Source organism: Podarcis erhardii (assembly GCF_964252035.2).
Source record: "Podarcis erhardii genome assembly, chromosome: 8".
NCBI lineage: Eukaryota > Metazoa > Chordata > Lepidosauria > Squamata > Lacertidae > Podarcis > Podarcis erhardii.
This window is the reverse complement of record NC_138499.1, coordinates 25,742,526-25,813,694: the sequence shown is the minus strand read 5'-3', so window position 1 is coordinate 25,813,694 and position 71,169 is coordinate 25,742,526. Positions and strand designations below refer to the sequence as shown.

Sequence of the window (71,169 nt, the reverse complement as noted above, 5' to 3'; positions counted from 1 at the left end):
CCCAAGTCCTTCTTTGAAATTTAGAACTCCTGTTTCTTAGATGCACATAGGAAATTGATGTGTTCTGCAGTGCTGCTTCTGATAGCGTCATTCTCTCCATAGCCAGTGTTTGGGCTGTGGGTGCTGTTGGTTTTGTAACAAGAATGGCACCACTTTTGCACAAGAGGGAGGAAACCACAAGCTTTGAGTATCCCAGGGTTTGCAAAAGTACAAAATCTCTTGGGGGTGTGGGGAAGCTAAAGAGGGTGGAACGGAGACAAAAAAATCCCAATGAAGACTGAGCATACTCAGTGGATGCCCAGCACAACATGGGGGGGGGGGTAGGACAGAAAACCAAGAGGGGTAGTGGTGGAAGAAAAGTATTGAATATCTTGATCAGGTACACTCTACACTGCCAACATTTTGTTGCAGGCTTGGCTTTTGACATCTTAATTTTCATCAGTGTGGTATTTTTATTTGGTACTGATCACTATAAATGGATGTTTCATCTGTTGCTGCTGTTAATCTCTTGTCCTTTCACTTTAGTAATAATAATAATAATATCCCTTTCTTTTCCAGGCTGCTCTTGAGGATTATTTGAATAAAATACAGAAAGTTGACTTTGATATATTTCATCCAAGTTTGCACAGGAAGAGCACTTTACTACCTTTGCATTTGTATATTAGATCCTGGAAAAAAACATATTAAAGTGTATTCGACATGAGATCCGAGTCTTTCTGGTTATTGTTGGCTGAGTTTTAGCCTCACTCACCTTGCAGGTTGCTCTAACTGACATACATAATGGTTTTTCACTCTCTTCTCCTTCCCTGCCCACTGTAAACGCTCACAACAACCATGTTAGGAGAATTAGACTGATCTAGTATCACAGAGTAAACTTATTGGCTAAACCAGAATTTGAACCCAGGTCTCCCCGTTGATGTCCACCACTCGTCACTACACCACATTGGCTGGGCTTCTAGGTTAGACTGATCTCTGGCAGGGGAGCCAATTCCTAGGGGCCCACAGGCACCCGCAAACTTTTTCCTGGCATATGTGCTGCTTATGTTGAACACCCTGGATAGCTATTTGTTTATTTAAATTGTCTCTTTCCTTTCCTTTTGTTGCTTGCAACAGATAAAAACAAAATCTCAAAAACGACTAAAAACAAGATTTTAAAAAAGAGACAACTTCTGGAGAAGCTGCCAAAACATTGGGATGTACCACTTATGTGCCTTGGACCTCTCCTGAGGTAGCTGCTTTCACAGACAGGGCATTTGGAAGTAATGCAAAACGTTCCAATCAGACAGTGGATAAAAGTCCCCCAAATGGGATTGCTAAATTTATTTAACAGTGAAAACAAATATCTTAAAAGTAAACCCTTAATTGAGCATTTGCTGATGGCTGTGCAACCATCTGTCAGAAGGTTGTTAAAGAGGAGGACAAGAGGGGAGCCTTCTCAAACATTTAACTTGAACAATATGTCGGTCACATTCTTCAATTGACTCTTAACAGCCACATTATGCCTTTTAACTGTTTCCTCAGTGCAAACAATGCAGGAGTTCATGAGCACTGACAGTCACATGACTCCTCTTTAAAGACGTTACTCTTGACATCTACGGGGTTTGTTCTTCTGAATTTTACGGCAATATATAATCTCTTATTTTTCTCTTCCCAGGGTGTGTCTGCTGAGTATGGCTTACATGTCTGTAGAAACCAGAGCTAAATGAGTGCTTGGATATTCATATATGACTAACCTAATGTGATCTTCCTAATGGGGAAACAATGTTTTGCATCATTCTTTACAATGTAACGGTATAGAAGTAAGGAAAGTACTTTTGGATGTAAATGCCTAGGTATTTGTTGGTGTAATTGTGGAAGAATGAAGCACTGCATCATCAATTTGATTCACTAGTCTTAATTAGAAGTTGGGGTGATATTTTTTAGAAACCAAAATAATCTCAATAAAACACCATTGGCAGCCACTGGTCAGGATAATTGTGTCAGAGTAACCTGGTTTGCTCGGCAAAGTAAGCCAAACAAATGAAAAGAAACATTTATTTTTTTTGAAAGCCCTCTGGCTTATTGGGACTGCATGAATGTGTGGGCTCCTGGAGAGAGGGGCTCACAGATGCAGGTCTCTTTTATTCTAATGCCGTGCTGAGCTAAGCCAGGGTTTGACTTACCGTAGCTTGCTGTCCAAACCCAAGCTTGTGGTTAAGCTCTGTCCTCACTAACCATGAGCTGAAGCCAAGGGGAGGGGGAAAACTTGCTCTCCTGGTTCAGGAGTAAAAAAAGACTGGGAAAAGGAGCAAAGCAGCTGTGAGCTCCTCTCCAGCAGCCTGCATGTGGCCTACTATGTTGAGCGAACCAAGCCAATGTGCCTCTAACCTGTATTGCGGTATTTGGGAATCTCCACTGCCTTGTGCATCACCTTGAACATTTCCATTCATTCAAAAAAGTTATCCTGCTGTTTGCAATTCCCAGGTGGTCTTAACGTAGGAAGCTGCCTGATACTGAATCAAACCATTGGTCCTTCTAGCTAAAAGCTTGAGACAGGACTCTCTCCCGAGTCTACCCGGAGATGCCCAGGGACCTTTTGCATGCCTAGCATGTGTTCTGCCAATGAAGCACATCCACCTCCTATCCAGGCATTCACCAGAGCCAGGCCTGCAGAGCTTTGCCACCTGTTCCATCATGTGTGTTTAGGCCAAACTTCTTCAGAAGTTGTGGGATTCCAAGTCCCACCAGCTCTGGCCAGAATAGCAAATGGTTCAAGCAAGGTATTGGGAATTGTAGTTCAACAACTTCTGGCACCCCACAGGCTCCCCAGCACTTGACTACACCATAACCTGGCCATGGTCCATATCTTATTTACAAAAATATATATGGAGAGTAATTTCTTTCTTTCTCCTAAATGGACTGGGCTGGAAGCTTCTTGGGACCAAGCGGACTTGCCCCTGCAGCAAGGCTGCCCCTTCTTCAAATGTAAGCTACCCATAGTGAGTTGAAGGTAGTGTCACAATAGGAGGGGTGGAGGGAAGAATTGGTGCCCTTGCATCTTGCAAATGAGCAGTAGTACACTGTTGGTAGCAAAGCCCCAGATGCACAACATATATCAGTTCTGTATAACACAATTCACCCAGTCATCTATCTGTTTCTCCACGTTATGTCTTTGTAGCTATCGTTGAGTTGTTGAATGAAATTCTGCATGTAATCCCCCTCTCGCCTCCCCCCCCCACTTTAATCAGGATTAATCCCCACAGCTGCTTTGTTGTGTAACAGCATCCAGTGCTTTTAGTGAACAACGTGCCACATAATGAATTTGTCTAAGCGGAAGATCCTACTGCAGTTTCAATCAGAGGGCCTATTGCACCGAAGGAAACTTGGAAAATCCCAAAATAATAACTTAATGTGAAGGCCATTACAAGCTGCGCTTTGGGGACCAGTGCTTTAATGCATTGTTGCATAATTATTTGTATCTCATTGAAATGGCTAATTACAGGAGTTATTTGACTACTTATTCTACGTTGTTTGGAATGTGCTAATCCTGGTTGATTTGTGAGGAAGAGCTTTCCTGACATTCTGGAATAGCGAGGGCCCCAGCTGGATTGGTTTCCCACTCTTCAAGTGTCTATGGTGAAAAGAAAAAAATGTAAATTTGCAGTGCGATCCTATGCATATTCACTATACTCATTTATTTGGGAGCAACTTTCTTTGAACTCAGTGGGATGTATAGCAGTATCCCTTGTGCATCCACTAGGCATGTCTCACTGGGGCTCATAGGTGCATAGGAATGTGCTGCTTTCATGTGGCACACCGCTAGTTTGAAAGAGGATTTATTCTGAAGGATGCCATTGGCACCCTGCCATCAAGCCACGTGTGCATTTGGTCTCTCTAAAGGACTGTTTTTTAATGTTGTTAGAATCATAGAATCATAGAGTTGGAAGAGACCACAAGGGCCATCGAGTCCAACCCCCTGCCAAGCAGGAAACGCCATCAGAGCACTCCTGACATATGGTTGTCAAGCCTCTGCTTAAAGACCTCCAAAGAAGGAGACTCCACCACACTCCTTGGCAGCAAATTCCACTGTTGAACAGCTCTCACTGTCAGGAAGTTCTTCCTAATGTTTAGGTGGAATCTTCTTTCTTGTAGTTTGGAACCATTGCTCCATGTCCGCTTCTCTGGAGCAGCAGAAAACAACCTTTCTCCCTCCTCTATGTGACATCCTTTTATGTATTTGAACATGGCTATCATATCACCCCTTAACCTCCTCTTCTCCAGGCTAAACATGCCCAGCTCCCTTAGCCGTTCCTCATAAGGCATCGTTTCCAGGCCTTTGACCATTTTGGTTGCCCTCCTCTGGACACGTTCCAGTTTGTCAGTGTCCTTCTTGAACTGTGGTGCCCAGAACTGGACACAGTACTCCAGGTGAGGTCTGACCAGAGCAGAATACAGTGGCACTATTACTTCCCTTGATCTAGATGCTATACTCCTATTGATGCAGCCCATTGTTGATCTCTTCAATATCATTAACAATATTGCCAGCAGAAGCAAGTACTTCCTTAGCTGTTATTTTAACTTCAGAACAGTTTAAAACTTTTTTGGCTGGTCCACGTTGTTGAACTTTTTATTATTATTTAAGTATAGTTGTTGTTTTTGTCCAAAATCACTTTCAAAATGATTTTAGATGAGAAAACGCATTGGGCTAGAAATTAACCCTGTATCATTTTCTTTCCCCCCAATGCAGGCTCACAAATAGGTGGGTCATATTATAATCCTTGCAGATTGGTTGGGTAAAGGTAAAGGACCCCTGACAGTTAAGTCCAGTTGCGAACGACTCTAGGGTTGCGGCGCTCATCTTGCTTTACTGGCCGAGGGAGCCGGCGTACAGCTTCCAGGTCATGTGGCCAGCATGACTAAGCCGCTTCTGGCGAAACCAGAGCAGCGCACGGAAACACCCTTTACCTTCCCGCCGGAGTGGTACCTATTTATCTACTTGCACTTTGACGTGCTTTCAAACTGCTAGGTTGGCAGGAGCAATGGGACCGAGCAATGGGAGCTCACCCCATCGCGGGGATTTGAACCACCAACCTTCCAATTGGCAAGTCCTAGGCTCAGTGGTTTAGACCACAGCGCCACCTGTGTCCCTTAGATTGGTTGGGATTGTAGTGTAAATATTAAAATTTATTTAATAGATGACATCAGTGCATGTTACAGGTCTAGTGGTAGCTAAATCTGGAAAGGTGTTCCATAGAGGTTTGTAAAAAATCCTCCAAACATGAAACTACAGGTGTCCCAATGCTTTGACTGCACCAGGTATGATTTAGGCCCCTTCACTTTGCTTTCAGTATACTCCTCCTGCTGGCTTGGGAAGCAGTGTACACATGACTGTTAGCCACAATCCACGCCTATCTTGTTTCTTATGAAATACTCTTTCCCTCAAAACCAACATTGTTCCAAATTGAGAAAAGGAATGACCTACCTGCATTCTAAACTTGTAATGTGTACACAGCTTGCAAAACACAAGCTGGCATGCATTTTATTGGTGAAGAGTGAGAATTTTACAGAACAGCAAATTAAGCATTTAGATTACACTCCTACTCCGTGTAACAATAATCTCCAACCTTTCTCTTACAATGTGGAGATCTAGCTTTTAACCCAGAAGTGGAACATGGACTCCATCTTATTCCACCCCTCCCCCCCAATATATGCTTACCCTTCCTTGTGGTTCGCTACCGCTGTTTTCATGGTAGAGGCTACAGTAGCAGTAGTAAAGCATGTTGTATGCATGCAGGAAAAGTTTGTTCACTGGCATCTCTAGTTAACAGAAAAATCTGAAAGACCTGTACCACAGTCTGTGGTATACTTAGTCAGACACTAAGTACATATTAGAGATGGCAAAGTGTCTGAGATGTATAAGGTAGCTTTTTAGGCTTTTGCTTGTCTTTCTGTTAAACTTTAACAACTTTTAACAAGGAAATGATGTGATGGGTGTGGTTCTGCTACTGGTGTAACACAGCTGAGATCAAGGTGAGACCCAGTGGCTGTTCAAAACCCACCAGTGACCAATGCTGGGAGAGATAAGTCTGATGAATTACTAGCATGCTGTGCTGGTCATCAGGGAGGCAGCTTTGACTGTCTTTGATAAAGCATGGGGTAGTTATTTTATTGGAGAGGCAAATGTCCAAGATGCCGGGTGCAAGTTTTTCAGTGATGCAGGCCTCTTCCTCTTCCACTTGTGCTCCAAGCAAAAATAAAAAGTATGATATGGCCAGCCTACTTTTTAAAATCACGGGGGTTAGGAAATTTAACCAGGGACAATGATAAGTGGATGCTGTCCTTCCAGTTACATGATCACTCATAAATGAAGCATAACAAATTGCAACAGGGCAAGGTGGTGAGAAAATTAAGCCAGGAAGTATACACTTACTTTTAAAAAAGGCTCAGCCTTACTGGGTTAGCATTGGGCTGTGCATGTACTGTAAAATCAAATACGTTGCTTTGACAGCTGATGCCTGACAGCTAATTTTGTATAAAGGTAAAGGGACCCCTGACCATTAGGTCCAGTCGTGACCGACTCTGGGGTTGCGGCGCTCATCTTGCTTTATTGGCCGAGGGAGCCGGCGTACAGCTTCTGGGTCATGTGGCCAGCATGACCAAGCCACTTCTGGCGAACCAGAGCAGCGCACGGAAACACCGTTTACCTTAACACAAAAGCCTACTTCCAACATTGTGAAAACACTAGCTGATGCAAGAGAATAATCATATCACTTGTTCTGTGAAACTACACACACCGATTACCTCGCTTGGGAACAATGTGAGCTGCAAACCAACAATACAGTGGCACCTCGGGTTAAGTACTTAATTCGTTCCGGAGGTCCGTTCTTAACCTGAAACTGTTCTTAACCTGAAGCACCACTTTAGCTAATGGGGCCTCCTGCTGCCGCCGCGCCGCCGGAGCACGATTTCTGTTCTCATCCTGAAGCAAAGTTCTTAACCCGAGGTACTATTTCTGGGTTAGCGGAGTCTGTAACCTGAAGCGTCTGTAACATGAAGCGTATGTAACCCGAGGTACCACTGTATCTGGAGGGCCAGAGGCTAGATGCTGCTGGTTTAGCCAATACTGAGCTGCAAGCACAAACAGTGTGACTCTGTAGAATTGCAGCTTTCTGTGTGCTCCTACCCTCCATAAAACTAGCTTGGCTTGAGAAATAAATGTTGGAAGTTATGTGGATCCTATATAATACTGAGGGAAAGCAGACAAAACACTCTAGTGCTAATGGAGAACATTTAGCAGGTGCATAAAATCCAACTATAGGAAGATATGTAGCTGCAAAAGACAAAAGGAGCGTCTCTGTTGTGATGTCAGGAAGCAAATGTGGTGTGGTAAGCAGAGGAGAGGGAGAGAATGCTGAGAAATAAGTACAGTAAACAGGATGTAAGCAGTTACAACAGCTTGCAATCACCATGTGCAATTATATGGTCATAGAGGTCATATGGTAAGATGCTAAAACCCAATAGTGTACTCAGGCATTGCCTCTCATTTTGCATACAGTATGCTTGGGGGGTGGGGGGGGGAGGAAATGCCACGACAATCTTATCATATTCAACAACAGAGCTGTGAGATTGGAAGGTGTGCTGCTCTACCCGCAAATAAAACATTCTTCTTTTCTGAGAGTGATGTATAGAACTCCCATTAGATTAGATTGCATTGTAGGCAGCATGTGACAGGTGAGGATGTACCTCCTTAGTTCATTCATTAACTCGTCAGCCCCTTCTGTTCGAGTGAGTCAGCCAGCCAGCCCACTCCACTTCCTCTGGCAACGCTGTCATCGCCCATCTCTTTCCCTCCCCTGGAGCCACATATGTAAAATCCTCTGTGCTTTCTCTATTAGCAGTATTTAATTAAAACATGCATTTGGAAAGTAAAAACATTTGATTATCTTCAGCACAATACTATCCATATATATATATATATATATATATATATATATATATATATAGAATGGTTTTGATCTTCATTACAGCACAGTCATACTGATGTTGGTAACCAGGAGACCCACTTTAAGTGAACTCAAGTTTTACATTACATTTCCGCCCTGCAGGAGGAAAAGAAGTACAATGGTACCTTGGTTGTCAAATTTAATCTGTTCTGGGAGTCCATTCAACTCCCGAAACAGTTTGAAAACCAAGGCGCGGCTTCCGATTGGCTGCAGGAGCTTCCTGTACTCAAGCAGAAGCTGCGTCAGACGTTTGGCTTCCAAAAAATGTTCGCAAACCGAAACACTTACTTCTGGGTTTGCAGCGTTCGGGAGCCAATTTGTTCGGGAGCCAAGCCATTCGAGAACCAAGGTACCACTATATGTCTTTTTAATTTTTGGTTCTCCCAGCCCTTCCGGCCACCACTGAAACTAGAGCGGCCCAATATGAATCCAACCTTTATTTATTTTGTATATTTATTAAATTTCTATACTGCCCTTCACCAAAGGATCACGGGTGGTTTACAACATAAAAGCACAAAAATACACAATGTAGCAGCAAACAAAAACAGAGCCCCCCCCCCAAGTTAAAAGGCCATAGTTTAATTAGCCAGAGGCCTGAGAGAAGAGGAATGTTTTTGCCTGGCACCTAAAGATGTGTAACAGAGGCTGCAGGTGAGCTTCCCTGGGGAGAGCAGAACTACTGCAGAAAAGGTCCGTTCTTGTGTTGACACCCTCTGGACCTCTCATGGAGGAGGAACACAAAAAAGGGCCTCAGATTATGATTGCAGAGTCTGGGTCAGTTCATATGGGGAAAGGCAATGCCTTAGGTATTGTGGTCCTGAGCCATTTAAGGCTTTATAGGTCAAAACCAGCACTTTGAACTGGGTCTGGAATCTAATTGGCAGCCAGTGCAGTTGGGCGACGATTGGCGTTATATGCTCAAAGTGACTTGCCTCATTGAACAACCTGCCTGCTGAATTTACAACACCCGAAGTTTCTGAACCGTCTTCAGAGGCAGTCCCACGTATGATGCGTTGCAGTAATCTAACCTAGAGGTTACCAGAGCATAGACAACAGATAGGGTTGGGGCTGGCTACTATATTAAGGAAGGTGAAGTATAAATTACAGGCCTTTTGGGAAAACCCATGTATATTCAAAAGATTTTGTATGTTCACAATGGGACACAATTTCGTCTTCTCCCAGTCAAGTACCTTCCATGAAATCCCTTAAGGTGGTTTGGATGGATTTATTTATTTATTTTTTGATGTAGGGACAGGGCAGGGCATGTGGCATTTGAACCCACAACCACTTGTACAAAATGTGAAGACCATGACCTTACAATTGATGAGGACATAAGGCACTGGAGTGTGCAAGGTAGGCCAAAATGGACAATTGTATCTGTACACTTAGCTATGAATTTGTTCAGGGGTACCATGCTAGCAAAATGTTTGGACATCACTTCTGTTTGTGGTATAGCTTTTGGAATTGAGTGTGCTGGCTATACCATGAAAGCGTGACATTAATTTTATAGAAGAGGGATGGAAGTGTCTGTATGTGTATGCATTTGAGGAGCTGTTGTTACATGTTGCAGAAAGGTGCACCTGAACAGTGTATTCTTAGCACATGTCATCATAGTATAATAATATGCCCAACCATCCATCTTCACTCAGCTGAGACTGTCACCCTTCAACAAGCATGCGAGCAATGCAAGAATACAGGGGTAGGGGAGTAATTAAGACATAACTGCTCATTTTCTAGTGACTAAAAGATGCCAATGCTACTTGGCATATTTGTTTACAGAACCAGTCAAGACGATTCATACTGTTAAAAGGGCTCCATTCTCAGATTTAAATGTCTGGATGCTTCCCTGGAAACATAATTCAAGATGTTTCCTCAACAGATGTTCTCTGTCCTAAAACTTAGGTAAATGTGCTTTCGTATATCTTATGTCCCACTGCACAATTTAACAAAAGCACAATTTGGGCTGCATGCATCTGAAGAAAAAGACAAATATGTTTCTGAACCAGCTAAATTGTTCAGTGTTGTGTGCCTTACACTAGGGATGGAAAACCTGTGGTCCTCCAGATGTTGTAGGTCTACTCTTATATTGGGGGAGTCCATGCCGTCAATGACATGGAAGATCTTTGGTTCGGAAATGTACAGTAGCTCACAAACTGTTGTCTTGTTGCCTGTTGCAGAAGAGAGGACAGGTACTGTGTTTTTCTCAGACTGGGCCTCTGGATTTTGAAATGAGAGGGAAGGATGGATAAATGGCTACTATTCAAACTATGCTAGAACGGCCTATAGTGTGAATAATATACAAAGTTAGATACATACAGTGGTAAGTTCTTTGGAGCTCATCAGTTGCAGCAACACAAAGCGAAGTTTATTTTTCAAATTCACGTTTCAAAGAAAGCTTTGCTTTTATATCTCATTCTTGCCGTTTGTAGTTGTTTTCCATTGGGTTAGGTGCATCTATACTGAGCTTTCCATAGTCCTTTGTACAGGTCGGATTAAGTTTTTTAATGCTTGGGAGGTTTTCCTTTTAACTTCTCTGAACTGCTTGTGTTGTTTTTTTTCCTGGGCTTTGGCCTACAGGCAGTTTTGAATAAGTTTAATTTTTATGTTGCTTTCCCCTTCTCCTTATTTAATTTATTCCCTGTAAAGATTTCACCCCTCTATTTTTAAATATTCTCATTTTCCACTGAATTATTTTTTCTTGGGTCTTATATTGGGCTGATTTATACAAAAATTCACATGGGGATCAACCCGTCTTCCTTAACCTTTATTTCTATCTGCCATGCAGCGTGCAGTGTATAAACCTTAACTAGAAGGTTGTTGGAGTTCAGGTGGGTTGGTGGCTGGAGTGCATTTAATTTTAATCATGCATGCTGCAATCTTACATAAAAGCTACTTTACCTAATTGCTTCACATTTTCTCCCGCAATCACTGTGTTCCAGTTTTTGCCTCTTGTATACACAGCTTCTTATATTTTCTCTTATCCCAAAATTAATTCATGTAAAATGTTATTTTGATTTTCCTTTGACGTTATTTGTGGACTATGCTTACATCTTTTACATACTAAATTGCATTCACTGTTCTTCTATTGCTAACTGAAATCCATTTACAGATAGGTAGCCGTGTTGGTCTGCCATAGTCAAAACAAAACAAATTCCTTCCAGTAGCACCTTAAAGACCAACTAAGTCAGTTCTTGGTATGAGCTTTCGTGTGCATGCACACTGCTTCAGATACACAGATATCTTCAGATATCTGAAGAAGTGTGCATGCACACGAAAGCTCATACCAAGAACTGACTTAGTTGGTCTTTAAGGTGCTACTGGAAGGAATTTGTTTTGTTTTGAAATCCATTTAGACTGTTTACCTCTGTACATAACTCCCTTGTTTACTGGGACAAATTATGAACCTCACATTCAAACTCCCAACTCCCATTGCCCCTGATTACTGACCATACTGGCTGAGGTTCATGGTAGCTGGAGTCCATAACATCTGACAGGGCACAGTTTCCCTTTTAATCTTAGTCTATCCTGTTTGGATCCAGATCTGAGGGAGGTGTATGGGAGTTATTGCTATGCCAACCCCAAGACATAAATTAGGCTAAAAGATTGGGATTGGCACAAGGCTATCTGGTGAGCTGTATGAACCAAGGAAACAGGATTTTCCCAATCTGTCTGTTTTTCATGAAGGAGGGAAATCATACAAGCAACGAGGCAGTGTGCATAGAATGTATAACCTACCATAAAGAGAATTTTAGCTACACTGCAATTGGAAAAACCAATTGCATAGGAAACAAGAGTGCATCCTGTGTACAGTGTCATACTACACACATATGTTTACATACATTTGTTTTTAGATTTACACTCACATGTGGCTTGCATCTTATTCATATCAAAGTACTTTCCTTGTAAGAATTTTTGTTTTTTTGTTTTTTTGGTGCACCTTTAGTCAAATGCCAGCAGTTGGAAGTGTGGACGTTTGAGCAGCTTATACTAATTGGATTGTTCTAAATTCAGACCCATTTGTCTTTTCTTCTTCTAACCAAACACCATATGTGTGCCTGCTGAACATATTCTTCCTGAGAGACTATGCTCATTTTTCTAGGATGTTATGAAAATATTTCTAAGGAAACAGAAGGCATACAGAACCAGTAACCCACCACACTCTTTTCGCCAATAATTTCCCCTTCTGTCCAAAGGCCCTTTATATCGTTATCAGTGGTGGGCGACCTGTGGCTTTGCAGATGTGGTTGGAATCCAAGTCCTATCAGCCTCAACCAGCATGGCCATTGGTCAGGGTTGAGGACCAGGGCAGGAGATACATTAGCTGAAGCCTTCTCACAGATTTAGAGCACTGAAATACATTAGGAGCAGTAACATGTATGGGCGAGGAAGTTCTACTGACAATGTTATTGATATAGGCTGAGTTTGGAAATGTGACATAAATTGTTGATTGGGATAATTCGTGTGACTTCTTGAGCTCATTTCTGAGATAGTTCCTTGTTCCAGCAAATGAGCAAGTCAGTTGTGCTTGCAAACACAATTTCTGGCACAAATAGTAGATGTAAGTACATTGGACCTTGGCCACAGTCCCAAGTCCCTTGCATACACAAGGGCTTGCTGTTCTCTCCCTTGAAGGGAAGCAGTCTGTATGAAATGCAGCAGCAGTTCTCTATGAACAGAAATGAGTGAGGAAGTCTCAATGTAGCTGTATATATGCTGATAAGACCTGCTGGATGATTGATCACAGCCTTACTTACTTTTTCAAATCCAACACAATCTGAGTTAAGCCAGTACTGGTCACACTCTGACCTATGATTTATAGTTCACCACACATATACAACCACCTTAGTTATTTGTTACAGGATGCAAATGATTAACTTTAGAAGAGCCCCGCTGAGATCTGACCAAAGATCTTGCTGCCAGTAAGTTGAAACTTTTAAGACTCCCTTAAAGCATCAGACATAGCTTCAGTTTCTGATGTAGGCCTTGAACCTAAAAAGGCTGCCCCAAATACAGGAGGTCAAAAGGAACTTGAGAATATGGCAGAAATTCCAAGCCAGATTCTAAGGCAATCAATGAGAGTGTGACAGTTGAAATGGTGATGTAGTTAATTTCTCTGGAAAAAAACAGCAAATGACTGTGCTCACTGAGAAAATGTGGGCAGGGGTAGTGGTACAGGAAAGTGGATTTTAAAAAATAATAATAATGAGTGTGTTCTTAAGAATAACATTAATAACTTGAGGAACTGCACCTGAGGGAATAATCTAAGATCATACAGGATGCTAGACTATGATCAGGTGCTGAACCAGCACCATTTTACAAGGGTGCTTGGTTGAACAACTCACAGGTATATCAGAAGATAAACTGCTTACCTAGCATGTTCTTTGTTTGTGGTGGCCTCCATTGATGAAAGCTACAAAACCAAAATACTTCATGTTACCTAGAACAAGAGCTCTCATACCTGGGTCTTGCTGTACTCTTGGAGGCATATTGAGAGGGCTTCCTCATGTGGTGGATGCTGAAGGACATGGTGGCTGTCCATGGCCATTTCTCTATGGGTTCCTCCTTACAGGTATTGCCATTTTCCTGAACTGGTATCTCAGTGGCAGTGATGCTTTCCTGTTACAGGCTGGGCTTTCTGTTTAGCTTGGTCACATTTCCCAAACCACCTCACAGTAAGGTGAGTTGAATTTTTCAACTTTCAAATTGCAAAAAATGAGGGGTGCTAAAAAGTTTGCAACATGACTTGGGCATTCAAAAGATATTTTGGTTACATTAATATAATGGTAGTTTTGCTTGGTAAATAATATGTATGTAAAATTGCATAGATATAATTAAAAATGATTGCCAAGTACAGTGGTACCTCGGGTTACAGACGCTTCAGGTTACAGACTCCACTAACCCAGAAATAGTACCTTGGGTTAAGAACAGAAATTGTGCGGTGGCGGCGGCGGCCTGGCGGCCCTATTAAGAATGGACCTCCAGAACGAATTGAGTTCTTAACCTGAGGTACCACTGTACTTGCAGTTGTATTATATATTAATATTATTTTTTCATTTATATATTATACATATTTTATATTGCCTGACACTTTCAAAAGGTAAAATTAAAATTCTTTGTTTCTCCAAGAATAGTTTATGTGCTTCTTCATCAAATGTTGACTTACCAAGCGAAATGTTGTCCATTCACAAAAAACAAAAGCAGATTTGAATTCCTTACCCCCAAAACATATTTTTAATACCCCTCACTAAAGAAATTTGCAAAAATTAAGACCCCTAAAATGACATGCTCTAACCTCACACTGTTAGGAAAGTTGCCTATGCAAGCAAGCAGGCAGGCAGGCAGGCAGAGGCAACCAGCCCAGGTCATGTGCTCCTCCATTCATGTGTTGCACAATGGTGCTGCATTGCAGCATTGGAGCAGGCAGTGAGCCGATAGCAGGAAGCAAAGAAGCCAATGAGTAAAGTTAGAAGGGAGATCTACATATACCACGTGGCCTGCCCTGCACCCTCTTAAGCTAGCCTGCTAGTCTCAAATCCTGTGGAGGACTCTCTCTTGTCAGCAGTGCTAAAATAAGACCAAATTGCCACGATGGCAGATGGGAGGTGGAACACCTTTGCTCCAAGCGGCAAAATATATTGGGCCAGCTCAGATCATATTCTGTTAAGTAACAGAAAGGATGGAGATGAAATTTGGGATTCAACCACCTTTTACTGTATGGCTTTATGCCAGTTTACTAATGACATTTGCATCTCACTGCCATTCACCTCCCACAGTACAATTTTCTCCTTTATGCACTTGCCAACTTAGATTTCACTTCACTCACCTGGCAAAGTGGGTTTGTCCATGAAAGCATAAGTAATTTGCTTTATTGTTTTTCTTTATTTCATAAAAATTATACACCGCTTGACTGTAAATAACCTCATTAGTCTTTATTTGCTTGTACAAATTGTTAAGTCTCCAAAGTGCCACAAAACTTTGGCTGCAAGATAGTAATACACTATTAAGCGCTTTAGAATTTGTTTTACCTAAGAAAGCTTAATGAAACTGGAGTGTTAGGGATATTTTACTTTACTTACGTGGTTTAAATGGGAGAAACAGATGGCTATTTATAAAATAGTGTTATTTTCTGAAATGTATTATGAAGAAATGATTCAAGGATTTTCAGCAAAATTACGCAAAATGTTACATCATCTTTCTGCTTTCAGTGCCATGGAGTTTGATAAGTTCAAACACTTGTCTCAAATAGTGAATCTTCCTCTTTATCAGTATCTTGAATTGAGGCACATTTTGTTCATTTCTACAGAAGTTTATTGTTCACTGGACTCTTCTGCAATATTGGTTAGAAGTGCAAAATGTTGCCACTAAATTAGTATTGTAATATAGTACATCAGTACTGATGGGGAAACTTCTATAAAATTACAATGAAACAATTGCTTTTAAATGAATGCAGCCACCGATTATGCAAAATGCAACCACCACCACCACCACCACATCAATGTGGGTGGTGACACATAAAACAATGAAATTGGAGTTTCTGCAGATATTTCATCCTGTGATAAATATCCAGGTTGAAGTTTGAAAAATACATTTTTTTGTGGGGGTGCACACAAACACAAAGTTTAAATAATAAAACAAATAACTGCTGAATATTTCTATTCTGATTTTATTTGATCCTCTTTTATATTGTTCTATTTTCTGGATCAGTGGAAATAATAATTTATAATAATTTATTATTTATACCCCGCCCATTCCCAGCCACTCTGGGCGGCTTCCAACAAAAGATTAAAAATACATTAAAACATCATCATTAAAAACTTCCTTAAACAGGGCTGCCTTCAGATGTCTTATAAACGTCGGATAGTTGTTTATTTGATGGGAGGGCGGGCGCCACTACTGTGAAGGCCCTCTGCCTGGTTCCCTGTGACTTCGCTTCTCGCAGTGAGGGAACCGCCAGAAGGCCCTTGGCGCTGCACCTCAGTGTCTGGGTTGAACGACGGGGGTGGAGACGCTCCTTCAGGTATACTGGGTTGAGTCCTTTTAGGGCTTTAAAAGTCAGCACCAACACTTTGAATTGTGCTTGGAAACATACTGGGAACCAATGTAGGTCTTTCAAGACAGGTGTTATGTGGTCTTGGCGGCCACTCCCAGTCACCAGTCTAGCTGCCGCAATCTGAATTAGTTGTAGTTTCTGGATCACCTTCAAAGGTAGCCCCACGTAGAGCGTGTTGCAGTAGTCCAAGCTGGAGATAACTAGAACATGCACCACTCTGGCGAGACAGTCTGCGGGCAGGTAGGGTCTCAGCCTATGTACCAGATGGAGCTGGTAGACAGCTGCCCTGGACACAGAATTGACCTGCATCTCTATGGACAGCTGTGAGTCCAAACTGACTCCCAGGCTGCGCACCTGCTCCTTCAGGGGAACAGTTGCCCCATTCAGGGCCAAGGAGTCCCCCAAACCCACCCACCCTCTGTCCCCCCAAAACAGTACTTCTGTCTTGTCAGGATTCAACCTCAATCTGTTAGCCGCCATCCATCCTTCAATCGCCTCCAGGCACTCACACAGGACCTTCACCATCTTCACTGGTTCTGATTTGAAAGAGAGGTAGAGCTGGGTATCATCTGCATACTGATGAACACCCAGCCCAAACCCCCTTATGATCTCTCCCAGCGGCTTCATATAGATGTTAAAAAGCATGGTAAAGAGTATGCTGTTGCCAAAAGCTGTGTAATTGATATGCTATGATGTAATTTTTTTGGCTTGACTTTTAAAACTGAATTTATGTGTCAGGGGTTCAGGAGCAGAGACACAGGAGATGGAGCAAATGGAGAGTGAGGAGGAGGAATCCGAGGGGGGTGTAGGCAGTGACAGTGTTCAGAGAGATTCCACGAGTCTCTCCAGCGAATCGGAAGATTCACAGAAAGGAGCGCCGATGGCCAGGGCAAGGGGGGTGCCAAGGGGGAAACCCCAGAAGGAAGGGGCCAGCGGGGACTCCCTGAGCAGCAGTTGGAAATCAGGACCAGCTTCCCCACCAGAGCGCAGTGGGGGGGGAGGAGTCCCAGGCATCGGGACCAGTGTTCTCACCACCAGAGAGAGGAGATGAGTCAGGATTGACCACGCCTCCATCGGAGAGCGGGGAAACGGTCAAGAGGAAAGTCACCGGCTGGGCGCGCGCGCCAAGTTCAAATGTACAGGCGAGCGGCACAGCAGGTAGCCCGGATAGGGAGCCAGGTCCTAAAGCCCGCCGGAAGGAAGGACAAGACTCAGGGGGGTCAGCGTCAGAAGAGTCCAGGAAGGAGGAAACCCCAGGGGGCAGAAGGACCCAGAGGAGGAAGGAACAGCGCAGGAGGTGGAGCCGGGCTAGGATCTTAAACTGGTGCGGAAGGGGTAGTGACTCAGAGGGGACTTCGCCGATCTAGAGCCAAGACGTAGGGCTGCACGCTCTGGGGTTTGAAATGGAAACTAAACTTCAGTAAAGACTTTTGTACATTACATCAACCGGGCGTTGGTCCTCTGTGAGCTGGGACCTAGAGGCAGCTCTGACATTATGTTTTGCATATCTTCTGTTGTATCCAATAAACTACTTTGATAAACATAGTTAAAAAGGTGTGGTGGTGGTGGTGGAAGGAACCATAATAGGAGATGAAGTGCGTGAAACAACTATATCACAGTCTCAAGAAGGCTGATCTCTAAATCACCGACATAAAAATAACCATATTCATGGCACCATGCTCTTATGAGCTTTGTAAAATTTAAGGCACAGTCAACTAAGTGGTGTGCTGGTGGAAGTGTTTATATAAGGTTGAAAGAGCGTTTTATCTTGCCGGTCGAGAGCTTTCAAAAGGAAACCATCAAAGGAAGTTGGAAGAGAAGTGAAACGGAAGAGAGCATAAGATCAGAAAAAAGCAAAACTGTGAGGCATCTAATATAAGGTTTTTGAATTTCTGGGCTTTATGAGGAAGAAGTTCTTATACAAACTGAAGTTATGTGAATATGTAATTACTGGTAATTGTAAACTGTTACAAGTGGGAACTGCAAACAGCTTGCAAAGTCATACATGACTTAGGACTCAAGGAGAACCCAGCCTAGAACTAGCCAGCCTGAGTTTTGTGATCTGCAGGGGATGCTTCGCTTGTGTTGTCCTCAGGCAATATGGCTCAGGGGGACATTGCAAGGCTATGGAACTCCTTCCCTGAAGAGATCAAATTGTCTTCCATACTACCGTATGTTCAGTAAGACTTAGCTGTTGCAGCAGGCCACTAGAACATAATAGAAGTGACATCATTTGTACAATGTAATGTTGATTATTTTTGTATGTTTTGTAGTTCTGCTCTTGCTTTTAATGCTTTTTAATAATGTTAACAATTATTAATAATAATTAATGTTGCTACGTGGACTGCTTCTGTTCAGAACTCTCCACTCCATTCCATTTTCCCCAAACAGGTTTCCATATTTCTCCCCAATGTACAGTGAGCATTCCATAACTACTGAGTATACATAGTTCTTTCTCATTGAACTGTTCTCTGGGTTCCTCTGAGTCTGCTGATACCCCACTTCTTGTATGTAGGTGGTGTCATTTTGGCTACATAAGAGTGATACTCACAGCCTGAAGCTTGAAAACAGAAGTAACTATGAGAACATCTGGTTTAGGCAGCCCAGCCACCACTTTCTGCTGGAGGATTAAGCAGAACAAAAATTGATCGCTCGTTAAATTTGTCTTGCATTTGATATGCAGTTTGGATTTGAAGTTCAAGCACTTAGTTTCCCAGAAATAAAAAGTGTAGCTGTATGAGCAGTGAAACAACCCAGTGGAAAGAGCAGTGTTAAATACCATAACAAGAATATATTACAGTCATAAAAACAAGGTAAACTTGAACCACCAACATCAAGATGCATATTCCCGCCCCCCCCCCCCGAAAAAAGAACGTTTAACTCATTCCTTTAGATCCTGCTTGAGGAAATGAAAATGAAAAGAAAATGAACAGGGAAAATGAAAATGAAATTACCAGAGTCACAACGAGCACAAGGGGATATAGTATAAAGCAAACTTTGATGTCTCATTTTAGGGAAAAGGTTGAAAGGCAGATTTTTTTGGGGGGTGGAGGCATGAAAACTCAACTGAGCAACATAAAGGCAATGAAAGGCCAGGACAAAATCAGTTAGTGGGAACAAGGGAATACAAGAAGCCCTGCTTAGGCTCAATAATATTAAGGCTAGGTAGATGAATTAGTAGAGAAAGGTAGGTTGCATTTTCCTAGAGTGTCAGAATCAAGTACTGATCACAATCATCAAAAAAATGTTTTATTTATTATAATTATTATTAATATTCTGTTAAGAATTTTGCTTTGAGAGCGGTGATAAACGGGTGTGTGTGTGTTGTGGATCTGGTGGTGTGAGGGTTGCCTGTGGTTTGAGACTGGAGGCACAGTGTGTGTGTGGCTTGTCACTGTGGTTGTAGACCACAGGGTCATGTGTCTGCGGTTGCCACAACATGCACTGAACTGAATAATTTGAATATTAAATGTTTATAAGTGGGACCTGCAACAAAATATTAAAGTATGGAGGGTTCCTGTTCAGTATTCCAGTAAGCCATGCTGTCCTCCACGATACTCTACTCCATTATCGCTCCATTTTCCATTCCTTCCCCAGATATTCAACATTTTGTGGCCATTGAGCATTTTCAATTCTTATTGGACTGGGGTGCCTTTTGGGGGGGGTCCCTGTAGGGTTTTGCCCCCTAAAGAATTTTTTGTATTTATATAAAGCCTTCTCTTGTACATAGATGTGACAGTGGCTCCTCCTTTATGTAAAATGCAAGAGGACCACCAAGACAAGTGACTTGGTAATCAAATTATTGTCATATACCCTGAACCAGGTTGAACTCAGACTTTTTTTGGGGTAAAGGGACTATCATTGTACCAATTCCACGACATGACGCCCTAAATATTAAGATCAATATATTCAAATTTATTAGAGTTCTTAAATTCAGAAAGGTCTGAATTAGGTCTGAATCCAGATATATCCCAACTATTAATAATCCCAGTATCACTACTTTTGAAAGGGTAGTATTATGGGATATAGCACAATCTATCCCTTCATGAAAAGGCTATAATTCAGATACCGTAAGTAAACCAGCAAATAAGTGTGGAACAGCAGTCATTTTGAATGGAATCCACTTCAGAAATAACAATATGTGGATATATGTATGTGAAATACTGTAGATGCTTGTCTTGGTTGCAAAGGGAGAGAGAGAATGAGGTCTTAACTCACACCAAATTCTGCACAGGTCTTAGAGAAGATTTCACACACACACAGTGAAAGTAGAGAGTAAGTTCTCTGTACACTCAACCTCTCCTACTTTACAGTACCTGGTAAGCTATTGTTATCTTTACTTTTAAGACAAAGTGTGGAAGCCCTTAGTGTCCAGCAGTCTGTTATTACTCAGGTCCACCAGTTGAGCCTGAGGAAAATAAACAAACAAATAAATGCTACAAACTGGGACGGCAATTCAAACCCTGGCCAGGTTTAATGGAGTGGATGAGTGGGTCACTGCCGCATCTGCAGCCCTGCGTCTTACACCATTCAGCGCAAGAGGACAGTCAAATTGTTTCGCCAGCTTGGAGTTAGTGTAGCAATGGACCCAATGTTGGGGATTCAGTGGACTGTGGATAGCTCAACCCCTCAGTGTTTCGGGGCTTTCTGTGGCCTACCTACCAGTGCAGATTCTCCCGGCTGCACTTCCCAGGCGGATGGAGTGAAATATTTTGCAGTATTAGTGCCAGGGGCTTAGCCAAGAGGGGGGCAGGGAGGGGCCCCTAAAAAACAAAAATCCTGGCTATGCCCATGGCTAGTGCAGTAATGCTGGTGTGAAGGAAATTTTACTTGCAGCCTAAAACCCAAGTGTTAAAAAACACTTCCAAACACATTCTAAGCGAGACCTACCCAAAGACATCTAGGTGCTACAGCAGTCAAGCCTTTGTGGAGGCGAATTCCCATCAGGAAAAGTATTGCACTGAAGACTTAATAGGCAAGGTGTTTCATGTTCATCCCCATCCTCAGTGCTAATAATAGATGTGTGGGCACAAGCGGCTCCAACAAGCACAGAAACAGCCTTATTATATATCTTCTTCCTCATCAAAATGTTGATTGCACTCATCAAAGGCCATAACAACATTCGTAACATCAACAGACACAGCAATCACAACCCAATCTGGTGAAAACATTTTTGTTACACAAGGCGAATTAAAATAGAGGGGAGTCACATATGGTTTGTGCGTGTTAGATCCTCCGAATCTTATTCCCCTTATACTACTCTAGGGCAAAGTGAAGTGGCAAGTGCTGGGGAGCAGCAGACAGGTGATGCAGGACCTTGCTGCCTACGTATGCCAGGTAACCAAAGACAATCCTGCCGCTGCCTCAGGAGAAGTTGAAGCGAAGCCCACTCGGTGTCAGTGCACGGAAATGCGAGGTGTGCTGCATCCACATTGCCCTTCACCTCAAGCAGCAGAAATGTTTTGAACCGCTCGGATTGCGCGGGGGGAGGCCAGAGAGCTTCAGGGGAGAATGACCCAAGGCTTTGCTCGAAGGGCGCCCCGTGTGAACCCATTCCCGTGCGCCCCTTCTCCAGCAGGAAGGGCTTCGACCCTTACTCCCCCTCCAGCAGCGCACCCCCCCCCCGGCTTCGACGGGCGCCTCTCCCAAGATGGCGCCGGCCCCTCCCCTCGGCTCTCTCTTGGGAAATCGAGCTGGGGCGGGATGCCGCCGAGGCTCGTCCTCCTCGCCGCTTGGAGGCCGGCCCAGGGTGTTGTGTGTGAGAGAGCGTGTGTGTGTGTGAACGCGCACGAGCGGCGGGCGGGGCAGCGGCGGCAGTAGCCCGACTAGCAACGGCGGCTGAAGGAAACCGAGGGAGAGCGAGAAGCAACAAGCTGCGGACCTGGGAAGCGGAGCGAAGGGAGGGCGCGCTTCGGTTTCTGAGTAAGCGGCGCGCTCGGGTCAGGGGGGCGCGGGGAGAGAGCAGCCCGCCGTCCCCCTTCGGGGCGAAGCCGAGAGCCGGCGGAGGTGGTGCGGAGGAAACTTTCTCCTCCCGGTCCCTGGCGGATCCGCGGCCATGTTGGGATCCCGTCTGTTCTGGGGAGCGAGGACGGCGGCGGTGTGGGAAGAAGGAGGCGCCCCACAAAGACCCGGACGGCGTCCCTTGACTTAGGGGCGGCCCCGCGGAACCTCCCTCCGGAGGAAAGGCGGCTCCAGCTTTGCCCATGGGGAGCCGGCGTCCCAGGCGCCGTCGGGGCCGTGTCTTTGGGCTTGCGGTGGGTTTCGGGCGCGCCCTGACTCCGTCGCGCACAGGCGGCGGCGGCGGCGGCGGCACACGACTTGGCACGGATGGGGGACCCCTGCCTGGCCGCAGCAAAGGACGGCTGCGTGAAAGGAGAGAGGAGGAGGAGGGGACGGGGCGGCCTCCCAGATTCTTAAAATTTAAACCGGTTCCCCTTTTAAGTGACACTTTCCGAAAGTAGTGGTAGCCGAAACTCATTCCCCCCCTCAAACTCTGGCAAAAGTGAGAAGCGGCCGCCCCCCTTCTGCGTTCGGTGTGGGGCTGAGATCAAGCGGCGGCAGCCTAATTGGCACCCCGTGGATGCCTGTGTGTGCAGGGGGGAGTGTGCGCACCTCCCACTCCTCCGCGTGCCATTTATTTTGGGTAAAATGAGGCGTATGTGGTCGTCCCCCCTCAGTAAACAAAACGGAAATCATTTCCCACTTCTCCAGAGAAAATAGGCTTCCCGCTCAGTTCTTCTCTTTTATTCTCGCCCTGGAATAATAGTGTTTTGTTTTGTTTTTTAAAATACCCTATTTATGAGATTTGTTTTTTATTGGGTTGTGGGGGGTCTTTTTGCTTTTAAAGGCTGCCTGTCAAAAGTTGCGTGTGTTGCGTTTCCCCTCTTTCCCGGGCGAGTTTCGTGATGGTGCGTGATTGTTTTGCATCAGAAGGCAGGGAACTTCCTGTGACTGTCAACAAGGGTTAGCAAAGCAAGTGGATTCCGGTTGGAAGGAAGTTAGCTCTCCTAAGTTTTCTTCTGATAGGCTGGGCCTGGCTGAGATGTTGTTCATGCCAGTGGTTTTTTGTTTTAAGTTTCTAATGCCATGGCATCCTGGAGAGGGTGCCAACTTTATGTTAGCTGCTGCAGAAATAAGAAGGGCTGGTTCTTTTCTTGTGTTACCTGTCTGCATTTGCATTTGGGATTTCATTTGCTTATTTATTTAGAGAACCCATACCTGCTTTTCCCTTAAAAGAGCACTCAGTGCAGCCTGTGAAAATTACTATCGACAACACAGACAAGCCTAACACTTAAAAATGAGGCAAACAGTTTTATAGGTGTAAAGTCACACAGTGCTAAACATGGCTTTTAAACAATAATGATTGTGATAAGTCTATTGAAGTGGGAAGTCAATTGAAGCGATTAAAGCCTTTTCCCCACATTATTCAGATTTTATAAAAAAATTGCTTTCTGTTATCAGTTAAGATAAATATGTTACCTGAAAATATAATTTTTTTCCTGCTGTTGTAACTTACATTGGAATATATTGGTCCAGTCAGTTACTGTTTCTTATATTGATGACCATCAGACCTAACAGTTTCAAACTAGCCAGTACATTTTCTTTTTCCATATTTACATTCAGATGACCTTGTTTTTTCATTTGCGTACAGTAAATATTTTGCAGTGCAGTCTTACACCTCCTCCCAGATCAGCTGATTAGAGAGGGTTAGGAAGGAGGGGAGGCACCTCCACTGGTGGAGAAGAACTTGGCTGATAGAGGACTGTTGAGATCCCTCCCATGCATGCAGATGGCTCCATGTGCATAGAACTTCAGTTGGTGGTTCTTTTCTCTCTTTTTTGCCAGTGGTGGTTCTTTTGCCAACAGTAGCTGGCATTAGGCCCTAAAGTGGGATGACTTGGGGCAGGGTCTGGATCTGATAGATTCAAGGACCCTTTTTTCCAGGTCAGAATGCTCCATCTTCGCTGAAACTGGCTTAACTTAATTCCTTCCATGTAGGAATATAGAAGGGGGGATTTAAAGAGAAAAGCCGTATGAAGCAAAAGAAGCAGCAGCAAGTTCCCTTCACCTTCTGGACTAGCCAGCACAAGCTGGCAGGGCTTCAGAAGTGATAGTAGGTGCAGCACTCAGTGATGTGGGGGCAGTGATGTGCTTTATTTTTCTGCAGAAAAGTGTTTCATCCATTCTTCAGTAACAGTGACTGTCAGTGTCCCTTCCAGCTCTACAATTCTGTGGTTCTATGCATTGGTTAGCTGTGACTTACGTATATTTCTCCAGGGTTGGTTTCATAGAGCATTGGGTGATTGTCTTTTGGCCCCCTAGCAGTTGTGCAGTTTGGGTGCTGCAGGGTATCATATTGTCCCTAGTGTCGTGTAACATATATATGAAGTCATGGGAATGGTTATTAGGAGATTTGGGGTGAGCTGTCATCAGTATGCTAATGATCCCCAGCTCTCTAACATCTGAACCAGGAGAGGCCATGTAAGCCTGGACTTGGTGGTGAGCTGGATGAAGGCCAACAAACTGACTGAATCCTGGCAAGACAGAAGTGCTGTGGATGGGTGATTCCTGAATCCATATAATTTGTCTTCCCTAAATGGAGTTGTATTCCCCCTGAAAGAGTGGTTTTATAGTATGGGAGTGTTACTGGATGCATCTTTGCTGCAAGAGGCCCAGGTGACTAGGTGGTTGGAGTTCCCTTTCACCAGCTTCAGCCATTCCTGAATCAGGATAGTCTGAGCACTGTCATCCATGTACTTGTAACCTCCAGGTTGGATTACTGCAAAGTACTGCAGGTGGGACTGCCCTTGAGGTTGATCTGAAAGCTTCAACTAATGCAAAATATGACAGCTACAGGGTATCTCCACCATGCTACACCACTGCTGAATTAATTGCAGTGACTGCCATTTAGCTACTGGACTACTTTCAAGGTGTTGATTTTGGTGTATAAAGCTATATACCATATTGGCCTGAATATAAGCCTCACTTTTCCCCCAAATTCCAACCGTGAAAAGTTATAAAGTGTGGCTTATATTCCCAACCTTACGGTATTGCAGCCAGGAGCGCAGGGCAAACAGCGCCAGGAGTGCGGCCTCTCCCCCAAGGCCGGGAAGGGAGAGAGCAAAGAAGGGGAAAGGCTGCTGGCAACACAGTGCAGTCCCCCCCCCCCCTAATGTAGCCAGGAGCAGCGAGGAATGGAGCAACTTATATTCGGGTATTTTTTCTTTTTCTTCCTCCCTCCCTTCCAGTTTTAAAGGTGCGGCTTATATTCGGGCCAATACTGTACAGCTTGGGACGAGGATTGTCTCACTCCTTATATAGTCACTGTGCTCTTTTGTTGAGGACCTCCTGCAAATACCATGTTATCAGGAGGTCCATTCCACACTGTATAGGAATTGGGCCACTGGAACTGCGGCACCTGCCCCTTGGAATGTCCTCCCATTAAATAATAGGTGGCACTTTGGTTGGCTTTTTGGCACCTCCTGAATTCCTTCCTCTTCCAACAAGCCTTTTAAGCAGGCCTTTCCCCCAGTCTGCATCTGTATTGGAATTGTTTTTAGATGTTTTTATTGCTGGTGTACTTGCCGCTCTCAGCTTCTTTGGTAGGACAGGCAGGATATAAATTTAATACAGTAAATACTTCTGTTCATAGTTCAGCAGTGAAATGCCGAATGCTTGCCAATGTATCTGTGGAGGGAAATATATCCAGTTCACTTCATAACCTACCCATATATTGGTAGGCTGCTGCCCAAAGAGGCTTTTTCGATCCCTGTTTAACAATGGATGTGTTTTCTCTACTACCTATGTATCTTGAACATAATACATTTGACTTTTCAGGAAATGAATGCTGGCATGTACGGAGGTGTAACTGGCTTTCTCACCAGCTGAGATCTTAGGCCAGTCCTGGCTATTAATTTTTCGTCCCAGCATTCACAGTCATGAGTTTTGATCTTGTTCATGTAGGTGGCCTTGAATCTGTAGTGTAAGATTCTTCATTTTTTGTGCTTTCATAGGAGCTCCTGTCATATTTATGTTTTCCTTATTTCTAAAAAAGACTTAAGTGCAAAATCAGTATGTGAAGTACTTCATATTCCTCCCACAAAAGCTTCTTTGCTTGTTAGCCCACAAAATCTTGGAAGGATGTAGGCCAGCATTTCCTAACCTAGTGCCCTCTAGTCATTTTGGACTGTAACCACCATTAGCCTCAGCCAACACAACTGTGGCAGCTGGACCTGATGGAAGTTGTAGTCCAGAGCATTTGGAGGGCACCAGGCCGGCAAGGCTGCTGTGACTACATGTAGAAGTCTTGGTTCAGATGAAGTTTTTGAACTCTTTTACGTAAGCGCCTCCCCCATAAGTTTTTCCCTTATAAAACAAAAAAGGGGAAAGTCTTATGTAAAAGATGAAAAGCCACAACTAAGAGTGTTCATATGTTCATACAATATACAAAAGGCAAGAAAATTAGAGAAAGGAGGCATGAAATAGTAAAAGCATGTCCTATAAATGTTGTCTTGCCAGATCTAGTGACAAACAAGCCAATGGTGGCAGTCTTTACACAGCCACACAGGAAGCATAGAGGGAGTGGATGATTTTAAGGCTCATGCATTCCAGTTGGGCATATGTTAACAATAGAACTAAAGATTTGTTCTTGAATGGTCACAAACCTGAAATGATGTCTTGGATTCCATGAGAGCATGCATTAGTTGGTTAATCTTCCTGGAGGAATACAGGAAGGAATTCTTATACTTGCATTTGGACTTTTGTGTTAGCTGTTTACTTGAACATGTTTGTACACTTATGATTTGTTTGTTCTGGCAGCTAAAATCCTGTTCGTAGAGATAAAAAAATTATGTGCTTCCTCCTATTATGTGATTTTTTAAATTATGCAATGACTGCAGAAATCACTGCACACATTTACAAACCTGTTTGGGACTATCATATATTGGCTTAATAAGCTGCAAACATTTTGCCAAAGCATACAACCCCTTCCATTCTTCCTTCTCTGACTGCAGCAATCAAACCTGGAAGTCTACAGTTATCTGTAGTTTACCACATAATCCGAAATGGAAAATTACGGTTACCTGGTTCAGAACAAGTTGGGATCTCAAATAAATATCTAACTTATATGTGAGCTATTGACTTGTTCTGAACGTGGTGGGCATACTTTCCCAGTTAATTATTAATTTGAGACTTAATTTCTATGAGGAGGGAAGGGGCTGCATGTGAAGGTTAAAAGGCTTGAAAATATTTGTTAATTAAGCAGAGATATAATAATCTGAATATGACCAATTGTCAGGAGAAGTTTTTAAAAGACAAAACAGAGCCAACATCGCTCTGATTTATCTGAAACAAACCCGTGTTGTTAAAATGGGTCCTGTGCTGCCGTTAGATTTCAGAAATACATTTTTGTATGTAATGAACTTGTTGAGAAGTGTAAGAGCTTTGTTAGGGCCGTTAACATAGGAGCTGAAAAAGCAAAATTTGTTGCGGCCGACGCATCAAAGGTTTGGGGGCTCCAGCCCTAAGAGCACCAAATTTAGTTTCATTGGGGAGCAAAGACTTGCCTTTTTAAGGACATAAAGAGTCTGCTGAATCAGGCCACTGGCCCATCCTGTTCTAAACCAGTATCCTGTTCTCACAGTGAGCGACCAAAGGCCTGGGGAAAACCAGCAAGCAGACCATGAGCACAAGAGCAGTCTCCCCTTCCCTCCTGCAGTTTCCAGCAACTGGTATTCAGAAGCATTACTACTACAACTGTGGAGGTATTGCGAAGCCATCACGGCCAAGTAACCATTGGTAGCGCTTTCCTCCATGAATTTGTCTATTAATAAAACAGATCCTCTTGCGTTTCTAATATAAATACATACTGTACTTTTCTGTGTATAAGACTAGGGTTTTTTTAAAACTAAAAAATAATGTTAAAAAGGGGGGGGGGGGTAGTCTTATACACAGGGGCAATCTCCCTCCATTTTCTTAATTTTGAGTTTCCCAAAAGTAGGGAGCGTCTTATACACGGGAGCGTGTTATACACGGAAAAATATGGTACATTTTCATTTTAGACAGTAACCCAAAGGCTCAGAGGGGTTGGTTAAGCCAAAAAGAAAGCAAAAAGAAAACACATCTCTTCCCAATACTAGGTGACATCCATTAACAGCTGATGCCTCTTATGTCCGGTAGGGTGGAAGGCAGAGAGCCCAAACAGGAGCTGGGGCCGGAGTCAATGACAGGCAGAGCCAGCTGTTCGAGTTTTGTCCCCGACCTCTTCCCTGTTGAGTTCTACAAAGGCATCAGCTAAAGGCAAGGAAGCTGAAAGGCAGTGCCGTCCCCTGTGCTGGTTGTAAGTAGCAAAGCGCAGACAGGGCGAGGGCAGGCTGAGGTTAGTGGGCCAGAGCCCCATTTGCCCTGATATACCAGCCTCCACTCTGACATCCACTTGTGTCTTGTCTGTGAGCTGAACAGACAGTCTTCCTTGCCACCCTCCTGCAACTCCCACATGCGCCCCCAAAACTTCACCAGAGGGTTGGTGGACCCTGCCAGAGGGGAGGGATGAAATGCAAAGGGAGAAGAGGAAGGGGAAGTTTCATTACACGAGTGGCAGTCACTCACACAGCATTGCATTTTGCCAACTGTGTAAGTTGTTTTAATGTTGATAATTTCTAAAGTGATACGGCTTGCCTTTTGGTTCCCTTTGGCTACTATGTAAAGTAAATATTATTAAGAAAAATGGCTGCATTCCAAATCCTGACTAAAATCCTGACTTTCTAAATATGTTTGGCAAGATAAGCTTCTGTGTTCTTGCCTCGAACCTCAGATTAAGAATTTCATCAGTATTCATTGACTACATTCCAGAAGCTTTCAGTAGACTCATTCCATTAAGTTTATTTAGTTGCTGTGAGGATTAAAGCATGCTTGTCACATTTGTGTGTGCTTTTTCTGCACCTGATTTAGCACTAGGGGGAAATGGAGACTGAAAGCTAAAACTTACAAAAATTATCAAGGCTTTTGAGAGCATGCTGCCACTTTCTTTATAACTAGATACCTCCTTTCCTGAGTTAGTAATATACTTCAAAGAGGAACGAAAGCTGTTCTATCATGCAACAATTTCTGTTATATTAGTTATTCAAGTGGCAGCTTGTAAAGGTATTTCCAGTGGCACATTTTTCTTTTTAAAATATGGTGTTCTTAGTTTCTCACGGTAGTAGTGTAGGGGAAATTAGGAAGTTATTTTACTGGATGTAAATAAGAAGATAATGGATTCAAAAACATTTATTGATTGCATGTGCAATCAATAAATGTTATCAAATTCATTTTTCTTGATATTTACCTCCAGTAAGGGAACCTCCTATTCGCTGCCATTTAATTAATGGACATCTCCATTGATAGGGCTCATATTTGGATAGAAAGAAGGCAATAAATTACTTATTAGTAAAAATACAACAAAAACTTTTTGCTTGTAAATTTGCTGTAGAGGACTACGAGTCACCTTTTTCTGTCTCTCTTGCCTATGCAATTAAGAGTGAACCACATTTTCTGAAGCGATTCCTGGTTGGATAGAGAAATTCGCACTTGGTGTTGGAGACACAGGTATTTAAAATATGGAGAATGCAGACTTGCATTTTGAGTTATGGACCGTGTGCAGAAGTATGCTGCAAAAATTTTTTAGCCCATAGGGCACTGGCAAGAAGAGGGCAAGAACTCTGTGCTGGGTGCAGCTGAGGGGGCTTCTCTCCTGTAACAGCCTGCTTGCTTTCTCTGCTGGCTGCAGAGATGGAGCAAAGTACTCCATCCACCTGGGCTGCTTACTCAATACACAACTTACATGCAATCTGTTGTTGCCTATGGCCACAAGGCTGAAAATAGGGGCCATACTGCACCTATTTTTAATAAGCATTTCTCTATATTCAGTTGCTACTGACATCATTTTCCAAAGGATTAAATTCTTTGATGTAGTTTTACCTATTTCTTTCACTTTCTTTTGTTGCACATTTGTCTTTTGCAGCTTAGGACTTCCTTGCTGACAGTGGCTGCTTCAGATTTCATCTTCTTTCCATATAACCTCTCAGACTGATAATTGTTAATGAGTACACTCCCGATTTAATGCTCCAGAGTAACACAGAGTGGCTTAACCTTCTTATCTATTTTGAGTTGCCTAGAGATTCATGAATCAGTTGCTGGCTAGCTAATCTTCTGAATGCATGCACTTTTGTGATGATTAGTAATCCAAATTTAAGTTTAGATCATGACCAGTTCAGTTAGCTGTGTCTCTTATACAAACAAGGTGTGCTCTTGAAGTGGTCATTGAACAATAACAAAGCACCCTGAGTCAGGCTGTAGTATCTACTTATCAAAGGAGGAAGAGTGACATTGTCATTCCTAGTGGGCTGCAACTGTTGTGAGATGCGGCATCATTTAGATAGGTTTAGTTTACTTTGGTCCTGTTGGGCAGAGGCCATTGTGTGTTGAAACCTTGCTAATTAATTACAGCTGTGTCAGGCGGGAAAGTTTGGACTTAATTTAAACGTAAAGCAAGAAAAATTTGGTCTTTCTTATTTTCTTTAGGATAGCATAATCTAGAGAAAACTATTTGGTATCCTGTGGATATTTATACAAAAACATCTCAACTCCTCCTCCCAGTTTAGCTTGTTCTACCTTTTGTGCCCCGCAACTCCACCAATCCAGACCCATCTGTGTTGCTTGTGTATAGTATGCCGCTGGTCTTTGGGCTAGGGCATTCCTCTGAAATTGACATTGCATGAAAGAAAGCACAAGAAACAGTGGTGCCTTCCTAAAACTAACAATAAACCAACATTAGGATAAAGCAGCAACTCCTTTTTGCAAAGAACCGGACCTTTATCTTTATCCAAGAGTCCTCTGGAGGGTTCTTCATTGGAAGTGGCTGCAGTGATTGTAAAATGCCAAAACTCAGCTGCACTGAGGCAGGATTCATCTCCTTAAGGATCTTTTTGTACTAAATGTCTCCTTGGCAGGACGATTGATTCCACACTTGGAGACACTAGTTTCGTAATCAAGGTAAACACAATATGCAGTAAACAGCTTTATACTTTCCTGATACTCTTTTGATTCAGAGGATCACCATGCCAGTTCAAAACCTTCCCGTCTTTTATGTTATGGATATTGTTTTGAAGTAGCATGATTTGTTTTATATAAAGTCAAGAAACCAGTATAATTCTATTGGTCCGATGTCGAGCAGATCTTTAATTAATAACATAGTCATTTTAAAAGACACTTAAATCCTTGATGTGTGTCTATGTGTTCTGCATCTGTCCAATAACTCATGCTGCTTGTATTATGCATTTTCAGTTGCTCATTGTTTTTATATTCATAGAGAGAACACTATCTTTTTAAAGTGTTGGTGAGCTGTCTAACACCTTTCACCTTTCACTTTAAGAAAATTGTGCAACCAGTTTTAACTAGCTTTGCAAACAGAGTGTTTGAAACATCCTAGGGTTTGTCTAAGTATGGTTAGTGCTGGTTCAGATGTAAGGAAACCAGGGTTATCTGGGGCATACAGACTGATGATTTGGCAACACTCTTCTGATATACTGACTTTGGAAGCAGTATGCATGCACCTGATTATTAGTTTCACCTTGCATCTCTAAAGTTTTCCATGAAGCACAGTGAAAGATGCAGTGTCAACTGTGAGAAGTAATGGGTGAGGGTTGTGGGACAGAACTGAAACACTTTACAGTAAATGCTTTACTATGTGGTGGGATCACAGAGTAAAAGCGAATAGTGTAACAGTTGGATAAATTTAGCAATATAGTGAATCTAACTCGAGTTCTTGTGGTTAAATACGTGGACTTCCTCCACATCATCAAAATTGTTCAGTATGCTGCATTTGTAGCTTGAATTCTGTTCTTCACGGTACAGTTAGTTCACTTCCAGAACATTTTAACTAGTTATTTACATTTTCTTTTTTTCATTTATTTGGGTGGTTTATATTCCAACCTCCGGTTTTAGTTTACAAAAAGTGAAAATTACAACAAAACATATTGGAGCAAAAGCATTAGATGCCATGTCAATTTGAATTTTTTTCAAATCCAAATAACAAATGTTTGGGTGATGCCACTATTTATTTTCATATGTGCATTAAGCTTGCTGCATGCTTTACCAATTAATTTATTTGTATGGGAAGTATGATCTAACCTTATTCTGAGGGATGTATAATTATTGGGTGAGACAGAGAAAATACATGGGATGCCTATCCAGGCTCTCAGCATTGAGAGTAACCAATATATCCTGTCATGAATGGATTGGTTGGTCCAGTAGGATAAGAATTTACACTAGAATGACCATCTTCTATGTTTTCAAAGACTACCCTGTTCCTCCAGACACTAGTCTGGTGAGGACTAGATCATTTCAGTTGACCTAGTGAGTTGTTGGACTGTATGTATGTCATTTGGCAGTAAAGGAGTTAGAGGTACAGAAAAAGGGCTGTGATGGCATTGATTGGATGGGGCGCATAACTGATGAATGTGCTTTCCTGAAAGATCCTCTTAAGGAGAAGTTTAGTAATGGGCTTGCCATTCCAGAATGCAAACAACGTAAAGTAAAATTGATATGAAATTCACATGTAGTCTCATTGCTCTGCATGTGAAACAGTAAAATGTCTTGCTGTACTTTGTTTTTAAAACATGGTATGGCAACTGGGGGCAAAATACAATTGCTTCATGTGCCAATCTAATTAGCATCATGCCTCGGCTCTGCAGCATACGGAATAATTTTATGTTTAAATCATCATTGGGTAAAATTTCTTAAGAAAAGGCTGTCTCTTGCACGGAAGATTAAGTCAGCTGAGAATCATGAGCTTGTTATCGCATAGTGTTTGTACTGTTGCAAAGTCTTCAATGAATAGCAATCTTCTTGTGGGTAATGCTGAGGGAATCTTCCCAGGAAATCCCGCAGGTCCTACGACAGCAATAGCAGATTATGTAAAGCTGGTTATTGTCGAAGACCTAACTGATGTAACATAAAAACATAAGAGTCATGCTGGATTAGACCAAAGGCTTTGCTTTCCACCACCAAGTCAGGTGCATTTAGCAGGGATGACTTTTCCTGGGCAGCTCAATGATTGTTGAACTCTCTTCCAAAGAAGGCTAGACTGGCCCTGCCTCTACCAACCTTCAGGTGGGAGGTTGAGAATTTTTTGTTGCACCAGGCTTTTAAATGTTTTAATTTATCTAGTTTAATGTGCTTTTTAGTTGCATTGATGTTTTGTTATAAACTGCCTTTCTTTTTAAGGATGAAAGGTAGTGTAAAATGTTTTCCGAAATAAAATAGCCCACAGAAAGAATTCTAAATTTATAATTTAGCATAGATTATTCCATTCCATTATTCCATAAGGGATGCGGGTGGTGCTGTGGGTTAAACCACAGACCCTAGGGCTTGCCGATCAGAAGGTCGGCTGTTCGAATCCCCGTGATGGGATGAGCTCCTGTTGCGCGATCCCTGCTCCTGCCAACCTAGCAGTTCGAAAGCATGAAGTGCAAGTAGATAAATAGGTACTGCTCCGGCGGGAAGGTAAATGGCGTTTCTGTGCACTGCTCTGGTTCACCAGAAGTGGCTTAGTTATGCTGGCCATGTGACCCAGAAGCTGTACGCCGGCTCCCTCGGCCAGTAAAGCGAGATGAGCGCCACAACCCCAGTCGTCCGCGGCTGGACCTAACGGTCAGGGGTCCCTTTACCTTTATTCCATAAGGTTAGAGGGCACATCTTGAAATATTTAGTCTAACAGAATTTCTGACAGATTCATACCTACTTTTAATTTAATTTATTATACTGTTCCATCTTTCCAAGACCTCAAGGCAGTATGTATAGTTCATTCTCATTCTCCCCCCCCCCCATCACCTTGGCAGGTAGGTTAGACTGAGAGGAAGTGGCAGGACCAAGGTCACTTGCTGAGCTGCATGGCTAAGCAAGCATTTTTACTGATTCCTGTAGCTTCATGGGACTACATAGTCAAATTTTGTGGAAATGGAATTAATATAATTATAACTTAGTATTAAAGTAACCCTACTGTTACATTCATGTAAAAATTTTACTGCAATCTAGCCATATACAGATTCATGCACAAATTGTGCTTTTTAATCATTTAAAAGAGGCAGACTTGACTGCTATAGCTGATAGTGGAAGTCCACCTCAAGTGCTGATTTTATGCACTTATTTGGCTATGTGTATTTCTTTAGGAAGTGATACTTGGATTCAGGTCACTGTTCCTGTTTTGTTTTCCCATTTCTTATTCCCACAACAAGTAAGTGTAAAAGTTTTAATTTCTGACTGATGAAGTTTGATTCTGTAGCCCTGATGGCTAAATTCAGTGATTCTATTAACTAAGTCCTTTTAAACGTGAATGATAGTGAATCTGATCCAGCACTGTCAGGTAACATTTTAAAAGCCAATTTGTGACGTTTGTTTGCTGTAATAAGCCTTCTTTATAACACTGGTGTATCTTAGAACAAGATTTGCATGATAAGTTGAGCATTGAAATAAGAAGACAAGCGAAATTTCCAGATTCTCTGTAAATGTTCATGCATTATGATTGCAAAGTGAAGGAATGCAACTGGATACCTGGATTGTATTTTCATTGACAGGCCCAGGCACCTTTCAAGGAATTCATTGTGAACTTCTTTGGAGTCCATTTGAAGGAATGGTTGGAATCCAAGACACACATATAAATGGACTTCAGAAGAGCTCATTGTAACTGCCAATCAGCTGATCGGCAGTTACAGCAACTCTTTTTGACAGGTGGGCATAATTATGATGTTAAGTGATTGACAGGTGGCAGCCTTGCCTATGGAGAGTGGAGGAACTCAGGATCCAGACTTCCAGCCACTTCCGGCTCCCTACCTTGCTGCTAACTGTCATTTTAGTGCAATGGGAACATGCTGCAGCAAGCCCCGTGCTTGTGCACTCTCCTCCACTTCTCCTGCATGTTGACTAGGTCAGGCTTCCTCAAACTCGGCCCTCCAGATGTTTTTGGCCTACAACTCCCATGATCCCTAGCTAGCAGGACCAGTGGCCAGGGATGATGGGAATTGTAGTCTCAAAACATCTGGAGGGCTGAGTTTGAGGAAGCCTGGATTAGGTACTAACCTGCTAAAGAATGGATTAGGCATGCCTCTTGTTTTCATGTAGGTACTTATTTTTAATGTATAGATATAGCTGTATAGCAGAGCGTTTTGTCATGATGATGGATTTCACCCACACCTTAGGAGCTATTTTTGGCAAGTGCATAGTTAGAAACCTAGAAACTAGGGCCCTGGGCTGTCATCTGTATATTTTAAATGTAATAGGACCAAGTATACAAGGGACTTCACATATCTGCTCTGGAAGTAGAATTTTCTGTAGCTTCTTTTTTTCCTTGAGCAAAGGTCAGTTTGGGTGCATGCTTTTAATTTTTAAATGCAAGTTGGTTTATTATTGCCTAGGGGTATTAGCTTAGCTCTGCGCATGTGAAGAGGACTTGTTTGCATTTGCTTTTTAAATAACAGACATTAGGTTAAACTGAATTTACTTCATTCGTGAATCTGAACTAATGCCATGTCAGCTCTATCTGCTGATGGATGGCCACACTGACTTGGCCCCGAACACACTGACCAGATGCTTGGAAGCTGTGGCTGGATGGTTTCGTGGGAGCCGATTGAAACTAAATCCTTCGAAGACAGAGGTCCTATGGCTGGGTCGGGATGGCATGGGGATGAGGGACCAACTCCCTTCTCTTGCGGGGGCCCAATTAGTGCCATTGCCTTCCGTTAAGAGTTTGGGTGTAATCCTTGACGCCTCCCTTTCCATGGAGGCGCAGGTTACAGCAACAGCCAAGGCGACATTTTTCCACCTTCGGCGCATCAAGCAGTTGGTCCCTTACCTTTCCCGCCCCGACCTGGCCACAGTGATCCATGCGACGGTCATCTCCAGGCTTGACTACTGTAATTCGCTCTATGCGGGGCTGCCCTTGAAGCTGACCCAGAAACTTCAGAGGGTGCAGAATGCTGCAGCGACGCTCCTCATGGGGTCTCTGCCATGGGAGCATATTCACCCAGTGCTTTTCAAACTGCACTGGCTTCCGGTAGAGTACAGGGTCAGATTTAAGGTGCTGCTTTTGACCTTTAAATCCCTTCACGGCCTAGGACCCTCATACCTACGGGACCGCCTCTCCTGGTATGCCCCACGGAGAGCCTCAAGATCCATAAATAGTGGATAAATAGTGGTCCCGGGCCCTAAGGAAGTTAGATTGGCTTCAACCAGAGCCAGGGCCTTTTCAACTCTGGCTCAGGCCTGGTGGAACGCTCTGCCTCACGAGACCAGGGCCCTGCAGGATCTGATTTCTTTCCGCAGGGCCTGTAAGACAAGAGTTGTTCCGCCTGGCCTTTGGCTTGGAGCCAATTTGATTCCCTCCCTCTCTTTCTTTTTTCCTTTCCTTCTCCTCCTGCAATGAGGCTACATTTTAATATTTTAATGTTTCAATATTTTAATGTGTTTTAATTTTGTTTTTAAGTTGTAATCATTCAACTTGTTTTTATTATTGCTTGTAAGCTGCTCTGAGCCTGGCCTTGGCTGGGGAGGGCGGGGTATAAATAAAAATTATTATTATTATTATAGGATGCAGAACGATATGTCAAGGTGGCTGTGTGTGTGTGTGTGTGTGTGTGAGAGAGAGAGAGAGAGAGAGAGAGAGAGAGAGAGAGAGGGAGGGAGGGAGTTTGGCTGATAGCAGAAGCTGGATGCACACAGGCTAGCCTTGCTCTGTGCTGAACCCAAAGCTATGACTTGGGGCTTCACTGGAAACCTAAAGGGGAAGCAAGATCTGCTGGAGTGTTAATGCTGTGAGCCTCCTTCAAAGAAAAACGAACAAACCTTGTGCTCAGGTTGTATATATGTATACTGTATATAATACACATCCTAAAAACACCACAGTCTCAATTGACCCTCATTCTAAGGAAGCCAAACCCTGGGTGAGCACTGGAACCCCTGGAGTGCCTTGCCACTCAGAGATTGGGGTGTGCACAACAGTATTTAAAGTAGTGGCCTTCAGAACGCTGGTGCTGCCTACTGCTGAAAATATCATAAAGTTGTAAGGTGGCTAGATTAGCACAACAATATTGGAAATCTAAACTTGGAACAATGTGGTGGTTTTCATAGTTTCCATTTGGCATTCTGCCTTTCTAGTACATTTCTAGGAAAAGGGTATCATGACAAAAGGTTAAAAGACTTTCCACTCTGTGTGCAGTGCTGATGAGTTAACTTCCCTAAAATGAGCAGTATTGGCTCATGTTTGTTTGTTTTTTGCTGTTTTCGTACGCAGTAGCTTTCATCCTCAAGTCATCTCACCACATATCTCTAAACTGGGACTTAGAAAAACTAATAATTGGATATGACAAAGATCAAAAGTTATAGTTGTGGAAAGGCCACAAAGTTACAATGAACATATGCAGGACATTCAGCAAGAGACCACGCAGGTCAATGGAATAAAGCAGTGTTATTATGGAGAACCTACAATTTTAAAATGATATCTCTTGGAAGAAATCTGAAGGCAATCAAGTTGCCTTGTGTTGCTCAAATCCTGCAAAGTTTTATAAAGCAGCCTAATAGCCGCCCCTCCTCCCTTTTACTGTCTTGTTATTCCTTGGTAGGAAAGCAAAAGAAGAGGGGAGGTACTGGTTCATTCTTGTGTTTAGTCTTCTTGCTTAAGCTGTTGATTAGTTGAAAAATGCAAACCACAGCTGTGGAGGGTGTCAGATAGCAACAGACACTATGGAAATCTGGTCTCCTTTAATGACAGGCAAGAGGGTGGCAAAAACTGGGAAGGAAGGGTTTTCCCACTCTTTTTTCCAGTGATGCTTGTGACATTAACATATATGAGAGAGGGCTGGGGGGGGGGGGAATAGTTAAATTGGTTGCACAGTCAGGACTGTGTGTGTGTGTGTGTGGAGTCAGTGGGACTATAAGAGGAGTTCGGAGAGGAGTTGGTTGGGAGTTGCTGGTGGGTAGTTGGTTGGTTTGAGTGGGTTGGCTGGTTGGGAAAGGCAGTTGGTAATAAAGAGACAGTTATGGCAGTGGGTTCTTGAGTGTGGGGAGGTAGAAGAGATAGAGAGAGGGAAATAAGACTAAGAAAGTAAAGAGCAACAATGTTTAGAATGCTGTAAAAGTTTGTTTGTGTCTGAAATAAAACACACTCTTTGTTATTAATTGAGAAGACTGAGACTGAAGTGATTTTACGAGGGAGGACTTGGTTGGTGGCAGCGGATTAGTGGTGTATGGGTCAACAGTCCGTGAGATGACCGGGGGCTCCGTACAAACACCACAATGCTCACCAAATTCCCCCTGCCATTTAAAATAACTCTCTACGCTTGGGGGGGGGGGTAGGGAAACAGCTTAATGGTTTGGTGTGGGACCTACTGCTAGAGGAGAAGCTGACAGAAAAATGCATGCTGATAACATCTTGCTTGATTTTCAGCAATTGGCTGAATAGCTGCAGCGACCTAACATTATTCCTTTTTGTTTTAGGATACTAGTGAAAGATGGTGGATCGCTTGGCAAACAGTGAAGCAAATACTAGGCGAATAAGCATTGTGGAAAACTGTTTTGGAGCCGCTGGTCAGCCTCTGACTATTCCAGGCCGTGTCCTGATTGGTGAAGGAGTACTAACAAAGCTGTGTCGGAAGAAACCAAAAGCGAGGCAGTTCTTCTTATTCAATGATATCCTTGTATATGGTAACATTGTCATCCAGAAGAAGAAATATAACAAACAGCACATCATTCCACTGGAAAACGTGACTATTGAGTCCATCCAGGATGAGGGGGATCTACGGAATGGGTGGCTTATCAAGACCCCGACTAAATCTTTTGCAGTGTATGCTGCTACTGCCACAGAGAAATCTGAATGGATGAACCACATAAATAAATGTGTTTCTGATTTGCTTTCCAAAAGCGGGAAGACTCCCAGTAATGAACACGCGGCTGTTTGGGTACCTGATTCTGAAGCCACTGTATGCATGCGCTGCCAGAAAGCAAAATTCACCCCCGTCAATCGTCGACACCACTGCCGGAAATGTGGATTTGTTGTATGTGGGCCCTGCTCTGAAAAGAGGTTTCTTATTCCCAGTCAGTCCTCCAAGCCTGTGCGAATCTGCGACTTCTGCTATGACCTCCTTTCCACAGGAGAGATGCCTACATGTCAGCCTACGAGATCGGACTCTTACAGTCACCCACCGAAGCTTCCTTTAAATGATACGTCAGATGACGACGACGACGATGACAGCAGTGACTAAGTAACGAAAGCGAATGTCTTAATATTACAATTGGTATTTGAACCTGAGTTGCTGGATGAGGAAACCTCTAGTTGCAGACTCTTCCGAGAGGCCTGACCTAGCCATAAAATCTGCCTGAAAAACCTTCAGCTCAAATGTGCCTCAGTATCTGAATCTCTTAGATATATCATTTCTCTCTTTTCTGCAGGGATAGACTGTTGCAAATATATCCTTTTTTCCAGCTTTGTATACTTGATTTCCTATTTAGGGGTGAGCTGATGATCATCCTTTCCTTACCCTTCTTTTCCAGCGGAAGAATAGAGAATGAAGAACAGTTTTTGTTCTTTTCTTTTGCTACCAAGAAGCATCCCACAGTGTGTTTGGCAGTGATATCCTACCACTTCTTTTTAATATTGGGGAGGGGGCAATTAAACCAGCATAATGAAACTGGTATTTTTGGTTAGCGGATTGAATAGAACATCTAACCAGGCTTTGAAATTGATGCTGTGCTATGACCCCTTTTAACATAAATGCATTCTGTAACATTAATAACTTCTAAAACTTTATGCAAGAAGTCATATACCAAGCAGTGCCTTTTAATGACTGCACTGTTGCAGGAAGAAACTAATCCAATGTACCCTCTGTTGTGCAACAAACTAAGAAATAGTTGGTGCTATTGACAATAATTGCTGTTGTGTAACTTGGATCTGAGTAGTGAGGACTGTATGCTACGGCAATTTGAGTTGTGCCCCAGCCTCAGCCCCCAGTACCTCTAATAGGATGCATGAGGGTAGATTAAACATTATTGTGGAGTCTGATGAATACAGCTTGAGCTCCCACACCATGTATACAACTACTCAACTTGGGGACCGCTAATAAATTAGATATTCTTCAAATGGATTTAATATCTTGCTATTTTCAAAACTGTGTGAGATTTTTAAATGTTTATAGCTATCAGGTATTTATAATTGAGAACTGTATTTTGTCTCAGATCATGGTATTTGCTGTAATGTTTTTGATTTGATATTTATAAAATTAATTCCTTAGAACTTACGCTAACCATTTTAAACTTTAGCAATGGGTTTTTAAAAAAAATAATTAGAATGTCTTTTAAAAGCACAACATCATGGGAAAACATCCCAATCAGCCACCCGAAGAGAACTTGCAAAAAATATCCATCCTTTGTACACAGCTGACCTCGAGATAGAAAAGAAATGCAGATGACTTCATTTTAAATATATAAATCCAGGAAGCAGGGCAATTAGGGCAAAAAGTGTTTCCAATAGAGTATTTTCTTTTTACCTTTAACAATACTATTTTCTATGATGGTGTCGTTTTTAGAGAAGTGTCAGATTTAGCTCTGTGAAGTTTTGTAAAACCCCAATACATATCTCTATTTTTATATAATGGTAGCGTGTTTAATCAGTTTATGTAAAAGTCCCCTGATGGAATTGTGTTGGGAATTCAGTAGCATCTGAGAGTTTATAAAAAGTGTTGAATATTGTTTGTACAAAAAAAAGAAAAAGAAAAGTTATAGTATCTAGAATTTCATTTATTAAGTGACACTTTCTGCACTGTTTGCCTCATCTGGCACTAACTAGGCTATATTTATTGAATAAACAATCAATTCTGCATCTTGTTCTAGTCTCCTAGTCTGTAATCTGGCCACTGTAGCACAGAAGTCAGTGTTGGGAAAATGAGATGGGGAGTGCACTCCATCAGGGCAGGATGGTGAACTTGTGACCACCCAGTGTTCTAATCCAGCTCCCATCTGTGATTATTGGCCCTGCAGTTAGGGGTTGATGAAAGTACAGTAGGTTCCCCATCCCAGCATTAGCTGATGCGGAGCAGCTACCATTCACTTGGGGGTTGCTTGGGAATTTGTTGGAGAATGTGCAGCAGTGCCTTCCTCGTTGGTTATGCCAATTTAAAGCTATGGTTTCCATCTTATATACAGATAACTGAATAGTGCTACCAGGGAAGGAAAGAGCCATGGCGTTAATTCAGGTGGCAGCCCAGAATAAGGCACATAATTACTGAGAACTTCTCTTAAGAAATGCTCCCCAACGTAGCCAATTACCAAGTTGTAAAGCAGTTCGGGGGATTTGGGAAGAAGGCACTTGAAGGTTAAAATGTTTTCATTTTGTAAACCATAGTTTAGTGTTACAAATTTCAATGAGCATCGGCCTCTGCATTCCCTCCTCCCCTCTCCTGCTTTGCCAGTTTCAGGCTAACCACAGTTTAGCACAAAATGTGGTTATACTTAACTATGGTGTGTGAGAGCAAGCCAGCTTCAAGCCATGATCACTATGGTCTGAAGATGGCTTGTTTTTTAAATAATAATAATAATAATAATAATAATAATAATGATTACCCATGGTTGTTCTGGGTTGGGACAACACAGCAAAATATTATTAAAATGGAAATGACAGTTTCTGAACTTCTCAGCAGTGCTGGAAGGTGGCTGGGAGAGCACACAAGCCCTATGTTTGTTGAGGCTCATGCTTGTAATGCTAAAACATGGTTTAGCAGTGCGTCCAAACGAGGCGTTTGACTTGCTGTTAAAACTATAGATCATTAAAACACTAAAAATCAGATGACCAATAACGTGCAGTTGATGTCAGGAAATGGATGGCCCTGAAACGCTGAGACGTGATCTCAAGGAAGGAATCCTATGTGCATTTACTTGAGAGAAAGTCATACTGAAATCAGACTTTCTTCTAAGCAGACCTCTGTAGGAGCTTGCTGTAAATGGAATTCGTCTGTTTTTTCCACTGAAAGCATAATTTGAAGATTGTTTCTTTTTCATGGCACAGATAGGAACTATAAGGTACATCTTGATATAAAATAAAAAAAATTTTCTTTCCAGTAGCACCTTAAAGACCAACTGAGTTAGTTCTAGGTATGAGCTTTCGTGTGCATGCACACTTCTTCAGATACACATGTAAGATACTTCAGATACATAGAAGAAGTGTGTGCACTTCAGATACATAGAAGAAGTGTGCATGCACACGAAAGCTCATACCTAGAACTAACTCAGTTGGTCTTTAAGGTGCTACTGGAAAGAAATTTTTTTTTATTTTGTTTTGACCATGGCAGACCAACACGGCTACCTATCTGCATCTTGATATAGTTCATCTTCATTCTTATCCTACGTTGTGCAAAAGATTTTGCATAGTCAATATTGAATGTCATACATGTATTTACCCAATTATTTTTGAATGTTGCACAAACGCTTCAGCACTTTCTACCTGCAAGAAAATTTATCCTTCCATTTGGCAATGTGTTCTGCCTACCTACCTTAACCCCATCATTATCTGTGAATGAAATTCACATTATGCTGCAATTGATCCCTGAAGCTGTTACCAAATTCACATTGTAGGAGAAAATAATTGTAGGACTAGGAGTGTGAAAATAGGTTGCCACTTTGTGGTTCCGTTCAGGATGTTTATTGTGTAAAATAAACTTTTGTCTTGTGTGTTAGTCGAACTTTAAAAGGGCTTAATAAATGGTTTTGTAACTTTGTCAGTCTGGGCTGCTTTCATTTTGTAAATATGCGAAGAGTTTTGAATAAGCAAGTCTTTATACATTTCTTGTAAGGTATCTAAAAAGGAAAGAGTTTTAAAATGTCATGTTCAAAAAATGAGTGTGGTTAGATAAGCAACAATTAAGCTGCAGCTCTGTATACACTTAACCTGGGAATAAAGCCCACTGAACACAGTAGGATTTATTTCTGAGACGGTATAAGAATGAACTGTAGGGTTATATTTATTTTTAGTAAATGTGCTAATTTCCATTTTCAGACAATAAGCTAATTCCCTTTTTGTTACAGTGAATTTATTCCTGATTTATCTCTTTTGTCTGTGTTAATGGTTATTGGAGTGCCAAAAGCTGGTATGTGCCCAGGACTTGCCATCAACTGAACCCTATAATTGAGTGTCAGATTGCATGCAAGCCTGCAATTCTCACTTGCACACCGCACACCTCATAACACTGGAAAGATGGGTGGGAACTAGTATATGACAAGGGAGGAGGGAAGCAAGCCAAAGGTGGCATTTTCTTTTGTGTAGGCCAGCAAGACAGTTTTTTAAACCACACTCCATGGAATGGACCTAAAGGTTTGTTTTAATGTACAGTACACCAAAATCTGTGGCACTGCTAAGGAAACTTATCATCCCTAGGAAATAGTTATATGAGCACTGTGTAGTCTAGTTGAGGTTTCTGTCCCTATTTATCAGTGCTGCTATTTAAAACAAGGTGGGCTGGAGACATCCAGTGTCTCGTTAATAGCATTATTGCTAAGCTTGCACCTGTCCTGACCTTAATGTTATATTGGCACTAGGATTCAAAATGACAAAGGTCAGGGATGAAGCGTACAGTGTCTGTGAGTATCAGGTGGCTGAACTGAAAGAAATGAATGGAAAGATGTTTGCTTCCTCTACCACTATGTTCAGTAAAATCAGCATTGTTTTTTAATACTGCGTGGTTCTTCAGGTATTAACGGTCTGTGCGAAAGTCTGCTGTTCATATCAGTAGTGTAATGTGAAGTGATCACGCACTGAATTTTCAGCAGCAGTAAAGGGCAGGAAGCATTCCCTTCAATTTGAGCTATTGTCACAGAGAAGAGAAAGAGCTTGTGTGTTGTGCCTCTCAACTTAAAAATGCCCCAAAGTGACTTTAAATGGCTCAACGTTTGGTTTGGCAATAACATAAAGAACTGAAACTCACCATATATATCTAACAGGTTCCGAGAAGCAAACTACATGCAACAGTAAATCATCTTGTCATTTTGTTGTGAAATACCAAAATGGAAAGAAAAACTTGAGGAGGTGTGAAATTGGTTTGTTGTACATTACATCACAGCAGTGCTTTTTTTCCTTTAGGGGTACTCTCATTTTGCTACTCATATGGAAATACTGCCCCTCAATGAGGCCAAACTTAGATTCACAAAATCCTGCATCCCCCCAGGAAAAAGCAGTACATCATAGTAAATTGGGTAATGTGCTCACTTCATTGATTTTATAAAAAGCCAGGAGCCAGGAGCAAGCTCAGTTGGAAATTGGTGTGTGTTTTTCAAGAGACACGGGGAATGCAACTTGGTAGTACTTTCCACAACATTTGGGTTATCTTTTAGCTATTTACAAATAAAGCACTCATTGGGTAATTGTGTGATAGCTGAAAAGATCTGGACATCAGATCAGTCATTTGAGGGGTGCTATCCATTCCTTCAGTTGAACTTTCTGGGAAGACTTGTGTTCCTGTGTATGTGTGTATGTGGGGTGTATGTGCTGGTAATGTGGGGTGGCCACATTTGGTGGAGAGTAGGTTGGTTGAGGCCACCCCATAAATATAATGGCTGAAGAGGTCTGAACCCCATTTTTGTCCAGCTAAGTCCAGTGCTCTAGCTATAACCCCAACGGCACTTCACATTTTGAGCTGCATGAAACCAGCTTAAATAGTCATGGTTATCACCAAAGAACAATTCATCTGCCAGGGAACTCTGGGATTTGTAGCTATGTAAGAGAAATCGGGGTCTCCCAACAACTCCCAACACCCTTTACAAACTACAGTTCCCAGGATTCTTTGAGGGAAGCCATAGCAGTTTGAAGTGTGTGATATTTGCTTTAAATGTACAGTGGTACCTCAGGTTACAGATGCTTCAGGTTACAGACTGAAATAGTACCTCGGGTTAAGAACTTTGCTTCAGAATGAGAACAGAAATTGTGTGGCGGCGGTGCGGTGGCAGCAGGAGGCCCCACTAGCTAAAGTGGTACCTCAGGTTAAGAACAGTTTCAGGTTAAGAACGGACCTCCAGAACAAATTAAGTTCTTAACCCGAGGTACCACTGTATAGGGCAGATGGGGCCTGTGTCTCATTTGCTCTACTCTTTGATACAGGAATGTGATCCAGCCAAAATTTAGCACTTTTTAAGTCTTGCAGATTTAAGCACACGTTTAAATCTTTCCCTTTGGAATCCACGAGTCTTTGAATTTCCTGTCTTAGGGTAAGAACGAGCCGAACACATGAAAGAGATGAGCCTTGCCATCTGGGACATGCTCAGACCTGATAGACGTAAACTTGGGTACTGTAAAGGAAAAAAACCAGTTTCCCCAAAGAGGCTTTGAAAAAAAGGAAAGAGATTTGGGTTCATACTCAGTCACAGGTGTGTCTTAACTCTGTAGAAGCAGAAGAGGGCAGAGGACAGTTGAATTAGGATTGGGTGTGCTCTACTTCCACTCTTGGCAGAGGGCACCTGTCTTGTGCAACTGGAGTTGAGTCTGCTTTACTGGAAAGGTATTAATCACCATGTTGGGAGGAAATACCTTTGCCATGTGAGAAATCATTCCTATAACCCCTACTCAGCTGAAGGGAAAGAGTTATCAGATTAGCAATGATTATTTCATATTCGGCCCTCTATCTGAAAGAGTGATGTTACTTGTCTGGATTTGCATTCTCCTTGGCTCACAGACAATGCACAAGATGCGCTGTGGCCAACATCTTATGGTAGGCAATGCAGACGTGACTCTTGTCTCTTTCTGCATGATAGAGGATGCTCAAATGTGTTCACTCTGGTTTAAAACCAAAATAAGGGAAAGAAGATAAACATATCCTTCAACGATGAAGGGGTTCCGCCCCCCAACACCCTTCCCCCTAAAAAATTATGTTTTTAAAACTGATGCAAATATCTGGAGGACCCCTATTGGGAAAGAAAGCAGTGGCGTAGCGTGGGTTGTCAGCACCCGGGGCAAGGCAAGTAATTTGCTCCCCCTAACCCGTGGATTTGCGCCCCCTAACCCTAACCCCCAGATGTTGCTCCCGGTGCGGCCGCCCCCCCCGCACCCCCCCCACACTACGCCACTGAAAGAAAGTGATACTTTCTGTTTTGTGTTTTCTGTATCTAAAATGCAGCAGTCTTCCCTCCTGCCTGAATGAATGTTTTCATTTCTTCCTAGGAAAGCAAGCACTTGTTTACTGAAATACTCCTCTTACTCCAGACCTTTTGTGCGGCTTGAATTTGGAGCCTCTTTGCGAAAAGCACTGGCATTGCTTCAGTTAGGATGATAAGAACCAAGGAAGAAACTGTAACCATCAGACAGGCGAGGGTAAGGCTATCGATAGATAACAGCCTCCATGGCTGTTTTTCTACCTCCACTGACAGAGGCAATGCTAGTTGTTGGGAATTGTTAAGTGCAGGGAGGACTGTTGCACTCGGATTCTGCTTGCGAGCTTCCCCGTTGGATCATACCACCGTGAGAAAAACATGTCAGACTAGACGGGCCTGTGGCCTGATTCAGCAGGACTCCTATGCAGTGGCGGAGCAAGCCGATCGGGCGCCTTGGGTGGCGTGTGTGGCTGCCGGCGGGGCCAGCCGGGGCAGGGCGCTCCGCAGGGCATCTGAGGAGTCTGCCTGCCTCCTCCCATTCAGCCGCCCTACAGCTGAGGGGGAGACGGCGGGCAGACCATTTGGGGCAGAGCGTAGCCTGCGGGCACCCAAGCCACTGCGTCACTCCCAGGAGAGACACGTGGCTCGGGCACGCTGCAAGCCCCACAGTGAGTGCTGCCCGGCATTCTTCCCCCCCCCTCAGTGGTGACACCTGGGGCTGCCCGCCCCTACTGCCCGCCCCTTCCTCTGCCCCTGCTCTTATGTGAGGGGATTTTGGCGGGTGCCACTTCCCATGTTTGGAAGGTGAAAGCCAACTATCTGAAAGACTGCTTCCCTACAGACCCTCTCAGGTGTTCACATAGACAGAAGGAAGCCTCTTGGCAGTCCCACTGTCAGGTGATGGCATTATGGGAGAGCTCTCTCCCCACACCTTCGTTGCACAGTTTTTTTATCAGGTGCTAAAGACACCGAATCCCCGCGATGGGGTGAGCTCACATTGCTCAGTCCCTGCTCCTGCCCACCTAGCAGTTTGAAAGCACATCAAAGTGCAAGTAGATAAATAGGTACCATTCCGGCGGGAAGGAAAACAGTATTTCTGTGCGCTGCTCTGGTTCACCAGAAGCGGCTTAGTCATGCTGGCCACATAACCCAGAAGCTGTACGCCGGCTCCCTCGGCCAATAAAGCGAGATGAGAGCCGCAACCCCAGAGTCATCCGCGACTGGACCTAATGGTCAGGGCTCCCTTTACCTTTACCTAAAGACACCTGATAGGTGTATATCTTTCGGGCCTGCCCTGACTTAACTATTTTTAATCTTGCATTTTTGTATTGTGGCCACCTGCCAGCTCATAGTGAATTGCGTTTAAGAACTCCAGTTAACAACAACAACAATCTATAATTATGCCTGCTAAAATGCCTTCTGTAACAATTAAGGCAAATGCGTCCTGACAAGCTTTGTTTTGGGTTATTCTAGGTGCGATAGTCGAATAAATCTCACTAATTTCCTAAATGGAATAAGAAACCCTGAGTCATCCAGCACCACCTTGTGTTAAAATGGGATGCCTTGCACCTGACTAAAATAATGTAAGAGTAGCTAGCAGAGATTTCTTCTATTTCTTCTTTATTATTAAGCGTGCTACAAACACACACACAAACTAAATCCATCTTCCGCTCCTGTAGTTCCAAGAGGTTTCTAGCACCATTGAAGGACTGTGCTGTCTTCTGGTCTGTTTGTACGTCTCGTGCTGCGTACCAGGCACGGCTCCAGCTACTGATGGAAAATCCTGTTAGGGTTTTCCTTATTAAAGCCATATGCTTCTTTCTTCACTGTGCAGCTAAGTGGCTAGTATTAGGATCCCTTCCCCTTCCCTGCAGGCTGTAATTTCCAGTTAATTGCAGTGTAGCATTTGCCTTCTTGTTTTTCCAAAGTTTCCATCTGAAAGTGAAGTGGTTAATAGAGTAGTGATTTGCATCAGACTTTGCTAAGATGAAAATGAGAACAGGGGCAGGACTGGTGCTGAGAATCATAGCTTTTCGAAGATAGGGCAGCTCTCCCCAGGTGGCTTTTAATACACGTCTCAAGTTTCGTGGCTTTTATTTATTTAAAAACACCCACAATTACTGGAAACATCCTTTTGAAATGAAAATCCTTCCCAGAGCACAAAATGCAAAAGTGAGTGCTGGCCTGTTATACACTTGGTACCATTTAAGCTCATCCACTGGACGCTCGTTATTTTTGCATTAGTATTTTACTGATTGCTCTTTTTATTAAACCATCATTTAGCATTATATGCAAATCATGCCATGCAACAAGGCTGTGTTCATCTGTGTATAAATTCAGGGCTATAGATAGGTAGCTCTGGCCTGTATTTACTATAAAAGAGAATTTTTCTAAGAGACAGAAGGGAACATGAAAGGGAGCAAAACAGTTTGGAGATTGGAAGTCGGAATGTTCCATTCTATCCAGGGGGTGGTCACAAGCTGCTTCTTTCTGGCCCATTGAATTCAAAGTTGTTTTTCTTTGTGGGTCTGAAGCACTTTGAGACATTAGCCACATTCCTGAATGCCATGGAACCATAGCAATAAATTTTCAGTTATCTGCGTCAATGTTTAATGCGATTTGCAAGCTGGGCTTGTTTTTGTTTTGTTTTTGTTTTGTCTTGCATTTCTGTAAGAATGACAAATTGGGGTCCCACCGTTTCCTAGCGGAAAACTGAGATGATGAGAGGAGGGTGGGTGGGTTTGTTTTCTTGGTTTAACATCCTCAAGTATCTTGGGAGGATTTCTGGACGACATACAGCCACAGGACGAAAGGGGATCCTCCTGTTCTCAGCTGTTTCATTTTCAGATTTTCCTTGAAGAGGAAAATCTCAAAACAGCCCAGACTGCAAAAAAACTAGCACAAGCTGACATATGTTTCATTTCCCTGCAGTTAGCAAATATGAAAAGGGAAGTGTGTGCTACTTGCTTTGTATAGTTCCTCAGCAATCAATATAGTTTCTGCCTCCTTCTGGAAAAAATAAATGTGGTTGGGATTTCAAGCCAGGAGCAAGCCTAGAGCTTCTTGAATATGTTCTGCCACTTTCCAATTTGTTTGTGTTTCTACCAGTCTGCAATTCTGCCTCCTGCAGCTTTTGTACATGGGCTTTGACTTGAGAGGCTCAGGATACAAGCATACAAATGTTAACCTTTGCAACATTATAATATGATGCAGCACAATCTGTGCAGGTGATTTTATTTTATTTTTTTACCTTAAAGCATTTTTAGTCACACTTCAGTAGTAATCATCCCTTCAGTTTCTTTTTTCTTTAGTTTTTTTTAAATAAAAAAATACGATGTCTCCCTCATCTCTCTGTCACTCTTCCCGCTTACCAATTAGTTCTTGTGCTGCTCTTTGCAGTGGTGTGTGTATGTGTGTGTGTGTTTATATGCAGTTGCATTAGATTTAATTGACAGCATCTCCAGTTAAAAGATCTCGGGTACAAGAGGAATACCTGCTGAGCCTCTGCCAGTCAGAGTAGACAGAGTAGGACCAAATGGTTCAGATTCACCTAAAGCAGCTTAATATGTTCAACACAACAGATTTGCATAGCAAACTTTGCAAATTCAAGATGAGATCTTTGAATTATAAAATGCTGCTGAATTTTAAATGTGTGCAAAAATTACATCGGACCTGAATAAATTCCCCTATATGTGCTCTACTGTCATCATATTGTGGTTGCTGTACACCATTCAGTCTGAATCTCTAACCATGATCCCAAAAGTCATTGTTTCCTATTTATGGAGACAAAATAGACCCCACAAAATTTCTGTGCTGCCTGTCACGCTTAATTTGATTAGTATTCTTTTCTTGATCCAGCAAGGAATATCTGCACATATAGGGGAATGTATTCAGGTCTGATGCATGTCATTATGTTGGTTTAGTTTCTGTTGGATGATAATCTTGATAACAGACTGGAAAGAACATCCTCAACTCAGGGTTGGTGTTCATATATACTACAAAGTACAACTGGATCAAGACCAGCTTGTTTAATGGAACTGTTATGACCAGATAGGAACCAGGCATCGCTTTGTTAATCTTGTCAACCATAAAATTACAGGGGAGGGCTGGAAAACAGCTTACATTTTGTAATGAAAGGTTAGCACTGGATCTCCTGTATAAAGGACAGCTATGGGAGAGGTGGCATTTGCTTGCTGGGGACTGCCAGAAATTAATCTTTGACATCCATGAGGGATTGAATCTCAAAGGAGAAAGATAGTAGTGGGTTAAAGCACTTTATTTAAAGCCTGGAATGATGTTGCATGGATTTTTCCTCCATTAAACCATAAAACAAACCACTTTTGGCCCAACCACTAGGCTGGTACGATCCACCAAAAGTCCCGTTGAAAGTATCAGATCAACAAACCTTATCCCATTTCTACAGAAATTAGTTACTTCTAAATTGGGCTGGTTTGTGCCCCTTGTCTCTAGAGACTCTTTTGATCTAACACACCCACTTTTTTTGCTATGTAGATTTCCAACATGTACAGACATCAGTCTGGTTTTAAGAGAGCCCAAAGCCTAGTCATTAAGTGTGCTTTCAGAGTGTAATTATGACTGTTGCAGAGTTCCAATTGAAAGGCGCAATTTTGAACTCTTCCTGCAATAGAATCACCTCTCTTCTCCTCTCCAGTAAAGAAACAAACAAAAAATAACAGCAGTTTGTATACATAGAGGGCAGAGGGGGGTGGGGGAAAAAAGGAAAATTAGAAGGATGATCTGAAAAACCTCATTGAAACACCCCAAGTCAACATTTCACAGTGCTGGAGATCCAATGTGGGTTTGTTTCTTGCCCCAACTGAATGTCTTCCAGATGTTTTGGAGTATAACTTCCATAAGCTCCAAGCAGTAGTCCAAAACATCTGGAGAGCACTCAGCTGGGAAACACTGGCCTAAATCAGTGAACTGACTTAACTTTGGTCATGTGTTTATAAGCTCATTTTGCATAGCTTAGCTTGGGTGTGTTCAGAGTCAAGTGTTCTGTGTGTAAACAGCAAGGTCACAAGAACGTGATCCTACATGCATTGGCCAAGGCCAAATTCCATTCCCTTTAATCAGAGAATAATGGTGAAGGAGAATATCTAGGCAAGGAAGGTCATGCTGCAAGATGGCAAGAGGATGGTTTTCCTTTGTTAAGCTAAGTGCTTACTGATGGTGAGGAATTGATTGCTTCCTCAGTAGGATATGGCAAGGAGATGAATGGGAAATCTACTTGCGGCTGAGATCTGAGACAGAGATCCTGTGTGCCTGTGTGAAAGAGAGAGAAAAATGGAGGGAGCTGGCTGTGTGATTGTTGGGGTGAGAGACAAGACAGTTCATTTTTTTAGATGGAACTGGTTCTGCTGAAGCATCTTTGAGGTTCAGGTGCTCTGTGGGACCCTCATGCAAGATTAGTGATTGCGCTGCCTTAGGAGTCTGCTTGCTCCCAATAGGCTCTGCTTATTTATTTGTAAACAACCGATTTAGGAAGCTACCAACACACTCTATCATCCAAGAGAAAAGAAACCCTGCAATGCTGCTCCTAAACATCTCATATTTGGGGAAGTGGGAATAAATACCAACGCTACGGTTTGATGCAATATGATTTAAATTGCAGAGGGAAGACAAATCTGAATGGCTCAGTTGGTTTGAGCGTAGTGCTGATAACGCCAAGGTTGCAGGTTTGATCCCCATAAGGGACAGTTGCATATTTGTGCATTGGACCAGATCAGGCTTCCTTAACCTCGGCCCGCCAGATTTTTTTAGACTACAATTCCCAGCATCCCTGACCACTGGTCCTGCTAGCAAGGGATCATGGGAGTTGTAGGCCGAAAAACATTGGGAGAGCCCGAGGTTAAGGAAGATGATCCTCAGGTTCCCTCCCAACTCTACAATTCTCTGATTCTATGAAATGTGAACACAGGGTGTCTCTAGACAATTAGTGAATACATATTTTCAACCTCTGTATTATGGCCCCACAAGCCTCCATTCAAAGTCAGTAGCATAACAGAAGGGAGGGGAATAATTTTGCCGACAGCAAAGGGTTTTTATCCATATTGTTCTGTCCCTCTGAAGAACAACAGGAGCAATTATATGTGTGCTGCAGCTCTATGAAGAGGGAATCCATAGGCTTAGTTTACATACTTAACCCTGTTTATGGTCCTTTTCTTTCTCTGGCTAAGTGCAGGTGAGGATTGTAGGATCAAATGTCAAGCAATGCAGCCACAGCACTGCAAGGTTCTATTAATGTGCACTTTATCCTGTGCCACGTTATGGCTTCAGTGGGGAGATGCTATCCTGCACTGTTCATGGGCTGGAAGCAGAGTGCTGGAAACGGAAGACCACAGACGCAGTGATTGTAAGAAGTGCAAAGCACCATGCAGGTAAGACCTCCACCTACCACCTCAATTTGTTTACAGTGTCCTGGGACCATAAAGTCCTGTTGGCAACCCATAACTCAGAGCAGGGGTTGCCAACATGGTGCCTGTGGGTGGACATGACCTACAGAGGCATTCACTGTCACTCACCTTGCCTCTTTTAGTTAAATCAGACTTGAAAGAAGCATTCTGCTGTAGCCAATAGGTTGTGGTGCGTGAGAGACTGCACGTGTGTTGTGTCCACAAATGCGCCTCTGGCCCCAAAAGTCTGGCACCCCGAGAGCAAAAGCAAGAACTGTTGTTTTGCTCCTCTGAAAGTTGCCATATATTTACATCTATAAACAAGCACAAACAAATTTTATGCAAAGTTGTGTCATGGACTATGCCTTGAGTCTTTTAAAACAAAATAAAAAAATTCCTTCCAGTAGCACCTTAAAGACCAACTGTCAGAGCTGCCCGAGGTCCCAGCTCACAAAGGACCAACGCCAGTTCTTGTTATATACAAAAGTCTTTATTGAAGTTCAGTTTCCATTTCAAAGTCGCGGCGTGCAGCTCTACGTCTTGAACTCTAGACCGCTGAAGCTCCGTCTGAATCTCCTCCCCCCAGACACCAGTTCAAGACTCTAGCCTTGCTCCACCTCTTCCTCTGCTCTTTCCTCCTCTGGGTCCGCTTGTCCGCTGGGGTCTTGCCCTTTCTGGACTCTTCTGACGCTGAGTCCCCTGATTCTTCCCCCTGCCTCCGGCGGGCTTTAGGACCTGGTTCCCAATCCGGGCTTTCTGCTGTCCCGCGCGCCTGTACATTTGAACTTGGTGCGCACGCCCAGCCGGCAACCTTTCTCCTGACCGTTACACTGCTCCTGTCACTGCTTCCCCCTTCGGGAGTGCTAGCTGGACTTGACTTCCCCTCCGTTCCCTCACTCTGCGATAGAGGCGTGGCCAGCCCTGACTCATCCTCTCTCCCTACTGGAGGAGACGCTGGCCCTGACACATGGGACTCTTCCCCCCCACTCCGCTCTGGTGGGGGAACTGGTCCTGATCTCCCGCTGCTGCTTTGGGAGTCCCCGCTGGCCCCTTGCTTCTGGTGTGTCCCCCCTGGGACCCCCCTTGCCCTGGCCATCGGCGCCCCCCTCTGGGAATCTTCTGAATCGCTGGAGAAGCTCATGGAAACTCTCGGGCCACTGTCATACTCCCCTACGCTGCCCTCAGATTCCTCCCCTTCGCTCTCCGTTTCCTCTCTCCCCTGTGTCTCTGCTCCTGAGCCCCTGACACCAACTAAGTTAGTTCTAGGTATGAGCTTTCGTGTGCATGCACACTTCTTCAGATACACTGAAACAGAAGTCACCAGACCCTTCTATATAGTGAGAAGGTGGGGAGGGGTATTACTCAGAAGGGTGGTGGGAATGGGTGATTGGCAGATAGCTGTGATGAGCCTGTTGACGACTCTTAATGACTGCAATAGGTCTTACAGGAAAAAGCAAGGGGTGAGAAGGTGAAAAATGGCTTTGTCATGTATAATGAGATAAGAATCCAATGTCTTTGTTCAGACCAGGTCTCTCCATGGTTTTAAGTTTGGTAATAAGTTGCAATTCAGCAGCTTCTCTTTCCAGTCTATTTCTGAAATTCCTTTGTAATAGAACAGCTACTTTGAGATCTTGTATAGAATGTCCTGGGAGACTGAAGTGTTCTCCTACTGGTTTCTCTGTCTTGTGATTCCTGATGTCAGATTTATGTCCGTTTATCCTTTGGCGTAAGGTTTGGCCTGTTTGTTCAATATAGAGAGCTGAAGGACACTGTTGGCATTTGATGGCCTACACAATGTTAGACGATGAGCAATTAAATAGTCCCAAGATGGTATGTGTGATGTTGTTGGGGCCAGTAATGGTGTTGTCCGGGTGTATGTGGCAGCAAAGTTGGCATCTGGGTTTATTGCAGGCTCTGGTGCCAGTGTCCGTGTTAAGTCTGGTTGTAATATTATTAGTATTATTGAGTATTATTGAGTCTTTTAAATACTTAGCATGCATCTGCAGTCTGCAGAACGAGATCTCCTTTGTTAAACTTCCCAAGTCTAACAGGTATCATAGCCTAACCGGGATTTTTGTTGAAGTTAATAGGATTTGTCATGGGGTTTTAAGTGAAATTCTGTGCTCAGTTACACTCATGTAAACTAAAACTAATTCCATGGGATTATATTGGGCTTATTTCAGTGTGTAGCCCTGAGCTCTCTCACACATACTAGCACCACTGCAGCTCTCCTTGCTTTTGACAAAGTGGCAGCTTCTCTCTGGCTTGATGCCCAAATTTCACAAAATGGCTCTGGTGGAATACAAGTGATTTCATCAGTCCTTTGCGTACTTTAACAAACGTACTGTCTGCCCCAATGGTGGTCTAGCAATAGTCTACATAACATGCTATTTTTTAAGCTGCGGAGATTATTTAAAACACGCTCTAATCCATTCTGTATTCTCCTCTCATTGTGTGTAAATAATCTCGCTGCGGAGATTATTTAAAACACGCTCTAATCCATTCTGTATTCTCCTCTCATTGTGCACAGAGATTTATGGATGTGACTTCCTGCACATCTGGATTATGACAGACCTCACAGTTGTTCCCTGCACCCACCCCTTACAGCAAAACCACCAATGCCTTCTACAATTTCTGTCCCTGGAAAGTGCTGTGCTCTTAAAACAGAGAAATAGTGTAGAATTAGGGAAGGCAGCAAAGATGGAGAGGATCTAACAAATATGAACAAGTGTTTCCTTTGATGCAAGAGAAGTCCTGAATGTACTGAAAAGGATCATGTTATTGTGTGTGTGGCCTCCAGAATGACAGTATTTTGCAGGGGGGACCCAAGCACATGCCTGATATTTAGGCTTGCACAGTTGAAATGGATTTAAGTGTTGTCCTGGCACATCAAAACCATTTTTCTTTTTAAAAAAGGGACTTTTGCAGTTTGGAAAGTGACAGGAAAAAATACATTGAAAAGTGTAGGATGAACAAATGGGAAGCTGTGTAAACAGCTCCCAAGCAGATCAGGATGAAGGCTAATTGTCATATAACCACCCCATGAGCAAATGAGAATTAATCACTGAAGACAGGACACAACACCATGTAAGCTTTTTGCAAGCAAATCAAATAAAGAGGAGGAATCCAGAGAGAAGAAACACAAGTAGTGAAGACAAATGCCACAGTCCTACAGTTATGTGCCAGATGCTTCCTTATTCCCTTTATTCCAAACAATTCTGTAGTATGACACCAGAGGAAGTTGCATTACAGGTTTCTCCTGTAACTATGTTTTAAGGAGAAATAGAATGGCACAAGGAAATGCTTCAGTGCTTATTCTACACTTGCAGTACAATTCTATGCACGTCTTCTCAGAAGTCCCATTTAATCCAATGGGCTGTACTCCAAGTAAGTGTGTTTAGGACTGCAGTCTTCAGTATGACTCTGCTGGATTGTGTCCAAAGGCTCCATATAAATGAATCCCCCATATGATTCAATGTGCAGATGAAGATCCTCTCACTCCTCTCTGTGCAAACTTCTCAGCTTGATTCTACTTAGGGATGTAAGTTTTCAAATTTCCCTAAAATTGACTCAGATCTGATTTAGCAGGTGTTGGTGACACACAATTTTGTTTTTAATTTACCTCCTTATTTATATCCACCCTCCTTTTAAAAAAAAAAAAAGCGCAGGGGAGCAACCCTATGCACAAGAATCTGGTGTTAAATTCAGCCACCATAAAGCCACACCAGATCATAAACCCTGTTCTGCATCCGAGCTACTGCTGCTGCTCTGCCTGATTCTGGCAGAGGGAAAACAAACTTTTTTTTTTTCAAAACATGGGAGGTTGGGGAGCAGCATCTATTTCTAATACAGTTCGTTTAAACTACATTTGAAAATAATAATAATTTAATTTATGCCTACCCTGCTGTTTGATGACATCTTGTGGTGGTGAGTTCCAGAGATAAACAGTGTGCTGTGTGAAGATGTACTTTCTTTTGTCTTTCCTGACAACATCCAGCTTCAGTAACTGATAAATTACTCAAGGTAAAGATGTGGGTGGTGGTGGGAACCCCTATCTGAGGTCAAAAAGAGAAGGGGGGAGGGGAGAACTATTCTTTGACATATTTTTATCAGGCATTATGCAACATACAGAAAACTAGGTTTTGATATCTTGGGTTCATATTACTCAGTTTATAGCCAGAGGAGTGGTTTGAAGGAGCTGTGGGTCAGCTTTTAAGAAGTGCTTAAGACTTCCTGTGCAAATAAACACAAATGCAAGAGACCTACCTTGGTGTAAGTCTGCCCTCTGCAGTTTTGAATAGGAATACTATGTTTACTTTACATGGACAAGAAATCCTCCTTTTTGTGATCTGAGAACATAAAAAAAAAAACCTTCTAAGAAGTTAAAATCGTGGACTGGAATGTAGAATCTAGCATGTGTGCTTTTAGCCAGATGGAAGGCAGAACGGGCTGTTACAGGCTCCCAAATAAGCTGCTAAAAGGGCTTTTCCTCATATAGAAATAAAATGCTGATTTGGTTCAGCTTAATTTTGGGTGCCTGGCTAATGCTAAAAGCACAGGGCAGGAGCAGCATCATAATAGAAGAACTAAAGTACAGTGGTACCTCGGGTTAAGTACTTAATTCGTTCTGGAGGTCCGTTCTTAACCTGAAACTGTTCTTAACCTGAGGTACCACTTTAGCTATTGGGGCCTCCCACTGCCGCTGTGTGATTTCTGTTCTCATCCTGAAGCAAAGTTCTTAACCCAAGGTACTATTTCTGGGTTAGCGGAGTCTGTAACCTGAAGCTTCTGTAACCCGAGGTACCACTGTAGACATAACAGGGGAAATCCAGTGTTTTTACTTCTGAAGGAGGGGTGCAGAACCTTTCTGCCCCACTGAGACAGCTTTTTACCGCCCTCCCCCCGCAAGCAGGCCCACTTTGACAGGTTGGTGGTGATCACTCAACTGTCAATTATCCATAAATCTCTGCGTATATATTTTGTTCTATTTGCCCATAACCAGTATTGATTTTTCAGTCAACTATGAAAAACCAACCAGCTTTCCCTTCCTCTGTTGTTTCCCCTGTTACATTTAAAGCACATGGCTGGGAATGGTAGTTTGCTAAGGCTGCTGGGAACAGTAGCTCTGTGGGGACAAACTACAATTCCCAGGATTTTTGGGGGGATAGTGGTGAGGAGCAATGACTGTAGAAGTGGTATAAATGAGCTTTAAATGTATGGTGTAGATGTGACCTTTATAAGCTCCTCAGAGCAAACACCCGTCCTCTTGTACAGTGGTACCTCGGGTTACATACGCTTCAGGTCACATTATAGACTCCGCTAACCCAGAAATAGTACCTCGGGTTAAGAACTTTGCTTCAGGATGAGAACAGAAATCGTGTTCTAGTGGCGCAGCAGCAGCAGGAGGCCCCATTAGCTAAAGTGGTGCTTCAGGTTAAGAACAGTTTCAGGTTAAGAACGGACCTCCGGAACGAATTAAGTACTTAAGCTGAGGTACCACTGTACTCTGTAAAAGTATGAGACTCACAGATGGCATTAAAATTATAAACACACTCTAAGGTTCCCATTTTGAATAGAACTACCTTATACATTCTCCATATATTGGAAACTCCCCTGTGATCCTCAGGTGAAGGGTGGTACAGAAATTTAATAAATAAAAATAATAAATAAAAGTCAGCAGGAGTGGACACAGACCAGCGTTGCTAACAATGTGTTCCATCAATTTCTAAGTGCAATCGGGGTCTCTCTGTATGAATGTTGATTTGAAGCATCCAGCAAACCAACTTGTACAAGTCAAAGCCGGGTTGACCAAAAGCTAGTATGCGCTGGGAAAAACATGGAAAAGGAAGATATTTTTGTGAATCATCCTGGGGCTAGTTCATATACTTGGCCTGCTTGCAGTGGGATGCTCTTAAACCCTGAATAGTCGCTGGAAGATTTTGCAATCCCATTCATGGAGTTTTCTCATGGCAAACAGTTCAGGTATCTTATTCGCCATGAGCAAAGGGTTCATACAGTATAAATAAGCCCCCCTTTCAGCAACTCTGAGGGAGGAAAGAATCCTATTTGGCTTCAAACGTGGCATTGTGAAGCCCTCCCTTCAGACTGCCTATGTAGGTCAACCGCTTTCCCAACAGATGGCTCAGAACCAAATAATCAACTCTGTCCATGCCCACTTAGCCCCTAAATCCTGCAGGTTTCAGAGACCTGAGCTGCCAACATTATCGAGAGAATGAAAACTACAGGACTGCAGGGGATAATACTGTGCTTTGCATTTATAGTGTGTGTTTTAATTTTAAAAACCAAACAAAACATCAAGTACAACTTCCATTGTCAGAAAGTAATACAGGTAGGAAAGAATAATATGTCAGTGACTCACACAGAGCGCGTAACAGAAGATCAACCAGGTAAGTCAAATGAAAAGCAAATAATATCCTACTTTGAATACCACCCCTCCCAGATTCAGTTATCAAAGTGAATTAGCTTTGCTTTCTTTTATGTTCTTGCTCATTTATTATGACACTCAACATTTTTGTATTCTTACGAAGGGTTTCAGCTAATGGTTTTAATGAAGGAACCAATAACAAAGGGAAAAGGGGACACCCCTGTTCAGTTCCCCTATGAGTTTTAAAACTCCGTCAACCACATCAGTTGACGTGGACTCTTGTCATTATTGGACAATACAGAACTCTGATTACCTGTGTAGAATATTTACCAAAATTTATTCTTTCCAAGACACAAAATGAAAAGGACCAATGAAAATGATCAAACACTTTATGGGCACCTAAACATATGATACTTAATGTCTTGTGCTGTGTAAAATGTGTAATATTTAAAATCTTTCAGATATAGTCTGAAATATTTTAAATTGCCAATTACTGTTTCTATTTCATCTACAGTCCAAGTCCAGATCAGATCCTTTTCTTTAACCCCCTCCCACCCCCCGAGTTGAAGTCCTGTTTAAGAAGTCAAATTGCTGTACTTGTTTGTAACACACTGAGGCACAGGTCAACAGTGTATATAGCACCTTTTAGGCTTTTGAAGTTCTTCAAGCACAATAGTTCAGTAATTCCAACAGTAACCTGATAAGACTGGCCTGTGCTGTTCTCCACATACTGCAGATGGTATGTGTGTAGGACCAGTACTTTGTCTAAGGTCACCTAGTGAATTTGTATCTGAGCAACCTCCTGGCTTACACTGCACAGAACTAGCTCTTAAAGATGATAGAATCTAGTGGTGATTGCTGTGTCAACCACTGTCTAAGTCAGGGATGCCCCCCAGATGTTGCTGGACTACAACTCCTAACTTTCCTGACTGTGGGCTAGACTGATGGGAGTTGGGAGTCCAACATTTGGACTCCTCATTCCTGGTCTAAAAACACCTTAGGTTCAGCCAGCTATATCTGGCTAGGATCAGTCACACCAAACCCTGCCTCCCATCAGTAACCAATATTTATATTCACTCCCAACCCCATCTCTCAATAATAATGATGATGATGATAATAATAATCAGTATTTATATAGTGCTGTTTACTAATTATTCACTGGGTTTCACATTCCATATTTCATAAATACCAAACTATGCATGTGTTTAACATTTCATGCATGTGTTAGCTATCAAGACACCATGGGGGCCTAAAAGAACAAATACAACAGGCAATTAATACATGAAATTTAACCAACTTATTCAGATATGCCAAGAATACAACTTTTAATGACTCTAGCATTACAGAGAAATTAGAGGGAACGATTTCTGCCTTGTGGACTTTTAGATTCCATATTTTGGTTTAAAAGAAAGTATATCCAAGTTATTTATTCTAAACAGATTACCTGGTCTAAAAAGCAACTGAAATTCCTTGCATAGGATGATGTGTTTTAAGATCGTATGAGCAACATTTTTTTTCCAAATGTGCTATTGTTTCCCACATTCTGAGTACTACTTGCTTGCTACAATTGTTTATGCTTCAATTTGCTTTTAAACTTTCAGTGCTACAGAAAAAACTCCTGGAATAGTGCTACACGTGTTGATTGAGAAAATAATTCAGGATCAGCTAAATCATACAACTCAAAATCATACAACCCTGCTAAGTCAACCTCTGAGCAGACCCACTGAAATCAAGGGAATTCAGTTATGCAAGTCCAGTTCATTTCAATATGTCCACTCTGGGTCTGACTAACACTGGGTATCACCCATCGGCTCAATTCTTTTTTTATGATGGAAATGGGGATGCAAAAATCAACCACTTTGATTATATTTGGTATTCCGATACAAAGATTAAAACATAGAATGTGGATGCACTGACAGTCTCAAAAGACAACTGAAATAGACATCTAACAACAGTTTTCTGATAACTTAAAACTTGCAGAGTGCCAGTGAAGGTGGAATAACCCTACACCTAATAGGACGTTTACCCTTGTCCCCCGCAAAGAAATACATTGATTTTGAATATCATTGCAAAAAAATTGTTTAGGCTCCGTCACAATATCATTTACACGAACAGCTTTGAGTGGCTCAATCCAATGCATTCTACTCAGAAGTAAGTCCTACTGAATTCAGTGGGACTTTGTTCCAAGTGAGTGTGAACAGGATTGCAGACTTAAGGGAGTGGAAAAAGCGCCACCCTAGCTCAACTCTGGTTATGTTTACTTAGAAGCAAGTACCACTGTGTCCAGTGGGGCTGATTCCTGGGATTACATGCATGAAGACTGCAGCCTAAGGACCTGGCTCACAACTAGAAATGAGCTTATTAAAATGCTGGAGCTGTCGTGTCATTTTCCTTCCCATCGCTGGACTGTCCAAGCTATCTGCTCTTGCTCTGAAAGCAAGCTTCAGCATCCTGCTAAAACAACTCTGAAATAATATTAATTTGGAGATTGGCTCACTACATACACATGTGCAGGTAAAAAGCCAAAGCCAAAATATCCCACATGCATATTCAAAAAGTGTTCTAACCCAAGTATTAGCTTAGGCAGATTTCTCTTTCTTTTCAGGTGTATCTCTCGCTTCTACATTTGTGGGATGCCTTCTAGGACCCGGGCCTTGTTTCCTTTCAGCTTCACTCCCTGCTGTGCTGCAAGTACTCAACAGTTCTGCCAGCCTGGTCCTCTAGGCCGAGGAAGGTCTCCGGCTTACTATGTCCCCCCCAGTTCCATTAGTTCACAAGGGAATTGCAGACAAGGCAAAGTCCAGAGTTTGTATTTGGATTATCAAGATCTAAGTGTACACGGAACACACTCAATTCATCACTCGTGATGCCGAGCAGTGAACAGATGGTCTTCATACAGAAATGAGCATGTGAATGACAAAGACAACTTCATTCGACGTGTTTGCTGCAAACCCAGCGGAGCTGTCGATCCACAGTGAGGTCTGTTAATTCATCTATTGATCTCCAAGTGCACTGACAAGCATAGGCCCTCGATCCATTCTTGGTTTGCATCTTCGTCCTCAACTTGCGGAATTCAGGCATGTTATTCCTACCAATCAAAAATATTCTATTTCAACAGCGTTCTTGTTTTATTATGCTTTTACATTTGTTGGACTGGCTGGGGCAACCCAGACAGATGGATGGGATGATAACAACAACAACAACAACAACAACAACAACAACAACAAACCAACTCCCTCAGAACCACACAGCCACAGAGTGGAACAAAGACAAAGATACTCTATCCTTGTCACTGAAATGAAAGCCTTTGGGTATTTCTGCTATAGGCTTTCCCCCCAATCTATGTACTGAAATATCCATACCTGCAATTCTGCAAAGTTGATATCAGAACATTTACGGACCACAACATTTATATGTTACCCCAATACCATATAGGTCACATCACACCAAATATTCCTATCAATATTATCCGCAAAGCATACCTGAAAAAGAGGTAATCACATGACTGATCCCACTGAAAGTCATTGTATTGCAAAACGCGGAAGTCACATGCAGTACACCGCAGCTGATCACAGGTTCTGTCCAAAAAAGATTACAAACATTATAGATTAAACACATGGAACAGTTCAATCAACTTATTTCTTAACTTATTAAACTTGTTCATATTATCCAATCTCATAATAGGTGCATTTCTTAAATCTTGACAGAAGTGTAAAAAAACTCACAATTTAATAAACAGCTGTTAAAAGGAAAGGAATATTCTGTTTCACATTTCCTATCCTAACTCACCAGAACTAGACTAACCTTTAAACAGAACGGTTACACTCTAAGCTTTCAGTGCCACTGTTTAAAACTAACCTCCACTAAATAAAATCAGTTCTTACCATTCAATAAAATAAAACCTCAGTTGATTAAAGGCTGCAACTCTGGTATTTACTAATTCAATTTTCACCCTTTTTTCTATGTATGGGTAAAAGCTTGGGTGCCTCCATTTTACAGGAAGAATTTAGCCTAGGAAAAATCCTTATGGGAACTGACTTTTATGGCACATCACAGCTGATCTCTCACCACTTCCCTCCTTGCAAGAGGATCATGTCTGTGAAACTATGTGAACATATATCCAAGATCCTCTGTGTTTCTGATTCATATGCTTCTTTAACATGGGTAAGCATGATCTGTACACGCAAATGCTGGTGGTATACAGAAATCTAAACAAACATAGGCTGAATCCTGCATGTGCTGGGGGCTTTTCTCACCTGCCTTGCCACTGGCTGATGCAGCTGAATAGTGAACTCAGACTGACTCCTTGTGGCTACAGACCACACGCTGAGATAACTGTGTGCAGCAGCTTGGGTGGGGGTGGAGAGGGTCATAGATGGTGCAAAAGCTCCCAGGTTCAGTCCCAGCCATCTCCAAGAAGGACTGAGAAATGCCTCTGTCTGAAACGCCAGAGGGTTGCTGCCAGTCCGTGTAGACAATACTATGCCAGATGGACCAACAGTCTGATTCAGTATAAAGCAGCAGCTTACAGTATGTTCCTTCCTAATATAGCAGTAAGAGAAACATGAAGGTCTCATAATGCAATTGCCAGTATTTATTTATTTTTAAATGCCTACCTCTGAGAAATATTTGTTCCTATACCATGTGGCGCGCTGCTTCCACCAAGATATACAGGGCAACATCTACAAGAAATAAATCGGAAAGCCTTGAAATAGTTGTGAAGAAGAAGAAAAAACCCCACCTTAAACCATTTGCCTGCAAAGTTTGCATCATTTGATTTCTCAGGTGTCATTACGCTAGTGAGCATGTGTACCTTTTCAACAAACCTTTTGTTTGTAGAACTATAGGGCAGGACAATTCAGAAGAAATGGTAATATTATTATCTGCATGATATATGTATCTTGGGGGCAAAAAACCCAACTGGAAGGGAAATACAGTGGTGCCCCGCAAGACGAATGCCTCGCAAGACGGAAAACTCGCTAGACGAAAGAGTTTTCCGTTTTGGAGGTGCTTCGCAAAACGAATTTCCTATGGGCTTGCTTCATAAGACGAAAATGTCTTGCGAGTTCCTGCGGGGTTTTTCCCCTCCCCCCCTTTTTCTAAGCCGCTAAGCCGCTTATCCGCTAAGCCGCTAAAAGCCGCTAAAAGCCGCTAAAAGCCGCTAAACCGCTAAGCCGTCAATGGGCTTGCTTTGCAAGACGAAAAAACCGCTAGACGAAGAGAATCGCGGAACGGATTCTTTTCGTCTTGCGAGGCACCACTGTACTCCAGAACCTGCAGGATTTCTACCAAACACAACAGGGACTAGAAATCAAGCAAACATCATAATCAACATGGAGCTTTAAGTTCTGAAAAGCTATTAAAATTCCCCCATCCTCATTTCATGTCATATTCTATATAGTTAAAAGAAGAACTGATGTGACCATTTCTTCATAAACATCAACTGGTGCTCCCACATACTCACAAAACTGTCAGCATTAGGGAGACCAGAAGCTAAAGAGTAGAGCATAGCTTGACAAACACACATGCTGAAATTCCATCTTCCGCACAGCTATTAAAGATGTAGGAGCCTGTTCTCTTTTGCATCTGGCGCCCTAACCAGCAATAATGCAACAAGCAATAAAATTCTGTCCACTGAAGACATAGGGTTTGATCCATGCTATGCTAGTTGCACTTAGGTGTCATTGAAATCAAAGTGAAAAGTTAGCAATGATTCAAATGAATCTGCCCTTTCTTCTTTGCTGTCCTGTACAGTGGTACCTCAGGTTAAGAACTTAATTCGTTCTGGAGGTCCATTCTTAACCTGAAACTGTTCTTAACCTGAGGTACCACTTTAGCTAATGGGGCCTCCCGCTGCTGCCACTGCCATGAGATTTCTGTTCTCATCCTGAAGCAAAGCTCTTAACCTGAGGTAGTATTTCTGGGTCAGTGGAGTCTGTAACCTGAAGCGTCTGTAACCCAGGGTACCACTGCAGTTTGAAACTGCATCCCGGGTAAGACTCTTCCCTCTAATCCACCCTCAAAATACACATACCCTATATGGATCTTTTGGCAGAACTTTCTCGTTTCCATGTTGAACATAGACAAATTTACTTCTGAGAAAACATACACAGTTAGCTTCTGATGAACAGTGATATCCTAGAAATAACTATATGGAAGTACTCTTGTGTTCGATGGGGTTTAGTCTCCAATAACCTGGCATTAGATTGCAGCCTAAACCTATGCACATGTAAATGAAATAGCCATACAATTCTTCCAATTTGCCCCTGCCTTCCCTTCCACTGTTGTTTTGCTTATCCTGCACTTTAGATTGTAAGCTCTTTGGGGCAGTGACCTACCCAATGATGCAATGTAAATAACTGATTTCAATGATTTCAATGAGAACTAATTGATTTCAATGAGAACTAACAGCAAAAAAGTAAATCCCACTGAGTTCAATAGGACTTACTCTCAGGTAAATGTGTACAGGCTTGCAGTCTTAGTGCAACTAAGTCACTCTTGATCCAACCCATGCATTCTTTCGTTTACCGACTGTCAATAGAGTTAAGTTGAAATTAGCTGTTTACTGTTCAAAGCCTTTACTCACTCATGTGATTTTTACTTACCTCTTACCATGAGCTTGAACGGAGGTAGTTCTATTTTCAGATGCAGGGCTAGGTGACTTAGATTTATGCTTCTAATAAAGAGAGAGAGAGATGGGGACCTCTTAACACAAACCAGCAGCACGGCCAAGTTTCCTGCTTTTGTTTCCAAATAACAAGGACCAGAAGTCTACTCGAATAAGAAGGAAGACAGAGGGTAGAAAAGCAGCAAACAACATGAGGGCTTCACAAATGGCTCCCATTTCTGCAGGCAGCTGCAGCAAAGATACATGGGGAACCACACTGCTCCATCAGTCAGGCAGTATTTTCCTTCCTCCAGTAAGGATGTACCCATTCTCTTAATGTGAACTTTGGGTTCTGGACTGGAGTAAATGGCTCTGGCTGATGCATAGGACTAGAAATTTTAATCTGATGTGACAACTGAAGCAGTGTTAGCTTTATTCCAGATTAGGGAATCTAGAACACTTTTTCTCTGCTTCCTTGGCTTTGGTTCTACCCACCACCACCATGCGGCCCTGACGGATTACTCCTGAGGGAAAGGTTGTCTATTCTTACTTTAGACTTCCACCACTTTCCCTTTTCATCTGGCTTTCTTCTTCAAAGGTTCTGACTGACACTCCCCCCCACAACTTTCCCTTTCCTCAGAGGTTGCTTTGTCTTGACCTACCACAAGATTTTTGGCATAGCTGTTTTCGTCGATGATATCTTTAATTATGTCATCTATGTCTTCTTCTTCACTAGCACCTTTTGTCAACACTTTGGAAAATCTGGAAAGAAACGGAAGAGGAGCATCCTTTGGTAAGTTTATTTAGAAGATGCTGACCAAAGTATGGGGACAGCCGCTTCAAACACTTAAAACTCCTGTGGCAATTGTCACACGTGAAAATGAAACATTTTGTCTCCAAGTAACCACAGTGTCAAACCAATCCATTCTCAAGGAAATCAGCCCTGAGTGCTCACTGGAAGGACAGATCGTGAAGCTGAGGCTCCAGTACTTTGGCCACCTCATGAGAAGAGAAGACTCCCTGGAAAAGACCCTGATGTTGGGAAAGATTGAGGGCACAAGGAGAAGGGGACGTCAGAGGACGAGGTGGTTGGACAGTGTTCTCTGGTTGGACAGTGTTCTCGAAGCTACCAGCATGAGTTTGATCAAACTGCAGGAGGCAGTGGAAAACAGGAGTGCCTGGCGTGCTCTGGTCCATGGGGTCACGAAGAGTTGGACACGACTAAACGACAACAAAATCCGCAGCGTGCACAGTGGCCAAACACAGTTTCCCACAAAGGTGACAGGAAGCAAAGATTGTTCATCCGTGATACTTGCTACTTATGCAAGCCTGCCCAGATGCTTAGAAAGCTGAGGTAATTTTAAGGTGTTTTAGTATTTTAACTTTTGCACGTTTTAAAGCAGGGTTGTGATTTTTTATATTTTATTTTACTGTTTTATCTTCTGTAAACCGCTGTTAGTTTGTTTGTTTGCAGTGCCTAAGTTTTATGAAATTAAATAAATAAATAAATAAATAAATAAATAAATAAATAAATAAATAAATGCACAGACTGTAGCCTGCAACTGTGGCTTGAGATGCATCTTCCCTGGGTTTGACATAATTCAGTGGAGAAGTTGGTGGAAGGGGAAGAGGGGTAAACTGTCTGGGAGATAAGCCAGAGGGGGTGTTGGAGAATGTTAAAAAGATGCAGAGGTGGGGATAGTCTGAAGGAATTGGGAAACGCTGGTGTGTTCATGCAAGCTAAGAATCTGGCAGCAGTAGCAGCTGGGTGGTCGCGCGTCACGTCGCCTGGAAACGAGGGAGGGAGTAGTAGAACGGAGAGACTAAGCGGCACCCACAGAGGTAGAACACGCGGAAGAGGCGCGCACAACCCTCATTTCTGGTTTCCGCTCGAACACGCTCCTGTGCGGGCCAGGAGTATCATCATACGCAAGAAAGGCAAGGGAAAGGCATGTTCCGCCGAAACACTTCTTTGGTGCCCTTGCTGTATTTTCTTCTTTTTCTCTGCATGGGTTGCCCGAAGGCTGAGCGGGTGGAAGGTGGGAAAAGCCTGAGTTGCGCAAACGGTTGCATGCTTACTCGGAAGTATCACTTAATTCAATTGGGCTACTTTCATAGTAACTTCGCTTGGTGAGTGCAACCTAAACACGCTTAGAAAATGAGGGATTTTAGTTTTAAAGGCTTCGGAGCTTTCTGAAGTTTGCACTACACGCTAACAGTGAATCGGAAGTGTCGTTAATATTTCTCTTTGAAACTGCGCTCCCCTTTAGGGGCACCTCGGAGGGGCGGGGGGAGAGCAGGAGGAGGAAGGCGCGAGCATGCGCAGTGCTCACCTGGCCCTCTCCCCCGCAGCGGCGGCCTCGGCCTCGGCCTCTTCTTCCTCCTCGCGGAAGCGGTTCCTTTTCCGCCCCTGGCCCGGCCGGCCTCGCTCCGAACAGTCTCGCCTCGAGAGGCGGCAGAACTTGTTCTCCACCTCGTCCAGCAGCTCATCCAGGTCGTCCGCCATCTTAGCCTCTCCTCACGTCTCTCACCCCCCCTTCCCCTCGTTGCCATGGTAGCGGCGGGGGGGGGGAGAAGGGCGAGGACAGGCGCGCCCCGCCTCCTCCGCCGCCACGTCTAAGCCGCCGCGGAGAATGGTTAAATAAATTAACAAAACCTATTCCTTAAAGTCTGGGATTGAAAGTTAAAAGCAGAACGGCACATTCACGAAGCACGTAGACAAAATTATTTTTCTTTGTCTCGCACGTAGTCGGCAGGATTCGAACCTGCGCGGGGAGACCCCAATGGATTTCTAGTCCATCGCCTTAACCACTCGGCCACGACTACAGAACATACGTGTTGCCTCTTGCACAACAACTGAGCTCACTTTGGAATGCAACGTCTGCCTGTGCAATGTCTCCTGTTAGGCTGCTTCGCCGCCACAACCGCCTAAAATGATTTAACAAGATTAAGCAGAGTTAAAATATCATTATAAACATTTTGGCAGACATCTATAAGGATGCAGCGTGCAACAGAGAGCACTGGGGTTTGGCTTTCCAACAAGAGCAGTTATAAATTTATTCCCTAAATAGCTTTACAATGGGCATTTTTTTTAAAAAAATTGCTCTTTCGAATTGATACATGTTTGTTTGGTCTTTTGTTTTACGACAAGCGCAACCCCCTTTTTTATTCTGTACCGAATCGCAGTTATTCACCCTGCTGTCATATGACAGTCTCCTACGTTTTCTTTCTCTTGTTTGGACCACAGAGCATCTTCTAATGCTTACTCGGAAGTAAGCCTCGTCAGTGGCGTAGCGTGGGGGGTGCAGGGGGGCCCGGCCGCACCGGGCGCAACATCTGGGGGTTAGGGTTAGGGGGCGCAAATCCACGGGTTAGGGGGCGCAAATTACTTGCCTTGCCCCGGGTGCTGACAACCCACGCTACGCCACTGAGCCTCGTTGTACTCAATGGAACTTACTTTCCAAGGCTGCAGCCCTATGCAACCTTATCTGGGACTAAGCCCCACTGATGCCCGTGGGATGTGGGTAGACAGGTGTGTAAGATTGCAAGGGTGCATAGAATTTTCTCCTGGAAGTTACTATAGGACTAAGACGGCTGTAATATGTATGCCTTTCAAACCCAGGTTCGATGTGAATCCGTCTTTATTTGTATCAATCAACTATGGGGGTACAACTATTTGCAAATGCCACTGAAGTGGTATTAGGGACTTGGAGTCTGACAACATCTGGGAGGCCACAGCTTTTTAATCCCTGCGCATTTGCAACTCTGTGATGTCTTCTTTTAAAATAAGAGCACTCCTTTTTTGATAGAAAATAAAACAATGTGGCTGAGCGGTTGTGGGTTCAAAGTGGCCTCCTCTGCTCTTTCTCATTCCTGCACGGCAGGGGGTTGGACTAGATGATCCTTAGGATCCCTTCCAGCTCTACAATTCTACGATTTTATGATTCTATGAAATATACGAAGGGAAGCAACAGCACCACCTACCTCGCTAGCAGGGCAAATGACATATAGTTGCCCTGTTGAGTAAAATTTATATTCCATTTCAGGACTAAAAATATACAACACTAATGACAAATTTATAGAAAGGTGGTCAACTATTGAATAGTAAGGCCACATATTTCTCTTTACACTTTAATTAATTTGTTTATTAAGCTATGATGATGGAACATATAGTTTATGAGGAACAAATCAGCTCAAACTACCTCCATGTTTGTTACTCTTACCATTTTTCGTTATATATATTACATATCTATCTATCTATCATCTATCTATCTATCTATCTATCTATCTATCTACCTACCTACCATCTATCCATCCTCTTTGAAAACCAGTGCAGCTTCACATTTTATGCAGGAAGTGTGATTAAGAAACATGTGTATTCTCCTCTCTTGAATTTTATCAGCCTTATAATAACTTATTCTTTGGGCCTGCACAGGTACCATGAAATATTCCAAATGTGTATAGGTATAAAATGCTGTTTGGTGTGCCGTGTGTTCAAAGTCCTTGGCATGTGGCCACTATTGTCTCTTTCTATTCATTCATAAAAGTGACAGAAGGGGAATGCTCTGTTATGTTGTGTTTGATTGGTAACCCAAGGAAACAATCAGAAGAGCCTCTCTGAACTAAGAATCATTGTCTCTTCTAAGCAAAATGACAGAAAACCTATTGCTGGATTTCTCCTGCCAAGATCGCTCAACATTCGTCAGACTCCTTTTTTTCTTTTTTTCTTTAAAAAGAAAAAGCAAAGCCTGCAGTCCTTAACAGCTACAGGCGAAGCCTTTCAGTTACAAGGTGTTTTATAATCCTCTTGGTACCATAAGTAATGAATTGCAAGCCCTCTTTAGATTCTCTTGTACTTGGAGCTTTTTATATTGTTGTTCCGTTCCCCTTCCTCCACCTCTCAAGGCTCCTATAATATCACTGCCCTATAATGACAGACGTGTTGGGCAGGGCGGTTGTGAGCCCCTCAGTGGCTGATGCTATGGAAGAAACTGAATAGCCCTGATGCCTCTCCAAGTCTTTTTCAAGCACTCCCTTGGTTTAGGTCGTGGTGTCATGTAGGTAAATTGAGTCCAGAAGTTGTGGATCCTCAAGTGGAATTTTTACATCCATCCCTCGCAGCTGTGGAGAGTTTAGACTAATCACAATTCTCCCTGGTATACCATCATCTCTGTAATTTGAAAAAGGATCAGGAGGAGCCTGAAGGCTTGCGGGGGGGGGGGGGACATCTTAAAGAAACCTTTTGTCTCAAAATACATCACATGTGGAAAGGGAGCACTTGTTCTTTCAGTGCGAGGGGCTTAAGGAATGCACAAGTCAAATACGTTGTTGGCAGCCTTTCAGGTGTCCCTCAGAAATGCAGCGGCACACATTTGCAATACAAAATAGCACCTTCTCCCTTTTGGCTCAGTTCCCGACCAGCTTTAGCAAGTGCCCATGTACATGTGTACATGGACAGCAATATCAGAACGGATAGGGATAGAGTATGCTCTCAGACTGTTTTCAGGGGAATTCAATCCCATGCTGGCAAATTCAGCTTGCACAACTTAAGCTGATTTGGAGCTCTTGCGTAACAAAGC

At 42.9% G+C, this 71,169-nt stretch overlaps 3 protein-coding genes and 1 long non-coding RNA gene across 9 annotated transcripts in view; 2 read left to right on the top strand and 2 right to left on the bottom strand.

Moving 5' to 3' along the window:
* Nucleotides 1-703, top strand: part of NDUFAF6 (NADH:ubiquinone oxidoreductase complex assembly factor 6) — a 20,600-nt gene extending 19,897 nt beyond the window's left edge. For both annotated transcript variants that reach the window (XM_081874610.1, XM_081874611.1), the window contains exon 9: nt 559-703. In XM_081874610.1, coding sequence (XP_081730736.1) covers nt 559-687 — 129 coding nt within the window. In that variant the 3' untranslated portion in view covers nt 688-703. The remainder of the gene's footprint in view (nt 1-558) is intronic.
* A 17,205-nt stretch (nt 704-17,908) lies between these two features.
* On the bottom strand, nt 17,909-21,412 carry LOC309349104. Of its 3 annotated transcripts, none has more exons than XR_014159704.1 (3): nt 21,349-21,412; nt 20,349-20,440; nt 17,909-18,652 (listed from the first exon to the last, which is right to left on the bottom strand). It is a non-coding gene; the product is annotated as an uncharacterized lncRNA (long non-coding RNA). The 3 variants fall into 3 exon arrangements; XR_014159705.1 differs by lacking the exon at nt 21,349-21,412 and adding an exon at nt 20,923-21,269; XR_014159706.1 differs by lacking the exon at nt 21,349-21,412 and adding an exon at nt 20,923-21,269 and having other exon boundaries at nt 17,909-18,649.
* PLEKHF2 (pleckstrin homology and FYVE domain containing 2) lies at nt 21,413-40,931 on the top strand. 3 transcript variants are annotated; one of them, XM_081874776.1, is made up of 2 exons: nt 21,413-21,954; nt 38,557-40,931. In XM_081874776.1, the coding sequence occupies exon 2, from the start codon at nt 38,571-38,573 to the stop codon at nt 39,318-39,320; it is 750 nt and encodes a 249-aa protein (XP_081730902.1). In that variant the 5' UTR covers nt 21,413-21,954; nt 38,557-38,570; the 3' UTR covers nt 39,321-40,931. The 3 variants fall into 3 exon arrangements, with proteins under 3 accessions (XP_081730902.1, XP_081730904.1, XP_081730903.1); XM_081874778.1 differs by lacking the exon at nt 21,413-21,954 and adding an exon at nt 21,990-22,286; XM_081874777.1 differs by lacking the exon at nt 21,413-21,954 and adding an exon at nt 34,487-34,797.
* Nucleotides 40,932-58,855: 17,924 nt separating this feature from the next.
* On the bottom strand, nt 58,856-68,245 carry CFAP418 (cilia and flagella associated protein 418). Its single transcript, XM_081874797.1, has 6 exons — nt 67,924-68,245; nt 66,253-66,352; nt 65,589-65,659; nt 63,600-63,665; nt 62,466-62,561; nt 58,856-62,071 (listed from the first exon to the last, which is right to left on the bottom strand). The coding sequence occupies exons 1-6, from the start codon at nt 68,094-68,096 to the stop codon at nt 61,912-61,914; spliced, it is 666 nt and encodes a 221-aa protein (XP_081730923.1). The 5' UTR covers nt 68,097-68,245; the 3' UTR covers nt 58,856-61,911.
* Nucleotides 68,246-71,169: the final 2,924 nt, after the last annotated feature.

Excerpts from the sequence above, each read along its gene's own strand:
- PLEKHF2 (XM_081874776.1), top strand. The coding sequence starts at position 38,571 with ATGGTGGATCGCTTGGCAAACAGTGAAGCAAATACTAGGCGAATAAGC.
- CFAP418 (XM_081874797.1), bottom strand. The coding sequence starts at position 68,096 with ATGGCGGACGACCTGGATGAGCTGCTGGACGAGGTGGAGAACAAGTTC. Across the intron at positions 65,660-66,252 it reads GCTATGCCAAAAATCTTGTG|AAGCATAAATCTAAGTCACC; the intron begins GTAGGTCAAGAC and ends TCTCTTTATTAG. Across the intron at positions 62,072-62,465 it reads TGTGATTACCTCTTTTTCAG|GAATAACATGCCTGAATTCC; the intron begins GTATGCTTTGCG and ends TTTGATTGGTAG.